The sequence below is a fragment of the Lissotriton vulgaris genome, chromosome 11 (genome assembly GCF_964263255.1).
Source record: "Lissotriton vulgaris chromosome 11, aLisVul1.2, whole genome shotgun sequence".
Classification (NCBI taxonomy): Eukaryota; Metazoa; Chordata; class Amphibia; order Caudata; family Salamandridae; genus Lissotriton; species Lissotriton vulgaris.
Window position 1 is genome coordinate 641,938,943 of NC_141699.1, and position 72,089 is coordinate 642,011,031.

Below are 72,089 nucleotides of genomic sequence, written 5' to 3' on the forward strand. Positions count from 1 at the left end.
GGCCTGGTAGACGTGTGGCGAGAAGCCCACCCAGAAGCACGACAGTTCACGTTCCACTCAGGGGCACACAATAGCTTGTCCCGAAAAGACCTCATCCTCATGGCTGCGGACAACAAACAATACTGCACAGAAGTCAAACACTTGGCTAGGGGGATTTCGGATCATACACCGCTGTGGGCAAAATATAGCTTGAGTACAAGATTCATGCGTCAGTCCATATCAATCAGTCCCTGGCTCCTCACAATGCTGCTTATTAAAGCTGACATTGTAAAAGCAACAGAAGGCTACTTTAAAGAAAATCTGGGATCGGTCCAATCTTCTTAGATCATTTGGGAGCCATACAAGGTGGTCTTGAAGGGACAGGCTCTCTCCTTTATGGTCGGACACAGGAAAGAGAAGAAGGCTAAGCTAGAGACACTGGAGCGAGACCTGCTGGCTATTGAACAGTCCTCTACCCCCTTAGATGAAGACACCAAGCATACACTAGAGGTAAAGCAGTAAAAATATAGAAACCTAGTGATGGAAGAAGCTAGAGGCAGGCTCTGAGCGATAGAGCATAAAGTCTACGAGCTTGGAGATAGAGCAGGCAAGACGCTGGCCTGGCTGGATAAAAGAGAAGAGGCAGATAGATGGTTCATGACAATCAGGTGAACGGAAGGGGAGTGACTATGTGATCCGCAAGAAATTGCGGAGGCATTTGCGGCCCACTATATGCATCTTTATTCCCCAGGAGCACCAGGCACAATTGAGGAATTCCAGAGAATTGTTAGCAGACATCCCAAATCTGGCCCTCTCAAAAGATAAGAAATCTCTCAAGGAAGATCTCACAGCAGTGGAAATAATCGTAGCCATAAACACCATACCATCCAATAAAGCCTTGGGACCCAATGGTATCCCAATTGAGCTCCTTAAATTAACTGCAACTAAGGTAGCGCCTCACATCCTCAACATGTACAAAGAAAGTAGACTGGTGGGTTTATTACGCAGCGATCAGAGGCTAGATGTCGGTTGTAGTCATACTTAAGAAGAGTAAGCCAGCGGAGGAATGTGCCTCCTACAGGCCAATCTCCCTTATTAATGTGTAGGTCAAAATTCTAGCCAAGGTCCTGGCTCGACATTTGATCCCAGTGGTGACTAAGCTTGTGCATCAGGATCAGTCTGGATTCATGCCAGGACGCAACACAGCTCTCAACCTGAGGCGATTAAATGCAGTTCTTGGCCGAAGGGACTCTATCCGGGAAGATGCAGCAATACTATCTATGACACGATTGAGTGGCCGTACATGTTTGCAGTTTTAGAGTGCATGGGGTTGGGTGGAAAGTTTATCGAATAGCTGCAGCAGCTATATACCAAACCTTTGGCCCAAGTCATAGTAAACGGGCGTACATTAAACACCTTTACACTAAATCGAGGAACAAGGCAGGGTTGCCCTCTGTCTCTGCTGTTGTTTGCCATGATACTGGAGCCCTTGGCGAGTTGGATATGCGGGGACTAAATTATCCGGGGGCTATGATGGACAGGGGGAGGGGGATGCAAAGATAGAACTTCACTCTATGCAGATGATGTACTCTTACACGTAGCGTCACCACAACACTCCATTTATAGGAAACTCCAGATCTGCTCCATTTTCGGTTGATCATCGGGATATATAATCAACTGGACCAAGTCGGTGGTGTTCCCCCCTGCAGGGGCATGCTCCTGTCCGGCCTGCAGGCATCGAAGCAAAAATTGTGACGGAAGGATTCACATACTTAGGTACTTATGTCATTTATGTTGCCTCCAGGGAGGATCTTTTCTACAAGCATAACCTCCTTGCTCCACTGGTCCGACTATGGGGAGACATTCAGCACTGGCGTGCCCTGCTGCTAGCCCTGTTGGGAAGAGCAACGTTATTTAAAATGACGACTCTGCTGCGGTTCCTTTATGCTCAGCAAAATGCACCCTATGAGATTCCCATAGCGTACTTCAGGTCCATAGGCGGGGAGGTCAGGAGCCTGGTCTGGGATGGGAAGACTCCCAGTATAGCAGCCCACAAACTCACTAAGGGCTGGTACGATGGAGGAATCACACTGCCCAATATTCAGGCGTACTACTGGGCATCCCAATTGGTAGTCATCTGCAAAAGGGTTCACCCCGCACAGGGTGATCCGTCTTTTCATATTGCCGAAGGGTTGATTGGAGGTGGGGGTACAGCGAAGCACTATATACCAGTCCCAAAAAGCAGAAGCTAATGGGGACCACAGGCCAAATGATCGTCATCTGGCATAAAGTCACTAAACATCTTGATGTTCGAATAAGGTGACACTCTGGTGGGCAGGGCGCCTGGGAAAGGTGGGCCGCTACCAAGGCTTTAATAAATGGGACACCATCGGCATCTTAACGGTGAATGATCTGTGGGCACGGCGGAAAATAATTCCATTTACAGAACTGCAGAAAGAATACAAGCTCTCTGAGAAGGAACTTTTCATATATTCCCAAATAAGGCATACCCTCAGTGGGGTGGTCATGGGAGGGGATGGTGTATGGGAGGCATCATCATTAGAGGACAGGCTCCTATCCGAGCATATGTGGTGTGTTGTAGGCGTCCCTTTCCAAATAATAAATTGGTTTGCTATGCATCAATGTCAACTGAAATCCGTTGAAAAGATACTGAAACCTCAAAGGAGGTGGTAATCTATTTTGAAAAGGGATAGTGTCCTTTTAAGACCTCTTCCACTTTGAGAATGTTAAAAAAAATGTTGGGGCACAAACAGTGGCCTATTGAACCAGTGCTAACTCTCAAACACAAAGAAAACAAGCATTAGAAATGCAATAGGTCTCGGATTTATTTGAGTTAGAGGTAATGGCATTGTAAATGGCAATGTCTTTTATCCATGTGTTATGGAGTGTATGCATGTGGTGTGTAGTAGAAATATGTGGGTTGTATTGGAATTGTATCAATGGTGGTATGCTGCGCTTTAGATGAATATGTTTAAAAGTAAAGTGCACCATACTGCGATTGCTACAATAGTTTATTGTGGATGCGTTAACAATTGATGTCTACACTGATGGCTGTTGGTGCACTCACTCTGCACTCACTCTGCAGGCAATCTCTCTGCACTCACTCTCACTCTGCACTCACTCTGCAGTCAATCTCTCTGCATTCACTCTCACTCTGCACTCACTCTGCACTCGCTCTGCACTCACTCTGCACTCACTCTGCACTCACTCTGCGCTCACTCTGTGCTCACTCTGCACTCATTCTGCGCTCACTCTGCACACACTCTGCGTACACTCTGCACACACTCTGCGCTCACTCTGCACTCACACTGCAGTCACTCACACTCTGCGCTCAGTCTGCAGTCAATCTCTCTGGACTCACTCTGCACTCACTCTGCAGTCAACCTCTCTGCACTCACTCTCACTCTGCACTCACTCTGCACTCACTCTGCGCTCACTCTGCGCACACTCTGCACTCACACTGCAGTCACTCACACTCTGCGCTCACTCTGCAGTCAATCTCTCTGCACTCACTCTCACTCTGCACTCACTCTGCAGTCAATCTCTCTGCACTCAGTCTCCCTCTGCAGTCAATCTCTCTGCATTCACTCTCACTCTGCACTCACTGGTCCCAGAACCGATGATAAGGCACTGTTGAGGAGCGCTTGCCCACACAGTCTGTGTTTTGGAGCTTTGATTTTCGACGACCACAGTTCGCTGGCGCCAGAGCCTACTGTAGGAGCTGGCTGTCTCCAAAAAGTCTTTGCTGTTGTCCGCGTGTCCTGCTGGGCTTTCTACAATGGAGGAAGGGGTGGGGTGCGGTCTGAAGAGGTGCTCATGACTGACTCTTCAGTTATAGTAAATCTCATATTATATCAATTAATAGGCATTGAAACAGCCAAATGCTGTAGTAACCCCGAGACCCTATGATGAGCAGAACCTCCGATGATGCTTTTGCATTTGATCCTTTGCTCACGCCGTACAACTTTCTTTTGCTGTATTGTATTTATTTTACATCGTATTTGTGTGCTCGAACAGCCTTCTCTTGTAGGATTGAGTCACATTCTTGGCCTGCGTGTAAATAATTTGTGCGTGCAAGACCAACATTGTGAGCTTTTTCACTGGCCTTGGGGTGTGTTTTTTTAAGCAGCATATTCTGTCCTGTAAAGTAGCTTGACATTTTTTAATTATTTCAAAAGGAAGCTCAACAAAAACTCAGTGTCAGTTAAGAGGATGATCAATTCTACTTCGATGCCCCCTCCCTTCAAGCTGCTGCTCATCTCGTGTGTGCCTCATCGTCCTCACTCCTGACTGGAATTCAGGCTGCAGAAGGCGTCCTATCGCCTATCAGCCTCGCGCTGCCTCTGCTTCTCCAAGGAGCTCGCACCGAGAACTCTGTTTCCTCTCTTCCTGGAAACCCAGTCTGGCTGACACAGAGACGTTAATCGTCTGGGCTTAGAGTATATCCATTTGTTTCTCTTCCTTGAGTAATTTTACGACTTGTACATTTGCAATTTTTCTTTCTGTTTGTATCTCTTCCTTGTGTGACTTTACATCTTGTACATTTGCAGTTTTTTCTGCTTTTATCTTTTATGTAACGCATGTAATCCTAAGTCCTTATGTTTTGCAAATGGCTCCTATGTAAAGCGCTCTGACACCTTCGGGTAAAGTTCGCACTATATAAAATCGCATTAAATAAATGCATTCTGTTTTTTAACAGGAAAGCCCGCTCACAGATGCATAGCCTCTGCTTTAGAGCGTCGTATATACAAACTTCGTAATTTACGATGGAAAAGTGATAAAGAGGGCATTGTATTAGAAGCCAGCTTCTTAACCACTTCAAGGCACTGCATGTCACTCCGACGGGCACTTATGTGGGAGGTACGTATGTTTCTCATTCCAATAGGAATCAAAGTGCATGGTCGAAACACGAACGTTATCGCTAGAAATGTTTCTTTTTTAAATGCACATAACTGTGCATGCATGCATCTTTAAAGTCACTTTATCTGCAAACTTCAGTTGTACTTGCTGGAAAACCCCGAACACAGCAGACATTGAAACTTCGACTTCGAAAGGAAGCTCAACAAAAACTCAGCGTATTACAAGACCCAAAAAAAAAAAAAAAAAAACGCAAGTGGTGGGAAGAGCTGTGACTTCGCTCTCGCACACATTCAAAGGATGCCTGGAGAATGCCTCATCTTGCTCAGCTTTCCACTACACAAACAAGCTTTGGCCGGGAGCCAGCATGCGCACACACACAGCTGAAATAAAACAAACTGGAGAGTGGTGAACGCGCGCCCAGCATCTGTCTTTAATTACCACGGCCCCTGACAGCTGGTAATTGAAGAAATATGGCCTTCTGCTGCGTGTGTCTGCATGGAATATGCACAAGGCGGAGCAACTCTACCGCCTATGGCCTATTGCGTGGTGTCTTCTAAAAAGACAGGCATGCGAGGCCCAATTGCCATGCAGCTGGCAAAATAACATTGCAAAAATCAAGAGCATTCAGGAATTTGGTTGGTACGATTTTCGCAGCCCTCAGAAAAGGACTCGTAAGCCACGCCCACTTCGTGGGACGTAGGCCTAGCCCTAAAAAGGTTACGTTTCCTTCTTCAATGATTACCTAGTTCCTTTAAGAAAATTGGGCTGGATTAAAAAGAAATGTTTGCTATATTTAAAAGTGATCACAGACAGGGTGGCCTGATAACACCAACTGGCCGCCATGCCTGTGATAGACTCTCATCTAAGTGAGTCACAATTTGCGACTTACCTCATTAACAGTCATGAGATGGGTTGGACTGTGATCCACTCCAGTTCCATATTTTGTGACCCAACCTATTCGTACATACATCATTTCACATAATTATAGTGCCCAAAATGACAAACACGTAGAAAATGTGTTTTTTCTCATAGAAGACATTACTAGTTACTAACCATTTCTCCACGTTAACAGCAATGTAAAAAAACATAGCATAACTGGAAAGCCCATGTCCACAAAGAAGCTCATTGTGTATCCTACCATTACAGGCCTGTAGCTTTATGTTTAAGCACCAACAAATATATGTGCCCTTTTTCAGATCGGCAAGTATTGAAGTACTGCACTATTTGCAATCAAATTTCCACATTATCATATAAGTAGAGTAGCGTGTGAATTGCAGGCATGTTTCCACGTTTCCCTGTGTGCAAAGCACAAATACCAGCCTTTATCCACTTTTGTCAAGTAAGTAAAGCACCCCACCCATGTACTCTCTGTTCCCCATCTCACAGATGTGTCTCCTGCGACTGCTTGGTGCAGTCTGCGCATGGGTGCTGTCAGTGGTCTCATGGTCAGATGTTCTGAGCAGGACAAGTTGATAGTAGCATTGACATAGCCAAGGGAAGAGGTGGGTAGGGGGAGGGACGTGTCCTATTTGACTTGCAGCTTTCAGCCCCAGGCTCTCTGTCAATAGACATGGGGTTACCAGCATGGTTTGCGAGTGAGGGGGGGGGGGGCAGGCACTGGGGGACCGGGAGGATGGCTCTCAAGATACTTAAAAAAATAAATTAAAAAAAACCCTACCTTGCCACCACCGGGTCCCACGTCTTCTCTCCTGCTGCCTGTGTCCGACTACAGGTCAGAACAGGAAGCACACGGCCAGGCTCCCACCCCTAAACCAATCACAATGCCCCAATTGAGTGTTGTGATTGGTCTGATAGCCGTAACATGGGGCTCAGCCAGGGGCTGTAGGGGTGGAGTGGAGCGACAGGGCCGACCAAACAGTCATTGCGCACAGGAGTGTCTACAACTCCTCCCCTGCAGCTCCACCCTGCTCCTCATGCCCTGCCCTAGCAGGAGTAACAATAACATGATAATAAAATTCTGTTATTCTCCTTTTATTTTTTCCTTTCTTTGAAGCTGTGGGGCAATGCTCCTCCGCCTAATTTATTTATTTTATTATTTATTTTATCAACTTATATGGCGCAACAGCTACCCAAAAAGGGTTTCCCGGCGCCTAACACACAGCCTGGTAGAAAGTGTAGCCAGCATAAGTGATCAGATTACTGGTTAAGCAACCAGGTTTTTATCTCCTAACAGGAGGAGCCACCACTGCAATAGACAAGACACAGAGCACTGTGCTCACCAAGGCAGCAGCAATGGCCATTTGTGCTTAGATTGTGCCATACTAAGTAAAAGCTGCCCACCTGCACAACTTATCAAGTATCTTGTGACGACAAACAGTGTTACTGGGCAATGCCATGGTACCTGGCATCAGCCTCCATTTCTTAACGCCTGCAGAGTTTGAGAGACAGTGGTGACAGACAAGGGCCAATGCAACGCCATTCAAAAGTTACTCAAGCCCACAACCTCCTGGGAGGTCACCCAATTAAAAGGGTATCTCAGTCCTGAATAAGGAGTTGAACCACAAAGGCAGGGAAGGAACAAAAACAGTGGTGTGAAAAAATCTCAGAGAACACAGGTTAGATACTGATGGCCGCAGTGTTTGCCTGTAAATGTGAAAAAAGGCAGTAGCAAAGTCCTCAGTGTGTAAAAGTATGTATCTCTGTAGATTACTAGAAATAATGTTTCACACACGTGACGATAAATCCTTTAAAACAGAGAGCTACTGCAGGGAAAATAAAAGAGGCCTACATTTTAATTTCGCCAAGAATCCTCAAAAAGTAAAAGAAAATAAGAAGCTGCAGATCAAAGACTGAAATTTTTATAGCAATTCTGTGTAACTGACGGAGTCGTGCAAGTTATGGAATGCATAACTTCAAGACAAGCATGGCAAATAAATTACGTTTCAGATGTTGAATAAATATAAATATAGTAAGATTATACATACACCCCCCTCTGGAGAATAAGGAGTTTGCATATCCTGATCCCAGCTTCTTAAAGTCATGGCTCACCGAAAGTGAAATGGTTCCAGATCTGTTGAAAAAAAGTTATTACAACAATTATATTTTTACCGTTTTTAATTGTGTCAAATGTGTTGATTTTAAACTGTAATTGTTCTAAAACCATGATTCACATTTGGACTTCTTTTCAGGCCATGAGCAGCTTCCAAATCCATCTCAATTTAATCTTTATTTGTTCCTGATTTTATTCCTCATTATTGCTAGGGATAAATTTCCAGCACAGGCTGTGCTTGACAGGACTCCATTATTTGCACATGACTTTGTTTATCAAACCCAGTTGGAATTTTATGAGCAGCCTTTTATGTTTTCCCCATAAAACATAAATAAATGAAGGGGATTAGGCCAAGGAAGCGGGATATAATTCATCACTAATGTGAAGTGTAGGGAACTGTTTGCAGATGGATGAACTGGAGAGGAACTTGCCCGAATGCTTTGGGGCAGAGATGCATCCGACCCAACCCTGTGAGGCATGGTTTGAAGCAGTGCCAGCTGTCACTGCAGTGGCCATGCCATCTCAATCACTGAGGCAGATGTCTCACAGATTCTTAGAGCAGGTTAGATAAAGTTACGAGTCAGCTCTTACTGGTGTACTAAAGCAGCCAATACAATTTCATGGCGTTGCGGTTGGGAGTGTGCTCATAAAAGTTTTTAAAAGAGCCATAAAACATTTAATTTAAGGACACTTTAAACTGAGCTTTAAGTATACAAGGAGTCGATGCTGCCTTACAAAATTATAATGAACGTGAGTTTGATGTGACTACTAGGTTGTTCAGGGGAAGCAAAAGGTTTTGTAGGTACCACAAGGGCTCAACCAGATCCAACTAACGAATAGCACAACTACCCTATAAGCGATTGATCTATATTCTACCCTGCAGGTGGAGGTAGAGAAGGGTGCATTTTTGGCTGCAGCATTATCCAAGACCATTTGAGTTTACTAAACTTATTTGTGTAATATACTTATTTATAGGGCTATCAGGCAACCCTCTTCATCCATTGGTCTACTTTTGTGTGATTTATATTTCCCTTTCACCCATTACAGCATGGGGAAATTTGTCAGGCCATTTAATCCATTGGCTAACTGTTTGTGACTAAAACAGATTTAACTTTAGGCAATATTTTTTTATACTGTAGCGGGCTCAGCAGGTCCTCAAATAAAAATGTTTTACAAAAACCATGAAAAAAATAAAAAGCTTTGACAATACCAGTGGTTTATGAACTGGCCATAGCACTGCTTTTGTGCTCTGTCCTGAAACACTATTCAGCAGCAATTGGCTAACTTGATTGTAAGTGGCGCCATTCTGCCTACTCAAGGAGCACAAAGAACAATTGATGGATGGAATACTGAAACAATGTCAAACATTTACACCCAGTATAGAGATCTGGGCCATTGTTTTTTTGCACACCATGCCATTCCAGTTTAGACCCAGCCATATGCAAATTAGTTTTGACCCTGCTCCCCATGGGAACAGTCCACCCCAAACTGCCAGGCAAGGTCCTTCCTGGACCGGAAACAAGCATCCTGGGACCGGTTTCGGGGTATCACCCCTTATCAGTGAGGCTAGCTTGAATCCAGTGGCACAGTGAGCCCTGCTCCAAGGAGGACCTGGCTTGACAGTTCAGGCTGGACTGTTGCCATGAGGAGCAGGGTCAAGACTGATTTGCATATGACTGGGTCTAAACTGGGGTTGTAAGGTGAGCAAAAGAATGATGGATTTAAACAAGATCTCTTTACTGGGGTGAATGTTTTATTTGTTCCGCATTCCATCCATCATTTGTGCTTCTTTTGCTCTCTCACTCTAAGTGCACTGGGAATGCCCAGGCATGGGTTCCGGGCTCACTGTTTCATTGGATTCAAGCTAGCCTGGCTGATGACTGGTTTCGAGGTTTCACCCCTTATCAGTCAGGCTAACTTGAATCCAGTGGCACAGTGAACCCTGCTCCAAGGACCTGGCTTGGCAGTTCGGTCTGGGCTGTTTTCATAAGGAGCAGGGGCAAGACTGATTTGCATATGTCCATCCCTAAACTGGGGTGGCATCGTGAGCATAAGAATTATGGATTTAATCCATATCTCTTAACAGGGAGTGAATGTTTAATTTGTTCCGAATTCCGTCCATCATTTGTTTGTCTTTTGCTTTCTATTTAACAACAAGGGGTGGTGATGGACAGCGTTTCTGAATTAAGCAGAATACTCTCACCCAGTCAAGAGATCAGGGCTAGATCCAACACCATTTTTAGCTCACTGCACCATCCCAGCTCAGAACCTGGCTATATGCAAATTAGTCTGTTCCTGTCCCAGTGCATGATGGGAACAGGGCAAACCAAACTACCAAGCCAATTCTTACACTGGGAAGGAAACAAGCTTCCGGGGACCGGTTTCTGACATTTCAGCCATCGTCGGCCCGGCTTGCTTGAATCCTGATGGTGCAATGAGCAAGGGACTCACATCTGAGTATACCCTTCCACGCTTAGGGTGGACAAAATATTTAACAACAAGGGCTGGTGATGGACAGAGTTTCTGAATTAAGCAGAATACTCTCACCCAGTCAAGAGATCAGGGCTAGATCCAACACCGTTTTTTAGCTCACTGCACCATCCCAGCTCAGAACCTGGCTATATGCAAATTAGTCTGTTCCTGTCACTAACGGTGATGGATCAAGCCCTGATCTTTGGACTGGGTAAGAGTGGTCTGCTTAATTCAGACACTCTGTTCATCACCACCACCTTTTTTGAATCGTTTTTGGCCACTATAGGTGTGGCAGGCTATACTCAGACATGAGTCCCTTGCTCCCTGCACCATCAGGTTTCAAGCAAGCCCGGCCGACGACGGCTGAAATGCCAGAAACCGGTCCCCGGAAGCTTGCTTAAAAACACAATAATGAGTAATATTAATTTCTAATGTTGCTTACAAACACAATAAAGTGCAGGAGGAAGGGTGGGTGCCTTCCCAGGAACCCCAGATGGGGAGGGGGTGAGAGGAAGGGGAAGGGGGGTCACGGGGTGTGTTGACAAGGGGAGGGGGTGGGAGGTGGTGGGGGAACTAAATTGGGATAAAAAGAATCAGGACTGTTTAGAAACTCTTGGGAATTTATGGTATTTCTTATTTAGTTTATGTTAGGGAGCACTATGGAGATCAGGCCATTCATGTTAATATTTTGTAATAAATAAGATTAGAATACTTTCATGCAACACAAATGGCATTAATAATCAGAATACATTTAGATAAATCATAGTATGGCTGAAAGTATCGAAGGCAGAGGTAATCTTACTTTAGGAGGCCCACTTGAAAGTTACAGCCAAATCTCTGCGGATGCCACAATGTGTATTTTTGTGTCAGCTAGTGCCACAGTTTGGGGGGGTTGCAATTTGTTTTACTAATACATTTGTGGTGGAAGTTATACAGATCGTGGAAGATCCCAAAGCTAAATGGAGTAGGGTCAGGTTGAAACGTTTCGATCAGGTCACTCATTTGATCAGTTTTTATGGGCCAATTGAAGATGATGTGACATCATTAGATGAAGTTTACAACATGGTGATACCCCTTATGGGACGGATTCTTATTGGAGGAGATGTTATTTTTATTCGATTCAGGTGGGACTGTTATAGTGCACACAAACATCGGAATAAACCCAAATCAGCTCAGTTTTGGCTAGTATTTTTTACGAGATTTCACACTAATTGATCTATGGGGTTCTGACTACCCTACCAGTCATGAATACACCTGCTTCTTCAAATATTTTAACTCTGCATCATGTATTGACTATTTTTTAATATCACAGAAGGTAGGGACTGGCATTATGTCAACCCCCTTTTCGGATCATTCTGTCCTAGTCGTAGATCTCAAAATATGTGACTCTGTATGGTAAGGCCACGTTGGTCCTTTGATAAATCCATATTGACAAAATAGGGATGGATTGCGGCCATGCGCATTTGACTGTTGGAATTTGGGCAGTGGAACGGCAATACCGCAGCCATTCACTCTATTTGGGGAGCCTGTAAATAATTTATTAGGGAGGAGGTCATATCTTATGCTGCTCAGTGTAATAGGGTGAGGTGTGAGGAAATTCTGGCTCTTCAATCCGAACTCGAGCAAGCTAGGCACTTAGAGACCAGGGTACATACAAAGGCCTCCAAGGATAGTTTGGCCGAGGCCAGCCAGAGGTTTCAGGAATAATTCCTTTCTCGGGATATAGTGAACCAGCAGACCTGTTTTCAAAAACATTAAGAAGAGAACGAGCATACTGGCGGCCTCCTGGCGTGGTCATTAAAAAAGAATCTGAATTTGCGAACCATTAAATAGATCTGGGACGGGACTTCTAATTCTATAGTATCAGATTCTGACCAGATTGGAAAGGTTTTTGTGGAACTTTATGATCTGCTCTATACCTTGGATCGCAATCTTTCGCCTGTAGTAATCGAGACCTTGCTTCAGTCTATATCACTCCCCCCTCTTGAAAATGATATACAAGTAATGATCGAAGCCCCCATTACACTGGACAAAATGTTAGATGCTATTAAGCTACTACAGAGTTCTAAAGCTTGTGGCAGCAGTGGCATACCATCTGAGTTTTATCAAATCTTTGCCCAGCAGATTGTCGATCTTTTTTCAGCATTGTTTAATGATTTTTTAAATGGGACGGGATCACTGCGGAATTTACAGAGGCTGTGATTGTTAGGTTTTTCAAGAAAGATAAGCTATCCGAACAACCTGGGTCTTATTGCCCAATAAGTCTTTTGAATTCCGATATATACTATTTGTGAAGATAATCACATGAAGACTAGGCCTGTTACTTTATCATTAGTACATCAAGACCAAAATGGTTTCTTGCCGAGCAGAACTTTATCAACTAATATCAACTTCCTAATACAAGCAATGGACTATTATTCTAACAATAATGTTCCAGAAGCAATAATTATGTTGGACGCTGAAAAGGCATTTGTGCAGTGGGACATCCTTTTTATGAACCTTCTGTGGTTTGGCATTCACCCCAGAGTGGTCAAATTAGTGAGGAATCTCTATTCAAAGGCCAAGGCAATGACAATGGTGAATTCAAAGCCTGCAGGGATTATTTCTATTTATCGGTGCACGAGGCAAGTGTGTCAAATGTCATCAGTACTGTTTCTTCTGATTGTCAAACCTTTAGCGGCAGCCCTTAGGCAGGACCCTGATACTTGGCCACCGCTGCCTGATGCTCCCAAGTTAAAGTTATTTGCCGATGATATCATTTCGTATTTGGCTGAAAATAATTGTAATATCGACAATGTCTTTTATAGAATTCCAATCTTTTTATGTAAATTGGGGGCTATAAGATTAAGCAGGTCAAGGCTAAGGTGCTTCTTTTCCACCCCCCCCCCCCCCCCACGATTCTTCCTATAGAAGTGCACCATAACTTCTCAACATCTCACACAGTAAGATATCTAGGTATCTTTATGTCTAATAACATTACTGATTTGTTAAAATGTAATTATTCTACCACTCTCAGCAAAGTTTGCGGGCTTTTGAATGAGTGGCAGAAGTTACCAATATCCATTATCAGCCTTGTGGCCATAATTAAAAATATTTTCCCCTTTTTTAGTTTTATTTTTTCCAGCGTTAATATTTTGGTTGAACAGACATTTTTTCTCAAGATAGATCAATTACTGCGCAAAATTTTATGCTATGCAAAAAAACCTTGGATGAAATTACTGTCAAGGTTTTATTCCAAACTCCCACGATCGGTGCGTTGCTCAAATGGGTCCACCTCTCAAATCCCTCCACCCTCTGATGCTATAATAGCACAGAGGGTAGGAATGATTAGGCGAGGGAAGTAAAGGAGGGGGACAGCGGGCAGGAAGACCTACAACACAAAAAACACAATGAAAGACCTGTTTCACTTCCTGCAACCATCCATTAGGCTTCAGGTAGGTGTGACAGTTACAGATGTGACAGGTGTCAGTTGTTGATTGATCGGTTAGCACTTCCCTGTATTCGGAACTACTACAAAGCTGCATTTTTTGACTGACTCAATCATGCAGCAGAGGGCCCCCTCATGACTTGTTTTCACCTGCAGGATATATTGAATGATTAGGGCTGGCATGTACCAATCTTTTTGAAAATTCGGAAACTGCCCAAACGCTCTGGTATAAAATGTTACATATAGTGGTAAGGAGATTCTGACAATTACAGGTTGAATACTGTTTTCCGTTGATCCATCCGTCCGTACCTTTATCAGAAATTAAAATAGTATGCCTATCCCTCCAGATTAGGATAATTAGGCAATGGGAAATGGCTGGGTTGCAGGTTTTGTGTCATTTTCTTTTGGGATGACAACTTAAAACATGGGCGCAGATAATAGAGAAAAAGTAAAATGTTATGCCCGATGTGATATTCTCCTTCCTTTGAATCTATGAACATCATTAGACGTATGTCCAGACAACGAATACCGTTAAGGATCATAATGGAAGAGCACATTTAGAAATGAAGCTTGTAGGGGTCATCAGTTGGACTCAATTGCTATATATGTATTTGTTACTCGTCTATGGCACCGGTCAGTCTTTTCCGTATTGTCACTACTTTCTGAAGGAAGGCTGGATGATCCAAGTTGGCAGTGGTACAATCTTATGGCCTATAAATCCAGATGTGGATCCAATTTTAAATGGATGGCTTTTTTTTCAAAATGGGCCTTATATTAAACACCGGATCGTATTAGCTTAATGTACTTGTCCGCTAACTGCTTTAGATGCAGGTACGTTTGTGGGGATTGGGCCCACATAATATTTCTTTGTCTAAAATGTTTTACTTTCTGGAGCAAGGTTATGGAGTGTTTAAGTCATAAAGTACAAATGTTACTTAAACCCGACTTGCAAGGGGCCCTTTTTGGAATCCCTTCCATTGAGTGCTCGCTAACATTACGTCAACAACTTTTATATATTGGGTCACTTATAGCCAAATCATTGGTTTTGCAGAGATGGAAATCAGCAGATATACTATGGTTTGAGCTGTGGGTTGATAAAATTAATCTTGTTAAGAAAAAGGAGGATCTCTATGCTCTAAGGGTTGGTGCAATGAAAAACGTTGTAGGAATTTGGGTCCTGTTTTGGGGGTTAGAATTTAAGAGGGGCAATATTTAAGGTTGTGATAGCGAGAAGAGCTCTGTCTTTAGCAGTTGCATTTTTATTCAGTTTGATTCATCATATGTCTGTGTCAAAGAAGCGCTCTTGCTCTTTTTTGCTTTGTTGCTTTTTTAACGTTTTTTTTTAACCTTGCTTGTTCAAATGTATTACTGGCATCCTGATTATTAAAATAAGGATTGCAAAATAAATAAATAAAGTGCATAGACAGAGCAAAATAGCATCTGGATTCCAACATCCTCCATGATCATATTAGAAAAGGAAATGCAGATCACCCCAACAATAAAGGGCAATAAGACAGCAATGATTTTCAATCACAATTGAATGGGTCAACCACTCGACCCTGGGGCATAGTAGAGAGTTGCTGTAAACCAGCCCATAAAGACATAAAGCAAGATTCACATTAAGGGGACCTCAACCATACTGAACCTCAGAGCCTTGATTTTTGATTAGTTTGAATTACTGCCAAAAGTCATTGAATCTGATTTAGACCCTGACTCTCTTTACGTAGGCTTACTCAAATGTCTTTGTTCTAATCATCAGAATAAGAGAGCCGCCTAAAGTAAAAACAACTGTCAAGATCCTCTGTACTGATTTTGCTAAATTTGAGGATTGCCCATTCATTAAAAATACCAAAAAGTACCAAGGCAGGATCCAAGTCATTTGTTACCCCTATAGCCAACTTAAAACAGAGGACAACTGCTGCCAAAAGGGCAATAACATAGGGCAGGAGTAAAAAGTGTGTAACCACCTATCTTCACCCTGGTTCTTACAATGAAAACAACAATTATCAGGTGCTAGAAACATTCTATTCAGGCTGCTGGAGTGTAATAGGCCATCTAACGAGAAAGGAGCAACATCCTTTTGAACTGTTCTCAACGACTTATGGCCTAAAAGTGATATCTTCTGACAATCCTCCTCTGGTAAATTGCAATGTGTTGTTAACCAAATTTTATCTAAAATATTCTTAATGACTTTCTATTGCAACTCTAAATTCCGTAATCTTGTGAATACTGCACATCCCTGCATTTTGAAAATGTTGGAACGAGGAGGTGCCAAATTTGGTACAGCTCCGCACTCCAACATTTTCTTGTGAGTATGCCCCAAAGAGTCAATCATGTCTCTGCCATCCAGAACTGTTGCACACAAATCAAATAGGGTCACCTTGTGTGGTAGCTTTGAAAGTGGGGAAAAGCCAGCCAATCTTGCAAGGTGTCCAGCTGAAGACCAGAGTATTTAACCCTAGGTGCTTTGCTGTTACAAATGAACTGCCTAAAAAGTACATCCAAATTAGCAAAATAACATCTGGTTTCCTTAATGCTAGGCACCACCATTTGAATGTTAACTTCTTGAGACCAAAACAAATATTTGTGGTTTTATCCAATTGTTTTTATATTGGTTAGAGTCCAGAACCACCTACAACAATAACGTTTTACAAAGCAAAGATGAAGCAAAACAATGCACTGTCAAAGCAAAAAAGACAGGAACCAATACTAGACCTGTCTTCTTAGCCACAGCTTGTTTGTACTGTTGTTATTATATCTTGTGTGTTTTATTATTATTTCTAGTCTCATAGTTTTTTCTCATGTTCTACCTGCAGTACCCCAAAATGACTTTGAGCTAAGCGTGAACACCAAGAGATCAAAGACTGTAAATCAAAGCATCAAGATGTTAGTTTATGAAAACAACAGAGACATGGGTGATTTCTGAAGATCGTGGAGAAGGTGGATGCCGTATACCCATTGAAATATAGTCCTAAACTTCATGGATGAGCACAGAGAACACGAAGCCCTCTGTGTGCTTAAGGCATTACAATCACTTGGAGACATATTTTTAAGGGTGTTGTGTCGCTCTTGCACCATGCAACATAGAGCATGCCAGACACAAGCCAAAAATACAATTTATGAAGCCACACACGGCCACCTTGCATTGCCCTGAGTAGCTTCATAAATCTGGAGCAAGGCAACGCAGCGCAAATCATGGTGCTGAATTACTCCGCACCAGGGAGGCGTTCCATGGGTGCCACATGGGTGTTCCCACACAACATACATGTATTTTGACGCATTCCCAGATTTTTCCGAAGTGGTAGACCTGGGAATGTACCAAAATGCTATGCCTTCCTAGGTGAGGCACAACATGAAGAAATATTTTTACTTACTCCTCCTTTTTGTTCTTTCAATGTGTGCTGCATTCTGCAGCTCACATAGAAAGAGGAAAATGTGTCAAGGGATTGTTTTGTTGCAGGAAGGTGCCCCTTCCTGTACAAAAACAATCCTCCTTGTAACGCAGGCACCCTTGCACTGTGGTGCAAAGGTTCCTGCATTGGTGCTAGGCAGCCAAAATGGCACCAGCACAAGGAAAAAGGAAGAAATCACCTTAATATTTAATAGTGGAATTCTTGCCCTTTCCCTGTGATGCATCACAGTAAGGTGACTTGCTGTGCTGTGCCACGTTCTTATAAATATGGCCCTGAATGCTTAGGAGATCTTAGGGTTCACTTAAGCACACATTACTTGATTTTCCCAAATAAGGCAGACTCAGCTAATTTAGTTCATTTATGATGTTGATGATGGAGCCCTTTTCTAATGGCCAAAGACAATATATACTGCAGCATTTAGAACGGAAACGCAATTGTTTCAGGAAGTTTGTTTGTAGTCCAGCCAGCGACTGCTCCCATGTTCCACATTAAAGGTCACTGTGTTCTGCAACATTATTTATGTTTTAACATTGTCCATTCCTTATATCGACTTCACAATATCAGATACCAATATATTGTTACGGTTAGTGGTTGTGCAGTTCAGAATAGTAAACCTATAGATTTTCTGTGTGTTTACCTTGATATGTTATTAGTCTACCTAATGGAGCTGATAAGTGGGGGGTCCATATTATTGACCTCAAAATTGTGACATACAACAAATGTACTATGGTTCCAAAGATTGATTAAAATAGTTATAGGGAAAAGTTACCAAAGCTGCAAAAGATTTGAAAACTAACCTTAGACTGTTCCACCTATAATTTTGTTTTAATGCCCAGGCCAGCATTCTGAATGAATTCTGGATTTCTTAATTTAATAACATAATTTGTATTATTATCAATGAGAGTGTGTGTGATAGGATGACCAGTAGTAGAGAGTTCTGAATAACAATTCTGCAATCTTGATGGAAGTGATTTCAAGTCAAGTATGTCAAGCCAGGCACTTAGTATGATAGGTTATAGGACAATGCCAAAATGTGATCTTGGTGGAGATCAACAAGCAGATAAACCTGTGTGAGTTATTTTGTGCTATTTTATATAGTGACTACTTGACCAAAAGGCACCAGTGCTTTACACGAGCACCAGATTACATTACAAAAGATGAGATTTTTTTAGGCACGGAGAGATTAAGTGATTGCGAAGAATCACAGGATGTTGAGCCCATAACAGGACTCAAAACTAGGTCTCAAGTTCCAACGTTGGCAGCTAAACCCGTTAGGCCCATAAAACTCCTTTTATCGGCTTTTGGATGCTATAATACTCTTGTTGTGTGACACAATTTTGTGGGCAATATTATGGACCACCACATATCGACTTAATAATTTAGTCTGTCAACTTATCATCAAGATAAACACTCAGAAAATTGATAGGTTTACTATTCTTAACTGCTCAACTACTAACCTTGACAATATGTTGTTAGCTGATATTGTGGAGTCGATATATGTGATATTTGACATTATATTGAAAATATTGTTGTAACCTCTAATGTGGAATATGGGAGCATCCTACTTGCTGGACTCCAAAAAAAGTCCTGAAATAACTGAGGCTTGATGGAGGAATGTACCTCAGTTGGCAGCTGAGTGCCCAACTCTCAAGAAGATCCACTACTGACCTAAGGCGAATATTAAACAAAACCATGGAACCTATTATCACAAAACAGATGTTTCTGTAATCCCAATGGAAATAAATAATCATATGTGCTTTCTCCAGCCTCTAGAAATAACCTAAACCACTGAGGGCCAATACTAGAGACCCTAGAGACTGTGGCTAGACAATCCAATCGCGGCCAAAGCATGGAACGCCCTTCCGCTCCACCTCAGACAGACAACATAGCTCCCCATCTTCGCAAGAAACCTCAAAACCTGGCTCTTCGACAGACCCCCTCCTTGATGGAATGGAACCTGCACCCCCCCACCCCTAGCGCCTTGAGACCCTTATGGGTGAGTAGTTGCGCTTTAACAAACTCCTGATTGATTGATGGAACAGGGGGCTGTGATCGATGAAGCTGAAATCTGTAGGGATATGCAGCATAAGAAGTAGAAATTGTTCAGCTTTTCCCGCTAGAGATAGCCTCACATACTCTTTCCAGATTCAGCTATGGCTTGTGCTTGAGATGCAAATCTGACATTTGGTTTTCATGTAGCCCTTTTTTCTACATGAATTCCTGAAATTTTTGATCATCGCCTTCATTGCAATCTTGGAGCCCCATAACGGTTCAGACATAGCTTGAACATATTAACAATAACTTAATCCATTGGGGCTGTTTCAACAAGTATAGTCAGTATAACCTTGTTGTATTTAGGTGGCACAGTACATACATTAAGAGAGAGTTTTCTGAACTTGGTGACCTGTAAGGCAGTAATTCCTGCATGTTACATAGCAGTCAATCAGATGATGAGTACCCACACAGAAAGGAAGCAGCTATGTGTGGAATGGATGAAAAGTGTTCATGTGAACAACATATAGATCACCTGGAACAAGCATGATATAGGTACTCAAAGATAGCCTGTAGTAAGCACAGGATTTTTAATGACAGTAGTTAAGTGTTTAATGCTTCAGAACATTCTACAGAAGGGGCCCATCTAAATGTATTTTTATCATTAGGTCTTTGTAATGGTGTTTGATATTCCAGTGACTTTGTAGCACACTTTGTGGGCAGCTTTGAGACCTTAAGTGGGATTATATCTGGCTTTGAAGAAGGGGCGAGACAGAATTTGTTATGATATGAACCTTCCAACAGGAGATGGGAGCATCAAGGCTGTAAAAAAAACAAGGATATCAGCACAAGCATTAAGTATCATTTTTGTTGGAGGGTAACACAATAGTGAAAGAGTCTTGGAGAACATGGCGGCCATTACTCTTGCTAGGTTCCAGTGAAGCGCTCCGCGACCTTCATTAGAGGAACATAACCCCCCCCCAAACCCACTACATACCCAAGTTAGATGTGCCTTTCAGAGCCGTCAGCCTTGGCCTTGGTTTCGGGGCGCGATTTTTCACTGTTTGGTCCGAGCGGAGGGTGCCGAGGGATTCACTGGTCTTGTGCCGCCCTGGAGCTCTGGAAGAGCCGCAAAGTTGTGGCACTGGGGTTCCACAGGAACAGCGTGGGCAGCTTCATGACAAGCGCTGCCCCCCCCCCCCCCCCCAGTGGTAGTTTGTGAGTCAGTTTTGGGGAAGGAGACTGTGATTCTAGGAGCAGTTAAGGCAAGGGGCAGAAAAGGCGTTCCGAGGAAGAAAGACGACTGGGGTGAAAGCCGGTAAGGCTGTCAATAAGGAGGCCAGTTTACAGGCAAACTCTGATTTGGTGGAGTTTGGGGAGCAAGGAGAAAAACAAGTGGAAAGCAGGAAGTCAGAGCAAGGGTTTGTTAATATTGCTACGAAGAGTTTGGAATTAAGCCCCCCCCATTGCAGATAACGACCATACTCCTTCCTTTTTCCACAAAGCTAGTATACGTGATACCAGAATCAAGGGAGATAGGGAGTACATCATCCCGAAAGTACGTAGGGATAGTAGAGAGAACAGGGAATATCTCTTGCATAAAAAAGTTAAAGTGACCCCTTCCCTACAGACTTTTTTTTAAGGTTCTCCCACCAGTTGTTTTTCTAAATAGGAATTGTGAGATGTCGGAACACATGGCAACTGCATACGTAGTAGGGCCAGCAATAGAAGGTGTGTCAGGAAGAGTGGCAGAGGACGAAAGAGAGATAGATGTAAGAGGAAAAACAGTATCCCACAATGATCTCACCCTGTCCGACAGTAACTAGGGGGCCTCTCTCTCAATAGGGTTACCCGAGCATGCAAGTAAGGGAATAGAGCAGGGTTTGGAGACTGATACTTCTACTGTTAGGGTGGTGGCTCAATGGAAGAAATGTTCACTTCATTGTCTGGAGAAATAAGAAAACGATTTATGGTATCAGAAGCAAATCAGAGCGAGATACCTAGTGCCTGTGAAGTCCTAGAAAAGAAAATCGACTCATAAGAACCCAACTACTTGAGGAATTAAGGGCGGACTTAAATAACAGTAAGAAGGAGATTGTAACCCTGCAGAGAGGGGAACAGGCATGGCAGGAAAAAATAGAACAATTGGAAAACAGCGTGAGAAAAAATAATCTGCGTATACTAAATGTCCTCAAAGCACAGGAGGGAGAAAACTTGAAATCATTTGTGGTATCTTTGATAAAGGACTCCCTCCAGATAGTAGAAAGCAAAGCAGACATTCAACAGGACATTCAGCGAATACACAGAGATACGTTTAGAAAAAACCTGAATAGAACATAACCACAGAAACTTCTTTAAACTTTCAAATGTATATTTTGAAAGAAAACATTCTGTTGAGTGCATTGATATTGAAAACGTTAAAAGGGAAGGATTTCTCCTTCGAAATCAAGTCTGACCTGGCTCAGGTCACTCTGGATAGACAGTGGGAGCTTGGAAACCGTCTCTAGGAATTTCTGAAATTGGGTGCCTCGGCACAGCTGAAGTTCCCTGCCGCCCTCAGAGTTATGTATAATAATAAGATGTACTTCTTGAAAGCTGATAATGAAGCTGATAAGCTTCTTGAAGTAATTAAGAATGTGGGGGGAGTACAGAAAGAATGACACATAATTAGCAATGAATGTTTATGAATTCTGGTTATGGGGGGTGTAGGTTAGTTAGGGGTTGTGTTTAAAGTTATGTTAACAGGTTGCAGAGCACTGTAACAGGGCGAGTAAGAAAAGGGGACCTCTACTAGGTCCAGTGGGAAGTAGGGAAGGGTACTCCGGGGGGGGGAGGGAGGTGGAATGCACTGGGTGGGGAGCATGTGGGAAAAAATTATAAAATATCCTCAGAAACCTCAAATACACAGACCTCAGTGGAGTTGCAGCATGATAGATTTCATACGGGAAAGAAAGTGTAGAAGATAATACAGATTTTATCATGGAACATCAACGGGCTCTGTACAAGGTGTAGAAGGGAACGGATCTTGCAATATCTTAAAGGAGAAGTGTGGAGAAGTGTGGCTCACCGGTTAGAGGCGGCAGACCCAGAAGCAGAGGTCGGGCCGGGACCAGGGTTCAATTCCCGACGCGGCAGGGTACGGAACCAATGTCAGCGGGCTCGATAAATCTCGCCTCGGTGCCTCTCTAACCATGGGTCCCACGCTGCAACACTGGGCAATAGCTTGCTTAATCTCCACAACGGCCCCCTCGCTGCTGGGGATGCCTGGCTTCACCTTGGGGGGCCCAATAGGGACCATCTCACAGGGAAAGCCAGGACAGGTTCCCCAGCGGTACACAGCGCCAAGAAACCCTGGGGTGAACGTCCGCTCTACAAATTCATACTAACATAACATTCCCGAGCACAAATTTAAATTTTACAGGAAACACACTTGGTTAGAAATGAATGCATGCAGCTGTTTAAAAAACTAAGAAGGGTTCAGCAGGTAGAATGCACAAAACAGACAGCTAATATAAGAGGAGTAGCAATTATTATTAAGAAACAGGGTTCTGGTATGAGGTTAGTGAATACCCGTATGGATAAGTCTGGTAGATGGATCATAGTGGATTTAAAAGTAGAAGATCACTCACTCACTTTAGTAGGATACTATGGCTGAAACCAAGATTACTGCAAACCCCTAAGGTCTGGTTATAAAAACGTATTAGATTTCTCAGGCCCAGTAATAATGTCAGGAGATTTTAATATTATTTTCGATCCTAAGGTGGATAAATCCTATAGCAGCAGTGCTATACCCACCACAAACTCTCGGGCTTTCTTAAAATCTATGATGCAGCAGCATGCTCCTAGTAACATATGGAGGGAGAGGGTAAGAGCTCGATTGGGTGTATCATTTCATAATAAAAAATATGGGCATTCTTCGAGAATTGATTATTTCATGGTAGAATTGAGTTTGAAACAGGAGGTGGTTGACGTTGAATATCTTCCCGCACACCTATCCAACCATTATGCAGTCCTGTTAACACTTAGAAAGTAGAGTCAGCATAAAGAAAGAGGTGGACTATGGAGCGCACCATCCTCTCAGAAGCCAACATAATTAAGGGCCTGAAGTGAGAGGTTAGGGAGTTTCTTAAAATCAATTGTGGATCTGCCTCAAATGGGATAGTGTGGGATGCTATGACAGCCTTTGTCAGAAGGAAAATTATAAATATACTGACCTATCGAAACAGGCAGTATAGACAAGAGCTTAGTAATTTGGAAGCAGAAATAAGGATAATAGAGGAAGATAGGTATAAGATAACGGATAACAGTATCCAGGGGGTCGGGAGATTGACATCTCTCAAAAACCGAGTGGAAGAAACCCTGCAGAATAGGAATAAAAAAACATGGGAAGCAAGTAAACCAACCCTATTTGAGTATGGGGAGAGAGCTGGGAAGCTCCTGCCTTCGAAAAATTAAGTCTGACCAAAACAGAAATAATATAAATCGTATTACATCAGGCCAGAATAGCATAATGTCAACTAGGGGAAGAGGATTTTTTTTAGTACTTCCTGGACCATACTCGGAAGAGGAAGGGGTTGCAGAGGAGGAGGTAGTTGCTTGGCTAGCAGAGTCTGTAACCCTAGTGGACCAGGTTCAAAGAATGAGGAAGTGAACAAGACCATACAAACATTACAGGGGGTGAAGCTGCAGGCCCCAATGGGATTCCAGGGGAGTTGTATAAAATATTGGGAGAAATTGTAATCCCTTATTTGACAGTGGTAAATAAAAAGAGTTTGAACAATGGGATACACCTTCCAAGATCTTGGAATGAAGCGACAATTTCTCTTATTTTAAAAACCAGGCAAGGACCCTACAAACCTCGAATCATACAGGCCTATATGCCTTTTGAACACGGATTATAAAATCTTTACTTCCATACTGGCAGGGAGATCAAGCAAGGTTGCAGGTAGGATAATCCATAGAGATCGGAAGGGATTTATCAGAGGAAGGCATATTCATGAATTAACTTATGGGCTTATTGGAGCTATTGATGTCGTAACAGCTTACTCTGTCCCCCGTGCAGTTATTATGATAGATGCCACTAAGGCATTTGATAGGGTCAGATGGTCCTATTTGTTTGTGGTTTTGAAGAGATTAGAACTAGGGGACAAATTGTGTAGGGCAGTGTAATTAATATATCAAAACCCCATGGCCAGAGTTCTGGTAAATGGCAATCTAACTACTCCTTTTAATATCACACGAGGCACAAGACAGGGATGTCCTCTGCCTCCCCTAATATTTAATCTGTATATAGAGCCTTTTGATGAGAAATTAAGAAGAGCAAATAACATTCCCCCCTTTCATTGTGGTTCTTGGGAGAAGAAAGATGCTCTATATGCAGATGATTTGGTTATCTTCACTTCTGATCTTGAGGCTACATTGACACCTACCCCCCAGCTAGCTAAAAAGTTTGGCAGTATTTCAGGATACAAGATAAATGAGACTAAAACTGAGATGATGGTCTGGAATCAGAGGATAGATAAACCCTTGATTAAGAAGGATATGAAATACTTGGGGATCAAAATAGTTGAAGACATTATTAAAATCCCGGAAGTCAACCTATCAAAAATGTATAAGGAAATAGCCCAACTATTGAAGAATTGGGTATATTTTCCCCCCCACTTCATTTTAAGAAACTAACGATCGACAAAATCCAACAGGCAATAAACTCTTTCATTTGGGCATATAAAGGGGTGCAGATATCTTGGAAAAAGCTGCGGAGACGGAAGGAAAAAGGGGGTTTGTCACTACCAGGCATCCAATTGAATGCTTGGGCTTTTCAAATCTCCAACTCTAGAATGCTTTTTGGAACCCCGGCTGATTCGGATATTGGACATATGTTCTCTACAATAACAAAGGAGAGCAAAGAGGGGCATAGTGTTTTCCTCCTTAAGTTTGGGGACCCACATTTTTTTAAGAAAGTTACGCAGAAGGTGTTAAAAGCATTTTCTAGAATGTGGTACTTGATAGGTAGGTGGCTTCAAGTGGACTATTATTCATTCCACGCACCAATATAGGCATCACCAGGTACTCCTGAATGCCTTAAGGATAAATTGGCATAGTCAATGAGGGAGTCAGGTGTCCTGGTGTGGGGTGAGATCACGCAAGATGGAAAGTTAATCCCATGGAGTGAGATGAAGGACCTTATGAAGGGCAACATGTCTTTATATAAATACATGCAATTTAAGAGCTGGATGCAGGTAAGAAAAACACCATTGGGTGTTGGCACAGAATTTGAGGAGATGTTCGCTAATAAATCCCCGGGTGTGAAAGAAGTATCCCTGTGGTATTGGGCTCTGCAGGATAACTTTGATGGAGAATTCACCTTGGCAGAAGACACCTGGGGTAGATGCTTGCCGGGCTCCAATATACAACATAATTGGCAAGTATTGATGTGCACCCTTATTCTATTATGAAGCCTGCATTTTTTAAAAAGAACCATTTCTTCTCACTCCATATGGCATATTTTACTCCAGAGAAGCTGTCCAAAATGGGAAAAGGAAAATCGGTGGCTTGTGCAAAGTGTGGTTTAGAAAAAGCGACAAACGTACATATGTTTTTCCAATGCATACATACACAAAGCTTCTGGCATGATGTTGAATAAACACTTACAGGTATTTTGGGAATACACATTAAGGTAAGCCTTGAACAAATTATCTTTGGGATCGCGGAGGGTGTGATAAGTGCATCCAGGTATTTGTTATTCTATGCATTGTTGTTAGCTAGAAGGGAGATTTGTCACAATTGGATAAGTGAAGCAACGTCACAGCACGTAAAATGGCTAGAATCCATGTTCTGTATGTCCAGAATGGATCTGTTGGGTAATGGGTCCAAAAAGAGGGAACATTTTGGGAGATATTCAATAATTGGGTAGGGGGTAACAGTGCCAGGGAGTGGCTAAATGTATAGTATTCAAGGTAATGAGATGAACCCACTGTCCAATGATTATGCCTATAGAGCTCTCTAACTTGGCCGCGGTGACAACCCCCTCCTCTAGGCAGCGTACCGGGAAATCGGATGTTGTTTGAGAGAGATATATCAACAGGTGAATGGTGTTCTTTGAGCCGGCGCCTCTTTTCCCCTCTTTTCTCCATTACTATCATGGTGGGGTCCGGGTCTTTCCCGGCTTTAGAGGTCTATGACAAAGGTAAAAGCCATCAATGCCTGTGGTGTATGAGGACTACGGGAAAAAAATGGTGAAAAAGTCTCTGACCACAATGATTTATTTTTGGCAGTCTTATATTGCAGCATTTTATATGAGCACTGGTTACATTACACAAGGACAAATTCAAATGTGTTAGGCACATGGAGATTAAACAGGATGTTGAGCTGAAGCAAAAACTTGAACCGGTTCCCCAGTTTCAAGACGAGCAGCTCTGGACGTAAATTTTGCTGTGTGTACGGCTCAGGTAAGGGGTGATTCTGATACTTTCAGCCTGAGCTTTATATTTGATAGCCAATTAACCCTTGACCTATCCTTACATTTTCTGTTGTAACATTTAATGGAATAAATGTTTGAAGGTACATAATGTAGGAAAAAGAGAGTCCACTCCCCAGTAGTCACTTTACTGTGAGAACCAGTCAAGCTTCATTGAATGAGACACCAAAAATGTGGCATTAACAAAAACACAATTGGTTTGGTGGAACAGAGTATGAAGACAGACTATGAAGAGTGGGAGACATGAGCTTCAGAGAGGAGATAATATTTGTGATTTTTAGTTTGTAACTTATGGAGTGTGTGGCACATTCTGGTTCACCTTGTGTTCTGAAGGGCACAAGAACTGCCTCTATTAAATTACTCAACTGAGACCTAATTGGATAGGAATATAAGCAACCCTAAATTGGTATCAGCCTACTTAAGCCTCATCAGTGTATAGCTTGACTTCTGTTACACCAGAGGGGACCTAGTCTGGCAGTTTGGGTTACAGTTTACTTTGGGAGGTGGACCAAAGTTGATTCACATATGGCTGGTATCTGTCTAGAATGGCATTGTCAGTGAAAAACAGTGGAATGTAATGTGACCCGAGCGATCATCAGTCATTGAGATACATTCAAGCATTCATTCTGTTTCTTTGTTCTTTGATGCAGTAGTAGCTCATAGTCATGAGAACCATATTTAGTGGGCTGTGCAGGTTCTGTGAATCAAAGCACCTTATTTAAAGGCACATTACCAATAGACTATGACAACAACAATTCAGAATGAAAATACATTTAAAGGAATCTGATAAGCCTTAAAGTTGGAAAAATGACGTATAAACATCAACAGTAGTTCAGTGATAGTGAAATTGATTTAATTACAGAATTTAGGACTCCAAAAGCTTGGTGAATCATTATTTTACCTTTGACCTTGTGTTTGTGCAGAGGTGAGTTCAAATATTTCTCTAAGTTTCGACATAAGAATAAAAAAGATGTGCTTGATATTATCTAGGATGTCTATCATGCAACTCTGGGCCAGACAATCTCCTGTTTCTTACCCTAACTCTAACTAATAACTTCCTTCTAATGACCATAAGGACCTCATTCTTAGTAAGTATGAATTAATTGATTGTGCCATATTTTGCTTGTACATCAGCTTGGTTGCACATATTATTATAGATAACCCCCCTCTGATGTAAATTCTGGTTCTGCAGCCTGTGTTTTGATAAAAGCACAATGTTAGGCTCAGGCATCCTCGGTGTGGTTTCCCCTGATGTTTCGCCCCTACCTCCTGGATTTTTGACAATGTGATGGATTTAGTCTTTGCTAGCTTAGATACTTTGGGCACTTTGCCACAGCTGATAAGTGTCAAAGTGCAAGTGCTCCCTGAGTAAATTGTAATTATGATTGGTTATCCATGATTGGGATATTTGAGTTGCTGGTAAGTACATAATAAATTGCACTGAGTGTGCCATGGCCTGTAAGTCAAATGCTTCTTGTGGGCTTGTAGCACTGGTTGTGCCACCTACAGGAGTAGCCCTGTAAATGTGTCTCAGACCTGCCATTGTAGTGTCTGCACTCTAAGTTGTGAACTGCCATGATGACCTGGCAAGTGAACCGTGTTGCCAGGCCCCAACCTTCCCTCTTCTTACATTTGAGGCACCCCTAAGGTAGGCTCAAGGTACCCCATGGCAGGGTGCAGTGTAAGAGAAAGGTACGACATGTATTCGTGTACATGTCCTGATAGTGAAATACTGTGTATTTAATTTTTTCACTTTTGAATGGCTGTCTATCCAATGGGATGGCATGGAAACAATAATAATATTAATAATAATAATAATAATAATAATAATAATAATAATAATAATAATAATAATAATAATAATAATAAAAGATATTTATAGAGCGCACAGCTACCTCGAATGGGGTGTTCGGGCGCTAACAAGGACAACAACAAAGCAGTGGGAGGTGCAAATCTAGTCATTACGACTAAAAAGCCAGGTATTCAAGGCTTTTCTAAATTCCTGTTCAGAATGCATCATACGTAATTGAGCAGGTAAGTTGTTCAAGCTTTTAGTGGTACTCACCTCAAATGTCCTACCTCCCATTATTGCCTTTGCAAAACGGGGGATGGTGAGGTAGTGTTTATGATTGGACCTTAGTGATCTGTCCTGCTGGTAGGGTTGAGGGACTTGAATTCGATTCGCTTGACTACTGGGAGCCAATAGAGTTGTCTCAGATGACGAAAAACATGCTGACGGAGAAGGACCTTGCAGACCAATCTAGCTGCCCCATTTTGTATTATCTGGAGTCTACGGATCAGGCCAATTGGCAGACCCATGTAGAGTCCATTAGCGTAATCAAGATGGAAGGTGATTAATGCATGGACTTCGGTTTTGCAAGCTGTCTCTGGCAAGAAATCATTACATTTTCTGATAGTTTTCATCTTGCCAAAGTAGGCCGCCGATACAAGTTGAACATGGATAGCGAGGGACAAGTCTTTGTCCCACCTGATTCCCACATTCTTGACCGAGTCCTTAGGTGCAGGGGCAGATCCCAGTTCTGCTGGCCACCACCAGGCCGTCGAGGGAGGTACAGCTTGGTTAAAAAACAAGACCTCCGTCTTGTCATCGTTAAGCTTTAAAAAATTGTGGCTTATTCAGGCAGAAATGTTTTTAAGGCAGTCTTTAAATGAGTCATAGGTAGATGCCGATACCCCGCTGAAGTTGAACATCAATTGGGTATCCTCTGCATAGGATGTCATCTTGATCCCAGTCTTAGCAATGAGCTCCTCCAGTGGTGCCAAGAAGATATTAAAGAGTAGCAGTCTCAGGGCCGAGCCCTGAGCCACCCACCCATCTTAATGGTTTAGCGGGGATGGTGAAAGGGTGCAGAGAGTCCTGTTGTTCTTAGCCATGAAGGCAGGACTCGACCCAGTGCAGCACCATCCCCTGGATGCCAATCCATTTAAAGTGATCCAGTAAGATGGGGAGGGCCACCTTGTCAAACGCCACTTACATGCTGAGTAGCACCAGCATGGCAGCCGACACTCCATCCACCGCCCAGCGAATGGAGTTAGGTATCTCAATCAACGCTGATTCAGTACTGAAGCCAGGGCGGAAGTCGGACAGGGAGTCCTGCAGTAGCCTATTGGACTCAATAAAAGCTGCAAGCTCCTGATGGGCTAATTTCTCTTAGACTTTAGCGGGGGCTGGGAGCAGAGAAATGGACCTTTAGATACTGGTGACTTCAGGGTCAGCATTAGGTTTTTTCAATATCGGGAGAAGAAACGCGTGTTTCTAGGCTGATGGGAAAACCCCCTGTCTGAGTGAGGAATTCCAAATTAAATTGATGGATTAAGCTACTCAGCCAGTAAACTGTATTGTTCCGCTGGCCAGGGATCACCAGGTGACCCAGATTGACATTTCTGGAGTTCAGCAAGGGATGCCTCCATGGCGATCGTTGCAAATTCTGAGAAAACCGGCTTGATATGATAGAGGCTACCAGATGTGTCCACCCCGATGGGGTGGGGGTACTGCCAGGAAAGAAGCAAATATCTGGGAGATGTTCTCCTCCAAAAAATTGGTAGCTGCACTGTAACATCTTACAAGTGTGTCTTTCCATTGGGATAAGATAGTGAATTGAAGTTTAGGCTCTCTGTACTCAGAATTTACCACCACATCTTCTAGTAAAGGTGTTGTTTTAAATTGTGTGTTTGAAAATGGCACTTTTAGAAGGTAAACCCAAGAGAGGAGTAAGGCCCTTTTGGACAGGACTTTGGTAGGGCCGTGGAGTAAATATTTAGGAATTTGTTTTACCAAAAAACCTATTTTTTAAATAGAAAAATCACACCATATAATTTTTGTGATTTGGGTTGTTTATTTACCCATTCTTATTTCTGCTTTTTTTAAAGAGAATACAAAAAGATTTCCTCCTACTTTTTGGAGAATCACACAAAAACTTTACATATAGATAAAACATTTACGACAAATTACAAAGACACATTTGCAAACCATGAAACAATCACATAATGACCCCATAGAACATACGATATGTCAATAGGCTATTCAACATTAGGTTACACCATATACATGTGATGTATACAAATCCTTGCATATGTCAATACTTGTTTAAGCATATGCACTCAGCCGTTAGTTTTGACTAGTTCGAAAAAATAATATTTAACATCAAATATTGACTCAGCCGACACGTTTCAAGCCTCGTTGTATCCTTTACGGGCTTTCATCAGGGCTTCTTAATTCAAGAAGAATGGACATATCAACAAGTAAAACACAACAAATCAATTCAATTACCTCCCTTGTCCTTTCCAAACGCAATTCACTACCTTAAAAGCAGACCATACCTTTCAATGGTTAATTGACCGCCCAATCACTTCATCTCAGCAAGACCGACTCAGAGCAGCAAGATGACCCCTACGAAATGAAACCCATATAATGGTTTTAGTTCAAAATCTCCAACTAAGGAACATACTCCATTGGAAAGGTAACGAACCTGCAACACGTACCTTGGGTTTCACTACTGATGCCTCTCTCTCTGACTTCTGATACCCGTCTGTACCATTATAATATGTTGTTTTCCTAAAAGGAACCAAACAATAAGCCACTCGCTTGCTGGTTAAAGATATACAAAAGTTGCTTATTAGTCTATTTCCACTGTCAGTTACCTTGGTTGATAGCGGACCAGGCGTCACCTTTTTATAGCGTTTTTCTCTTTTGAGGGGCAGGGATGCCAACTTCGCCCGCCGCCAGCGCTTCTCTCTCTGATGGTACAGACGGGTATAAGAAGTCAAAGAGAGAGGCATCAGTAGCAATACCCAAGGTACGTGTTGCAGGGTCGTTACCTTTCCTATGGAGTATGTTCCTTAGTTGGAGATTTTGAACTAAAACCATTTGATGGGTTTGGTTTCGTAGGGTTCATCTTGCTGCTCTGAGTCGGTCTTGCTGAGATGAAGTGATTGGGCGGTCAATTAACCATTGAAAGGTATGGTCTGCCTTTAAGGTAGTGAATTGCGTTTGGAAAGGACAAGGGAGGTAATTGAACTAATTTTTTGTGTTTTACTAGTAGATATGTCCATACTTCTTGAATTAACAAGCCCTGATGAAAGCACGTAAAGGATACAACGAGGCTTGAAACGCGTCGGCTGAGTCAATATTTGATGTTAAATAATATTTTTTCTAACTAGTCAAAACTAACGGCTGAGTGCATATGCTTAAATAGGTGTTGGCATACGCAAGGATTTGTATACTTCACATGTATATGGTGTAACCTAATGTTGAATAGCCTATTGACATATCGTATGTTCTATGGGGTCATTATGTGATTGTTTCATGGTTTGCAAATTTGTCTTTGTAATTTGTAGTAAATGTTTTATGTATGTGTAAAGTTTTTGTGTGATTCTCCAAAAAGTAGCAGGAAATCTTTTTGTATTCTCTTTAAAAAAAGAGAAGAAATAAGAATGGGTAAATAATCAACCCAAATCACAAAAAGTATATGGTGTGATTTTTCTTAATAAAAAATAGGACTTTTGGTAAAAAAAAAATCTTAATACTTGTGTTTAACCATTCTGTGTGTCTCTGTCTGTTTGTGTAATCACTGTCTGGTTTTGGATTATAGGAGCTGGGGATGTGCATTCACTCTAGACAGTCCCAAGGGCAGGCGAGGTTGAGGTACACCCTGCCTTTCTTGGGTGACTCCTAGTTGGGCTGAATAGACCTGGTCTGCATTTAGGTTCGTGGGAGATGTTTCACTAGCACATGAATAGCCTGTTTCACCTTTGCACAAAGCTGTCTCCACCTCTTGTAGGGAAGCTGAGTGAGAGGACAGAACTGGTCTGGACTGGGCTCAGAGACCCTTGCCACAAAGAGAACAGAGACAAAATGGGGTATAAATATTGGACTTTAAACCCCAGACAATTAGATTACTTCTAGACACAAGAGGAGCCTCTGCCAAGGAGAAGAGCTGGAGAGCTGTAAGGAGGACTGTTGCCCCTTTGCTGTGTGTGCTTTGCTGAGTTGGCATGCAGTTGCTACTTCTACCAAGGAGAGGACAAAGACCTGAACTTTGCTGTGAACTTCCTTGAAGAAGAATCTCCAAGGGCTTGAATGTGCTCACCACCTGTTCTGAAGTTTCAGTGACACATAGACTTCACCTGAACCCACTAGCCAGGCACCTGGACTCCTCTGTGGACTCCAAATGGGTGCTTCTTCCTATTCCTGGGCCCTGAGAACTGTGTGGTTGGTGCTGCAAACCAAGAAGATCAACTCTGATGCCATCAGCGATGCCGCCAGTGATGCTGCAAACTGCACCAAGGCTAGGGGCACCACTCTTGAGGTACACAATGCACTGCCCAGCCTGCACCGTAGCTCCAATGCCCTTCAATGCTTCCGAGGCCTGCAGTTATCTCCCCTCTCGATGCCAGTGCTCACATCAACTGCATCACCACCAGCATCACGTTATCGGGCAGCCAATAACCGACAAGGCTGACTTCATGAACTTTTCCACATTGCATCACCTCACTAGAACTGACACCTCATCACCGACGCCGCCTGACTTCCCCTGTCCTGGATTTGACGCCTCACCTCCTCATGGACTTGACGTTCGCCTCACCCATGGAAGAAGAAACTGGCTACGCCTCGGCATCAACACTTCACCTTCTCGGCATCATGCATAATCTGTTGACTTTGTTTCTAAGGTACTATTGTTTGGGGATCTGTGAGAATTTGTGCCTAGTCCACGCACCTTGTGGTCGGCCCCCTACTTTGGATTTGTGCCTGTCACAATGTCGTAATAGCCCCAGGTGGAGCTAAGTTGTTTCTACACATTTTATTTTTGAAGTAACCATTTTAAAAGTATATCTTAGTACATATATATTGGATTTTTTTTCATTTGGTTTAGATAAAGATACTGTATTTTTCGAAACTGGTGTGGTGTTCATTTTTGGTATTTTCACTGTGTTACTATTGGGGGTGAGCAGGGGCTATATGGAATGTGGAACTCCCTTACCATGACTAGAAGCAAGAGTCCCTACTTGGACAAAGGTGCATATCCCTGCCAACTAGAGACCCTAATTTCTAACACTGGTCGGCAGCAGTGAGGACTTGATCATGTTTTTATACTTGACCCATAGTAATTGGTGTATATAACTAGTTAAGTACAGGTCACTACACAACCACATACTGTTGTTTTTGGTTCTATTTTTGTTGACCCTTGAAGTGTACATGCACCATGTCTCTAAATGGTAAAGTCAGAAAATGAGGCTGAAGAGTTGGAGTTTGATACTGAAATGTTCCATACGTAGAAAGTAGATCAACTCAAGCAATTTTGCAAAAGCTTTGAATGTCACATTGTGAGCTCTACTAGGAAGGAGGAGCTTCAGAAGGCCTTTAGTGCCTGGTGGGAGACCAGAGAGGCTGGGGAGACTGAAAATGGAAATGTGGATATGGATGTGCTAGACCAGCAAGGGAGCTTAGGAGCTCAGGATATGCCTGTAGGGAGAGTGCCCTCCGGGGCTGCCAGGACTATGTATTCTAGAAATGTGTCCCCAGAGGAGATAGAGGAGAGACAAAGGGCCAGGAGTCATGAGTTGGAGCTTGTGAGACTCCAGATGAAGCAACTTGAACTGTTGAGCCAAAAAGTGGCAATGGAGAATGAAACATTTGCAATAGAGAAAGTCAAGTAAAGTGATTGTGCCTTAGAGGAAAATAAATTGCTTTTGGCACATGCGTTAAAGATAATGGAGTTGGACATCAAGGCCAAGCAGTCCAGTTCCAATTGTGCCAGCATACAGACGGTGTAACCTGGGGGAATGGTCCACATTCCAAAAGATCTAGTACAGAATTTCTAGAAGGGTGAGGATATCTATGCTTGATTTGCATCTTATGAGGCAGCACTTCGCATGAATGAGGTCCCAGTGAAGCATTGGGGGGGCGACCCTGTGAAAGCACTTTGAAGCCAAACGGAGGAACACCCTGACACATTTGGAAGAGGCGAGTACTCTTACTAATCCCAATATGAAGGAGGCTTTATGCCTCAGGTATGGGCTCACACCTGAGCAGTACATGGAAAAAAGTGGGACTTTTAAGAAGCATGAGTCTAACACTTAGTTGGAATGTGTGAACTTCTTTTGCAAAGCACTCAATGGCTGGATTAAGGGCAGCCAAGAAACTGACTGAAACGGGCTGTATGATTTAATTGCATGGGAACACTTGCATAGTCTTTGTGTTTCAGAGCTGCACCAGCATCGTATGCATAATAAGCCGACTGACCTCAGGAAGCTTGCTCAGGAGGAAGACTGCTGGACAAGTACCAGGGTACACAAGGGGTGTGTGGGAAACTTAGCCAAAGATGGTCAGGATCCCCAGCCGAAGAGTGGGGGGACAAGGGTAAACAAAAGGAATTCTCTAAATGGCCCCAAAATAGTTTCCAGGGTAAAGGTTCCCAACCCACAGTGATAAGAAGTCATGGCCCACTAGAGGTAAGCCAGGCGATAGGGGATCCCACAGGTGTTGCACATGTGATCAGAGGGTCACATGAAAGGGGATTCCAAGTGTCCCAAGGCTACACTGGCACCCACTGGTACACCGTCACTGGGGATAGTTAAGGCAGTGCTGTAGTTGGTTCCTAATGAAGGTGGAGTCCGCTGATATTACCCTTATCTCGCTAGGAGATAGTGGGATGGTCCAGTGGACCTCATTGCCTGAGAACACTAAGAAGTATAAGCAGCGGATGACCATTAATGAATGGAGGGTGGATGGTCTGAGAGACACTGGAGTCAATGTGACTCCAGATGTCAACGGGTATCTGAACCCCAATGTGCTTCACCCTGTAGTTGCTGCAGAGAACTCTGAGCACCTGTGTAGGGTAGCACAGGTTCCCTTTGAATGGGGTAGTCTCAGGTCCCTTGAAGGTCATTGTGAGTCCAAATATGCCTATTGACTGCCTGCTTGGCAATGGCCTGGAGAGTTTCCCTGGGAAGAAGGTGGAATGCCGGGCTCATCTGGAGATGCTGGGTCTACCCGAGTTGCCGTGTGTGACCACTTGGTAAATATCAGCCTGTAAGGGTGATCAAGAGGACCTGGAGCCTGAAACAGTGGCCCAGTAACCAGCCCAAAAAACGGGCAGGGGTCAGGGGGTCGGGAAACCCTTCCCAGTTGTGCCCACAGTCCAGGAGAAGGCAAACCTCGAGAAGAATGCTCTGGAACCTACAGGGGAGCAGGAGGCCGAACTGGGAGACCTATCTGAGTTAACCGATTAGCAGCAGGAAGGAGGTTCCACAATGGAGTAGGTCTGCAAAGCAAAGATGGAGTGCCCTACTTTTGTTGGTCTGCAGCAGCAGGCTGCAGACCAGGCAGCAGGTGATCTACCTGGATCACATTGGATTTATTGGGAAAATGGTCTCCTATATAGTGAGCTTAAGGATGCCGAGCAAGGATCAGCCCATGTGCTGGTGGAACCTGAGTACTTCAGGACCTCTCTGCTGGGTCTAGCTCATTATGTGCATTTAACAGTACATTTGGGGTACAACAAGACCTTTCACAGGCTTTTGCCCCCTTCTTCAGGCCCCAAATGTGAAGGCACACTGATACTCATTGTAGGTCTTTTTAGACTTGCCAGGCAATTGGCAATATTGGGGGGAAGTGTAAGACTCCCCTCTAACCTTTCCCTGTGTTGAGCTTCCCTTTCAAGTGTGTGGGTATTGATATTGTGGGGCCACTGGAACCCAAGACAGCCTAAGGCAACAAGTACATATTGGTCTTGGTGGACCATGCCACCCAGTACCCGGAGGTTGTCCCTTTCAGGACAACCACGGACCCTGTGGTGAGATGTGCATTGATGGGGATTTTTTTTCCACAGGGGCTTCTCCAGAGAGGTAGTATCCAACCTGGGTACCAACTTCATATCTATGTACATGAAGTCTCAATGGGAGGAGTGTGGTGATGCACCAGTTGGTCTGTGATGTACAAATTCACCACTCCTTACCACCCCCTAGGAAATGAGTTTGTTGACAGATTCAACCGAACACTGACAGGCATGATTATGGTTCTTGCAGAAACCGTGAGGTGTAAGTGGGACATCTTTTTACCAGGCCTACTGTTTTACTTAGCGAGAGGTTCAGCAGAAATCCTTATGGTGGAGCCCCTATGAATTACTGTATGATCATCCTGTAAGAGGACCTCTCAGTCTGGTGAAGGAAGGTCGGGAGAAAACCCCCAGTAACCCACCCAGTCAAACCTAGAAGCCAGCCAAGAATAGATTAAACATTTGTACGAACAGAATGCCACTCAATTAAAGTTTCAACCAGCCCAGAAAGTGTGGGTAATGGCACCAGTGGACACTTGAGAGCTCCAAGACAAGTGGATGGGGCCATTTGAGGTGGTGGAGCACAAGATTGAAGTAACCTACCTGGTGAACTTTCAGACTCCCAGGATCTCTTTAAGGGTCCTTTGTGTGAACCACCTCAAACCTCACTTTGAGAGATCTGAAGTGACAACATTCTGGCAACAGATGATGGAAAGGAGGAGGAGAGCAAGCCTCTTCCTGACCTCCTTTCTGCCCTGTATCTTGATGGGTCAGTGGATGGTGTGAACCTCTCTTCAACTCTGACTCCAGAGCAGCAGAGGGACTGTCACCAGATGCTGAGGACAGTTCACCTCAATATTCTTTCTGACCTTAGGAAACACCAATTGCTTTGTCCATGATGTGAACACTGGGGAAATTGTGGCTGTGAAACAAAACATTTACAGGTTGACTGACCGGGTCACGGCTAGCATCACGGAAGAAGTTACCAAGATGTTGGCGTTAGGGGTGATAGAACCCTCCAACAGTTCTTGGTTCTGAAAGTTACTACAACTGGTACCTCTCCTAAACTTTGTTTCTGTGTGGACTATAGTGAGCTCAATGCCTGCACCAGAACTGATACCCACCCCATTCTCACAGCTGATGAACTCATTGATCAGTTGGGAGCTGCCCAGTTCCTCAGCACATTTGACTTGATGTGTAGGTACTGGCAGATTGCCTTAACTGATGGGGCTGAAGAGAGGTCTGTGTTCTCAAATCCAGATGGGAACTACCAGTTCCACGTCATGCCCTTTGGATTGAAGAATACCCCTGCCCTGAGACTGGTCAACCAGGTATTTTTCAGGCTTGAGGAATTTAACGCCACCTACCTGGATGACATTGCAATGTTCAGCTCCAGCTGGGAGGAACACCTTCATTACTTCTGTGAAGTGTTGAAAGCCCTGCAGAAGGTGGGCCTCATGATCAAGGCAAGGCAGAGGTGAGAGCCTTCTTAGGTCTCACTGGCTACTACAGACAAGGGGTTTGGCACCATTGTTGCCCCCTTGACTAAACTAACTTCAAGGAAGCAGACAAGGAAAGTGATCTGGACTGATGCCTGTCAGAAAGCTTTAGATGCCCTGAATTCTGCCATGTACAAGGCACCCGTGCTCAAGGCACCCAACTTCTCCAAAGAATTTGTTGTGCAGATAAATGCTTCTGAGCATGGTGTAGGTGCAGTTCTCTCACAATTGAACAACGAGTCCTTGGACCAACCAGTACATTTCATTTCCCAGAGAACGGAGGTGGAGTGCAACTTAGCAAGAATTCTTTGCTGTGGTCTGGGTGCCGGAGAAGCTAAGGCCCTGCTTGTTTGGGACTCACATCCGGGTTCAGACAGACCACAGGCCCCTAAGATGGTTGATGTAAATGAGGGAAGAGAACCCAAAACAGTTGAAGTGGTCCATCTCCCTACAGGGAATGGAATTTTCTGTGGAACACCGCCCTGGCACAGAACATGCCAATGCTGATGGTCTGTCCAGATTCTTCCACCTTAATGATGAGAACTCCAAAGAGGGTGCGTTGTTCTCTCCACTATCAGCCTTCCTGATGCCAGCACTCACACCAACGGCATCACCACCAGCTCCAGCATCACGTTATCATATAGCTGATAACCGATGAGGGTGACTTCAGAAATTCTACGACATCGTATCGCCTCACTGGAACCAACATCTCCTTGCCACCGCCTAATCTCCTGTCCTAGATTCCACGCCTCACCCCCTCACGTGCCCCAAACTCCCCTCTCCCCCTTAACCCAACCGTCAACCCAAAATTGTCCTGCTTCCTTTTCCCGACTGATTGGCTATGCTCCTCTGCTGTATCCTCTGACACTCTAAGCAATCTTGCTGCCACTCTTGACACACACCATAGGCAAGTATTCAACAAAATGACTTCAATTGCACCCACCCTAAGTATCAAACACATGGTAACAAATCTCAATGATGCACACTTTGAGCCTGATGGCGCCAGCCCAAACTCAAGATCGTCAGCCATTGAACCCCCTGCAAACTCAACCCTCTCTCTCAATGTAGACCCTACTCAGCTCACATAAACTGTCCCCATTTCTTGTCTCAATGACACAGGCCTCCCCTGCCTTAAACTTGAGACCTGTTGTTTATCCTACCACTTTCAAAGCTGGAAGCCTCAATGACACACATACCCAACTTCTGATCCAAATTGAGCAAAAACGTGATTTCTAGCTAATGACATCTCACATCTAAAAAAGGACCTCTCAAGCCAGGCCAAGTATGCTGCTATCACACTCCTGGACTCCCCTACACATTCTCCAACTGTGGGCCAACACACCCATTAGCACTCTATTCCCTTAAATCGTTCGTCCCACAGACCCCACGAGCTCTCAGCCCCATATCCGCAATGGAAGCTCATGCTATCAGCAAATATTACATCACAATGAACCAGAAAATAGTCCTCAAACCTCCTAACACAATCCCAGTAATCGAGGGCACAACTAGAATACCTCAAATGATCTCTTGCCTAGACCTCCTGAACAATACACCACCATTCAGACAATACATACCACAAACAATAGTCCTAGCCCTCTAACATGCATGCCCTGAACTGTGGATCAGCAGTTCAACACACCACAGATATCATCAAAGCTATACTTGGTGAATAAATAGATATTGCATTCCTCTCCGAAACCTGGCTTAACTATCACTAGCCCGCCATACTGGACCTGCTCACACCACTTTGATACACCATCATTAGACATGACAGAGCAAGGAGAACAGATTGCGGACCAGCAATCAGCCACAAAGAAGGAATCAATCTTTTCATCTTAAAGACATGAAAATACTCGGCTTTTGAATACCTCAGAGTAACACTTACAGCCAAAGGCTTCTCCCCTATCAAACTTCATGCCATCTACCACCCACCACCCACCTGGTGATCACACCCTCTTCTCTGAAGAAACAGATATTGCATTCCTCACCGAAACCTGGATTAATGATACTAGACCTGTTCACACCACTTTGCTACACAATCATTAGACATGACAGACCAATGAGAACAGATTGCGGACCAGCAATCATCCACAAAGAGAGAATCCATCTTTCCATCTTAAAGACATCAAAATACTTGGCTTTTGAATACCTCAGAGTAAAACTTACAGTCAAAGGCTTCTCCCCCATCTAAATTCATACCATCTATCACCCACCTGGTGACCACACTCTATTCTCTGAAGAAATAACTTACCTAGTAACACAGTTCTATCTAATTGACTTGAATCATGTGTTCTTGGGCGACTTCAATACTCACTTGAACAACTCAGAAGACACCACAGTCCGTAACCCTACAAACCTTCTTGAAATAAATGACCTAAAACAACTATGCAATAAACCAGCCCATATTAAAGGCTCCACTCTAGATGTGATTATCAGCAAAAATGAGCTTGTCTCTCTTTGATCCATCCCACCCATTGACTGGTCAGACCACCATCTCATACTGTTTAATATCAAAACCCACCTCAGATCTCAACCACCCACAACATACAAACCTACGCACTGGGCTAGGCACATCAAACAAATCCCAGTAACGGAATTGTAATCCATGATCTGTGCCTAACTACAGCATCAACCTCTCACTCACACCATTGATGACCTCAATGCTCACTATAATAGAGAGATGACTGATGTTCTTGACCAAGTAGCCTCGCTCAAATGGAAACAGTCGAGAACAATACAATCTCAATCCTGGTTCAACTCAGATCTAAACAACTAGAGGAGACAACACGGCGAGTCAGAAAGGAGATGGAGACTGTACCCCTTGACAGAGCACCTCACACTCCTAAGAACTGCACAGCTTTCCTGTAAGAAGCACATCTTTAGAGAAAAAGCCACATTATTTTGCAACCAACTTCACCGTGCTAAGAACAGACACAGGTAAATCTTCATCATCATTAAACAAGAAACTACCCTCACCTCCCCACACGAAATAACAGCCACTGATGAATGCTATGAGGAAGTAGGCAGTTTCTTCACTGATAAAGTTGTAAAAATTGAGCAATCCCTCACCCAAGTCTTCCCTACCAACCTTCCTGACTAACTCACTCCCCCCCCTTCAGATTTAACTAATGAACGAATGGCCCCCCAAAAAAACAATGTCAACTATGATTTCACTCAACTGAAGAATGATGCTAAGTGGTCTGACTTCAAACCCATGAACAGAAAATGAAGTTTTCAATATTATTGTCATCTTAATGCTCACTTCACACACTACTTATCCCCTCCCATCCGCAATAGTACAAAACCTCAACCATATCATTGCCCCGTTCTGGACAAAAATCAACAACACATCTCCAACTGAGCCAAAACACACCCATACTAAAAAAAAACAGGGGCTGACCATAATGACCTCAATAACTTCAGACCTATCACCAAAACCTAGCCAAAACAATAGAGAAGTGCGTCCCATAAAAACTTACCAACATATAAGCGAATTCAACCTCCATGACACATTCCAATCAGGATTCAGGAAAGGCTGTCGCACAGAAACTGCTATGCTCAATATCTTGGATGAGATCCACAGATCCTTAGATGAATGTGACACATGCCTACTTATCCTGCTTGACTTATCTGTAGCTTTTGAAACTGTAAATCAACCAACATTAGTCCAGAAGCTCAAGAATAACACTGGTTTCAATTGCACAGTCCTAAGATGGTTCACATCTTACATGCAACATCCCTTGCAACAAATTAAAATCAACAACTGCCTCACAAAATCTACACCAGTTAGTCATGGGGTACCTCGATGTTCAATTCTTTCCTATCCATTTTCAATGTCTTCATGGAACCCCTTACTGTTATTCTGAACCAAGCAGGGGTCAAATATCATCTATATGCTGATGACACTCAACTCTACAACAACATCAAATCACCCAGTGACATCCTCCATCTGAATTCTACACTAATAAAGATACAAACTTGGCTTAACAACAACCACTTAAAGTTGAACCCCAACAAAACGAAATGACTACTTTTCTTCCCTAAAAATAACCATCTACCAATCCAAGACTGGCTCAAGTACTTGGATGCCCTAAATTGTTCTCTCAAACTGTCCAACTCCGTAAAGTCCTTAGGCATCACCCTTGACAAAAGATGTCACTGAAAGACTGCATCAAAAACTCGGCCAAAGGAGTGCTTTACACACTAAAACCCCTCAAGACAATCAAATCATTTGTTCCGTCTGATGATTTTAAGACTGTAATGCAATCTCCAGTCCTCTCAATACTGGATTATGGGAACACCCTCTTCACAGGAACTCTAAATATTCACCTTGCCCCCCTAAGAACAGTTCTCAACATTGCAGCCCAGCTCCAAACAGGTTTTAAATGTTTTAAGCACATCACACCATCTCTCAAGATCCTCAATTGGTTTCCCATCAAAGGAAGATGTATTTACAAGACTGTTTGCATCACACACAAAGCCCTTAACATATAACCCCAACTAGATAGACAGCAAACGTTCGAAAGCAGGAAGAGCCATAATTCTGAGAAGCTCCAACGCACTTCTTCTCATACCTCTCTAAACTGAAAAAGAAATCTTACCAGACATGCTCATTTTCTGGAAATGCACCTAGGATACTGAACTCACTCACCCGAGATCTTCAATGCAACCTCCTCTGTTTCTTGCTTCAAACAGGACATTATATACCTTCTCCTCAACAAATACTTTAAAAGGCAAACAAATTGAGTTGTATTCCTAAAGCTCACACCCAATCTGACTAGACTATTTACAACATTTGATTGATTGTTTCAGCTTTCTACTGTGCCATTTTACTCATGCTGTCCTAATGTCCGCATATTGGAACTACCTTAATTGCCTACTGATTCTATTTGTCTGTTTATATTGCATGTACTTTAATCAAATGGTCTTGCATTATATGTAAAGCACTCTGATACCTTCGGGTCTAGCTAGCGCTTTATAAAACCTATAAAAAATAAATAAATAATAATTTAAACATCGAGTGCCATTACATAAGATAGAGAATATTCTTTCAATTGCTGTTACTTATAAAGCAAAGAATTTTAAAACTATGAAAACAACAATTGCTGCAATTTATAGTACTGAGCATTCTTAAACTGAGGTTTACAATAAAGATGAAAAGCATGGTCTTCCATTGTGAAATAAACAATCACTACAACCAGGACACAAAAGAGTTAAATTGCGATGTTAACAATTGCTACAAATACCTATTGATCAACCCAAAAAAGTATGTTGTAGTGTAATGTGTTATAAGAGAAAGAGAATAGCAGCACAGGATACTGGTATGAAAAATGAGATTCTATGATATAGGTTTGTCTAGCTATACAAAAGCAGATCAAATACATGATTACAATGATTGATACCTGATGACAACAAATACATTGAATCTGATAGGGCAAATGTATTACTTGTTTTGCATTCCCAAATGGGCTGATTCACGGAAAAAAAGTTTGTTTAAGAGGAAGCAGTGCTCCACAAGCCCACTGCGCTTTCTTAAACAAAACAAATAAAAAGAAAAAACCTTTCTTTTTAAATGCAGTTCCATTTCCTTTAAGAGAGAAAAATAATTACTTTATTAAAAAGTTAATATACATATGGGGGTCTGCTGATTGAAGCAGGCCACCATACCTGTGATCATTCCAGTTCCTAGTGGTTCACAAATTCCAGCCTACGTCATTAATAGTTATGAGGTTGGTCGATTTGCAACCCACTAAGAGTCACTAATTTAAATGTAAAACTTACATACATTAGGAATTGCATATTCCAAGATGTGTTTCAGCACAAATCGCAATTTGGATATATCAGTTTATAATCTTGATACATATGGCCCAACACGACTCATATCCCACTCCCTTGGACATGGTGGCACCTAATCTGTGCAAGATTGTTGGCTGTGTGATGATGGCCAACAACATCTCATAACAATTCTCACTGAGCTGATTTTCCCTGTTTTTGAGTTCCTGGTACCTGCTCAGCAGAATGCTCCAAACTTTGTTTCACCTCACCAGTGGAGGTTGCTTATTCATATTGCATATGGCGTTTAGGTGTCAAAAACCTAAATGCAATATGCAATATGAATAAGCAATATTGTAATGTGCAATGGTGTAAAAATACTGATCTAAGTCTGTTAAACTAAGTACAAGCGTACAGACGTATTTTGCCCTGCCTTTGGCCATTCTGTTTTCGTTGTTTTGTCTTGTGTTCCGTGGGTCATGGCTGTGCCCACTTGTCATCAATTGGGTTAAAAACAACTCCTTGAAACTAAACTTATATGAAAAATAAATTCTTGTCCGGCTGGACAAAAGATAAACTAACTATTCAGCGTATGATTACAGTCTGTTTCTATTCTCCCTTCCAAAATAGGGACCACTGTTCTCTAGAATATGATACTGTCCATGATGTGTCAGGTAAAAGTGTGGGAGAGTTCATGCCATCTGGTCCCCTGCAGCTACTTCTGTTCACCATGGGCACCCTGACAGCATTAAGCATGATATTGTCCTACCCAGTCACTCATGTCTCTACACTTGCATTGTGCCACTAACCGTTGGAGCAGCATAATTATTGTCCGACCCCTTTGTATGCAACATACATGCTTATCATGTGTATTAGTTTGTGTGCCGTTTATTTATCATTTTTATCAAGTGGCTGTATATTCATAATAATGAGAGCCATCCATATATGCAGCTGAATTATAAGAAATGTATTAACGTGAGAGAAAATTAAGCTTATTCCAGCTATATTCATTTAGAACCTGTTTCAATCTAGTGTTGACCTAACCTGCAACCAGGCCTTAGTGAAATTAAATGAAAAAGAGATTAACAAAGTGCTCTGAACCCGAGTGTATCACGGCGCTGCATCAAAGAATTCCGAAACCCAATCAGAGAGAACCCACCACAATGAGAAAAGGCAAGGTGATACAGAACCTGCAAGGACTCAAAAAAACAAAAGAATACAAATAGACTAGGAAACCTGGGAGAAAAATGCCTACAGCATAAAGAGCCACGTTTTTAAATGTTGTTGAAAAGAAACAAAAGACTCAGTCTCAGCAATGTAACTTGGCAGGGTATTCCAAACCTTCGCAGCGGCCACAGAAACAGAATGTGTGCCCCATCTTGCCTTTCAAAATTTGGGAACTACAATTTTCTTTCTGAAGGCTTATCATAAGTGCCTGGTTGTCCTACACAGCTGAAAGGCAGACCTGGTGGCCAATGATCCCTTTGCCATGAAGAGTTAGGTATAATATACTAACCGCCTTAAAGATCACATTCTTCCTGATTGGTATTCAGTGCAAACTTCGGAGGCCCTTTTTCACCAAAAGATATTTTAGAGTGTTATGAATAAGATGTGCATTTGCTTGTTGCACCTTCTGGAGCCTGTTCAGAGAATAACTGTTGCCATTAAGGTACATAGCAGTCCAGTAATCTAATTGATAGGTGACCAACGCAATTACCGCTGATTTACAAAGTTCCTCAGGAACAAAAGAAAAAATCTGCCTGAGGGTGCGGATGATGAAAAAGCAACTGCTTGTAGTGTGATTTACTTGTAGATTGAAAGCAAGAGAGATGTCTATTAGTACTCCAAGATTCTTAACAAATTCCACAGGGATAGGGAGGAGTCCAGATGATTCTGCCCATCATAGCTCTAACTAGACAGACTGCTGGGCTCCAAAGACCATGACTTCAGTCTTGTCAGCATTTAACTGAAGGAAGTTATTCTTCATCAAGTAGCTCACATCAATCATGCAGTTTTTACATTTCTCTGCCATACAGATAGAGTATTAGTGAAAGACACAATAAATTGTCGCCGGCATATGTCAACACCTGGAAACCAAAAGATCTGGCCAAGGTTGCCAAAGGCGAAAAGTACAGAATAAAAAGTAAGGCACTAAGCGTGGATCCCTGTGGTGCTCCACATGGGAGACTAAAAGCCTTGGCCCTGATGTGACCACAGTTTGCAATCTGACGTCTCCCGACCAGAAAAAAATAAGCAATTCCAGCACCTTAGCACCCACCCCTATTTGGTGGCCATATGTGAGGGAGAAACAGTATCAAATGCTGCAAACAAGTCCAATAGGACACGGATGGCAGTCCCACCCTGGTCCACCTGCATTCTCATCTTGTCAGTGGCATAGATGTTAGATGACTCTGTGCTGTGACCACTTCTGAAACCGTTTTGAGAAATGTCCAGAAGATCGTGATCAGTAATGAACTTAAGTAACTCTTTGTTCATATGTTTTTTTAGCATTTTCGCAGGGGTGGGAAGAAAGGTATTCAGCTGGAAATTTTTCAACTCATCTGGATCTATATTCGGCTTTTTAGCAAGTAGTATAATAGTAGCTTCCTTCCAACACTCAAGAAAAACACCAGATCTCACAATGTGGTTAAAACTGTTTTCCAGAAACCCAGTCACATCATCGGGGACCATCTGCAAGATTTTAGGTGGGCAAGGGTCAGTGGGAGAGCCAGATTTTATACTCCTCAGGATCTCTTTAACCTGAAATGCACGTATACCTGGGAAAAACAATAGCCGTGAGCACCAAGGGGGATATCTTGATCAAGATATTCACCCTTGTATGTTCCAACAGAGTAGAACACATAATAAATGTTGAAAATCTTGTCCCTAAAAATCATTGTCAAGTTGCCGCAAAATGCTTGAAAGGCATTGGTCTGCTGCTTATTTTTGTATTAGCTAGCCCTACGACCACTTTAAAAAGATCCTTAGTAGAGTTCTTGGCTAATCTATTTTTAGATGTATAGTAAGTAGGCTTAGCCTGGGAAATCGCCACCTTAAAAGTGGCATGTAGGATTGTATGCTTATCCCTCTGCTTAGTCTCTAAATGTATGCACCACTTCCTCTCTTTGCCTACAGAAATGCTGTCTCAGGTCTCTAAGTTCATTGGAGAACCATGGGGCTGACTCTTTTTTCTTATAGGGATGCTTAACTTTACTGGTGCTATTTTATCTAAGGCAGCCATGAGCCAGTTGGAGACCGTTTCAGCCGTAAACTCCAAGTAAAAGTCTACCTCTGTTATTGAGGAGGTACAAGCTGATTGAATCTCTTTTGAATTACATTTTGTTCAATTTCAATAGGCTTGGGGCACCATATGAGGCTGTTTTTCGACTGACAGTTGTCTGAGGGAGAAAGAATGTGATAAAGACAATATAATAGTCAGCCTAACTGAGAGGGATTTCATGCATTACGTTTTATAAAGTGTTTTACAAGAGTCTAATTTATTTTTCTAGGTGCCACATTAGCTTAGACTAGGTTAATTGTTCATTGTATTAGATTAGCAGAAGACTGATCTTTTTAAATTAACTTTTGGCCTTGGTTATGGAAACTGAGATGGTAGGATGCCTCGTTCTGTATCAGGCAGCACCGGCCTGATGTTACACCCAAGGTTGTCAAGATGATTGCTTCATTGTTAGAAGCTGAGAACTAGGGAGTCTACCTTCTCGCAGAGATCAGTGTCTTTTGATTGGTTTGTTCAGTGGAAAATTATATGGAGAAGCTGTCGAGAATCTCCTTTTATGCTTTTATTGTGTATTCTTTAAAATAGCAGCTCAGACCCTATCCTGACTTTGCTGAGAGAAGACTGCTTCTGGACTGTGCTGCCTTCCCCTGCTCAGAGTGTTATGATTTATGTTTGAATACTTAGACTCTTTCTATTGAACATTAAATCTGGTTCATCTGATGCTGATACCTTCCTAATTGAATTTACCTTTGTCACTTTTGATAATTTATTTAGAGAAGAGATTGATTTAATCTGTAATATGAATTGAATTGGTAATAAACCCCTTAAGGTTTGGACACCATCCTGTCTATCATTTCTGTGGAACCACATTAGTCCCACTTTAATTGCAATGCACTACTGATGATATTGCCTACCTTAAACTTCCCATCGACAATCAAAGGTCTATTCAGCCAGTGGGGGATTTCGTTTGATGACTTCCATGAGAGATTGCGATTCAAGAACCCCACTCTATCACCGTCCACACTACAACACTCACAAACTTGCCAATCAATAAAGAAATTTAATTTAATCAACAGGCATTCCGAATGTAATTTGTTTTGCCTTGCCCAATTCTCACACCAGAATCAGGATATGTGCAGACAGCAAACTTTAGACTCTGGGGGAGATATGGTGACAAGGAAAGGGTACAAGAGGTAGAAGAGAGCAATGCTTGCTTTGGACAACAGAGCACAGTATTGTGGGCTGTGTGCAACCATGGGGACAGAGGGAGCAACATAAGAAAGATGGTCAGGGAAAGCATATCAGAGAGGGCATAGAGGTAGGACAGAAGAATAGAAATAGAAAGGGAGAGTAGGAAGGAAGTAAGGAAACTTAGAGCAAGCAAGAGAGCAGCCAGAAAATTAGAATATACCCACTTTGAACCAAAGCCATTATTGCACCAAGCAAGCAAAGCAAAATCATCGCAACCCTACCCAGAAAAGAGAGCTTGTTTATCTCTTCTATCAAAACATATATCCATTCATTGTTCCATCCTTCCATCCATCTGCTGATAGCCACAATTTCACCTTTACATTCTATCATCCATTACATTTTACCTCCCTCATTTAGTCTGCCACCTTTCTATCTGTCCATCCGTTCGTCAACCCATCCATATTCAAACCTATCCATCCATCTTCAAGTCTATCCATTAAACCCATCAATCCATCCTTCCACCCCTTCACTCAGTCATCCATCCTTTCACTTATCCACCCCCTTTCATCATCTTTTCAATCACCATCCATTCTTTCGCTCATACACCTACCCTTTTACATCATCCATCCATGCTTTTACTCCATCCATCGATCCTCCCTTTCACCCATTCATGCATCCTTTTACTCAACAACCCACCCTTCAACCCATCTATCTATCCATTCATCCATTAACTCTTTCACTCATACATCCATCATTTCACTCACTCATCCCTCCATCAATTCACCCTTTCACTCATCTATCTGTCCACCCCTTCATCCAGCCATCTATCTACCCTCCCTCTCACTCATTAGTCCACTTTTCACTTATACATACTTACATCCATCCATCCATTCATCCATATATTCATCCTTTCTCTCAACCTTCTATCTACCCTTTGACTCCATCAATCCATCCAGATTTTCACTTCATCCATCCATACACTCATCCACCCAGCCATTTACCTTTTGACTCATCCACCCTTTTACTCACTTATCAATCCGTCCATCCTTTCTGCTATCACCCAACTTTTTACTCATCCATCCATCTATTTACCCTTTCACTCATCCATTCATCTATCATCCACCCTCTGTTTCACTCATCCATCCTTGCACTCATTCATCCATGCATCCATCCAACCACTCACTCACCCTCCCACCTTTTAGCATTAATTCCACCCCGTTATCCATCCTTTCACTAATCGATCCCCTTTCATCATCTTTTCATCCTTTCAACCATCCATCCATTCTTTTGCTCATATATTCACCCTTTTACTCTATCCATGCTTTTATTCCATCTATCGATCCTCCCTTTCACCCATTCATGCATCCTTTCACTCAACAACCCATCCATCTATCCACTCATCCATCCATTCATTGACTCTTTCACTCATACATCCATCCTTTCACTCACTCATCCATCCATCCATCCATCCATCCATTCACCCTTTCACTCATCTATCTGTCCACCCCTTCATCCATCCAGCCATCTATCTACCCTCCCACTCACTCATTAATCCAATTTTTCACTTATACATACTTGCATCCCTCCATCCATTCATCCTTCCATATGCCCTTTCACTCAGCTTTTGACACTATCCATCCATACACTCATCCACCCAGCCATTTACCTCTTGACTTATTCACCTTTTTACTCACATATCAATCCATCCATCCTTTCTGCAATCACCCAACCTTTCACTCATTCATCCATCTATATACCCTCTCACTCATCCATTCAGCTATATATCCACCCTCCGTTTCCCTCATCCATAGGGAACACCTCTTCCAACTAGCAAGTCTCTAGACATTTTTTTGCGAGTCGCAATTCATTTGCGTCTATCTAAATTGTGTTGGTATATGGCCATGACAATTTTAGCATGCACAAATGGATCGCTAACCCTTTCGCGCATGCTAAAATTGCTCATACATCTGGCCCTTTGTCTGCTGAGCTGCAAACAGAAACGGTCCATCAAGAACCCCTCCCCCACTGTAGCTGTGTAACGACCGGATTTTCAGACCAGATATCACCAGCTCACCAAGACACCACCAATCCAGCCGAAACATACCCATCTCCCTCCCCAGAGCCTACTTACCACAGTACCTAGGTACCTTCCTGGGGATGGGGAATTAGCAATATACAAGCTCATATCATCAAAAACACCGCTAAATCTATAGGATTACTAGGAATACTCACTGATTACTAAGGAATTCCATGTCAAATCCAATGATCTCACCTTATAGTCTCACGGCAACTCAGGCCCAGACTATGCTACCCTCCTCCTCATAGTGAAGGGGGCAGTTCTGATCACTTACCATTACACACTGACCTCAATCAGTGCTCACGCAAGCCACAATCCTGTGGGTATACACACCGTATCCTCCCGGTGCTCACGCTGCCGCCACAATCAGGTGACGTAACACACCGTATCCCCCCGGTGCTCTCACTAACGCCGCTACACAACGGCGATCACTGTCCTATTGATACCTTCAACTCTTTCTCTCTCTGTTGGGAAATTTCTCTATATGTCTAATATCTACTGGGGATGTCTCATACACAATTGTTATATTTTATGTGATAGATAGACAGTTCAATCCTCTCACACAAGAATGGCCAAATCACGGTATGCAAAGGTTATTCCCCTATGTAGGCGCTCCCTGCTCCCTTGCTCAGTTACCACTTACCCGGACGGGAAACACATCCGTCCACATAACAGCATCTGACTAGAAGAAAGGTTAGTCTCATCAAAATAACAACACTTGCACAGTGGTTCACTAAGAACTGTGGTCCCTTTATTACACAATAGCAAATTATAACATCACAATAACTAGCAATCTAGACATTGCCTGAAAAGTAAAGGGAAATAGACACATCTAAGGAATACATAGATCTGCGGGGTCTCTTTATTACAATGGCAAATAAGAAAGCTTTATTACTAACACATCCACATATAGCTGAATAATGAATTATAACAGGACTGCACACCGCTGAAAGAAAAGGGATTAATCAGTGCAACAATACAGTAGGGAATATAGCCTATGAAATAAAGGAAAGGATTAATGTATATATATATATATGGGCACTAATATAACAGGACAGATATGACCTGATTATTATGAAGTCTTGTTCTAGCTGTCATCTGGGTCCCTCTCTCGTCTGTGCCTTGGCTCATCTCAGATTCTCCCCTGCATTCTTGGACACACATCTGCGCCGATCACTCTGCACTGGATTCTTCTCTCCCACGAACTGTCTTCACCTTCCAACTTCAGTCTAATGATATCGTTTCTGCCGCTCTGATAACCATCTGCTCCACTAGCTTCTTCACTCTGTCGGAGTGTTCCAGCTCCAATGTCCAACTCACTCCAGCTGCTCCCACAGACTAATCCACAATATAACTTCAGTCTCTTCCAAAATGTATCACTCCAAACTCCAGCTGTTAACTGCCTGCTCCAACTGATCTCTCATGATGTAACTTCATTCTGTCTCCAAAGCATCTTACTCCAACTGAAAAGCAACTTATTCTGACTGCATCTTCTCCAGACTGCATCTCATTCTGACCAGCTCCCTCTGATCACAACTCCTTCTCACAAGTAACTGCTTCTGCCCACAACTGCTTCTGACTGCTTTCTTCAGTTCCAAAAACCATCTGAACTCTACCATTCCAAGATTCATCTGACTGCTCTGCCTCTCTGCACTTCGATAATATAGAATGCTCTCTACTCATGGAAATTTCCAACAGAAAGCTGCCTCCCACCAAATCCATGTACCAGGCTCCCTGCTCCAGACGCTCTTACAGTGATCAGCTGCTTGTTTCGTCTAGAGACTTGAGCCCCAGGGACATTTCTTGATAAGATTCAGCTCCGGCCGGTTCTCTCTAGTTTGCAAAGAGCGAACAACACCTCATAACTAAAACATCACACTTTGACCTACAAGCATCTCAGTCTGCAGAGGCAGAAAGCAAAATGGAGTCTCTCTGGTTCTGGGCCTTGTAGGCCCGAAAAGGATGAAATAGACACATAGCTCTATCAAAGTACATACACAAACCCTACCAAAAGGGTAATATAAGTCAGAACTACAGGATCCACCCTCTACTATAGGTCTTCAGGCCTGAGAATGATGAAAGGACACATAATTATGTCAAAGCCAATAGGTAATAGATGGATTAGAGTCAGAAATAAGGGATCTATCATCATATAAAGCGTCTATCCTCTAGTTTATGCTTCTAAGTCTGAAAAGAGGCCTGAAAAGGACCAAAACAAGCTAAGAATAGGGATCTAGGATGGTAGCAAGCTAAAGTCACCATCACTCAGAAATAGAACCAAAAACCCGGTCAATACAAGCTGCTAAAGCAGGGCTTGGTGACACCCCTGGTCTCCAGGAAAAATAGGGGAAAAAGTAGAGAAGATAGAAAGAAGAATAAAGCAAGATTTGAGAGGTAGAAAACAAGAGTACAGAGGAAGAATGAGTAGAGAGGAGAGCATACAAAATTGTGTGGGGAGTAGATAGGTAGGCATGAAGAGCAGCAGGGCAGAAAAAGAAAGAAAAGTACCTAGGTATAATGGTACATCTGCAGGAGGGAAACATACAACTGTCAGAAGGATAAGCAGAGAAAATTATTTTGAGGTAGAAGAGAAGAGAAGAATGGAGGAAAAGTAAAACGCAATAATACAGAGAAAAAAGATAGTAGTGAGGGGAGTATAGAACGGTATAAAGCAGGAATATCGACGGGATAATATCGACTAGCATAAATATCGAGGTAAGAATATCGACAGTAAAAAATATCGTTCAAGTAAATATCGTTGTTGTAAATATCGATTTTGTAGAATGACAAAAATATCGTCAAAATAAAATATCGTTGTATAGAATATCGTTAAGAGAAATATCATTGTAAATAATATCGACAAAATAATTTATTGTGCTATATAAGTGTAGAAATGTATGTATTTTGTTTAAATATTAAAAATAAAATGTCTATTTTTAATATTATAGGGATCAAAATGTTAAAAAAAGTTAAATAATAGTAAATATTTTAGGAGCGGGTTATTGGTATTATAGGGGATAAGGGTGGGTAGTAATTTACAAAAGTAGTGTTAATAATTTGTATAGAATGGTAAAAATATAGAAATTTAAATACAAATTTTAATTTGATTTGCGAAATTTGAATTTTTTTTAAAATACAGAATGATTTATTTTATGTTTTTTGTACAATATTTAGTAGCGGGTTGTTGCTGATATAGGGAATAAGGGTGGGTAGTATATTAAAATATGTTTCATAAAATTTAAATTTAATTTAAATTTATTATAAATTTATATACGAAAACAAATTATATTTAATTGAAATTTAATGTATTCTATAATAATTAAGTGTGTGATTTATTTTATATAGTGTTTTAAAAATTAAAAAATTGTTATTAAAAAACGAAATTCGAAATTTCAATATTTAGATTTTAAATTTAAAATTTTAAATTAGAAAATTAATTTAAAAATCACATTAGAATAAGTCAAGTGTGTAATATTTTATGTCTGTGTTTTAGTAATAATAAATGCTAAGAATGAGTAAAAAAAAATAAAAAAATTGTGTTAATAACTATAAATTTGTGAAAATTATGTAAAATAGAATAAGAATTTGGAAATTTGAAATTAAAATTTTGGTTAAAATGTTGTTATTGTTATGTGCAAAATATAATATAGTGTGATTGTAATTTAATAGTCTATTTTTTTGTATGATAGATAAGAGTGGTTAGTAATATATATAAAGTGATGTTTATGTATTATAATATCACAAATATTATGGTTTCCTAACCAGCACTTTCCCTGACTTATGTTGGGTTGGAGTTAGAATAGTAAATTAGTATGGTTTACTGTCCAGCACTTCCCCTGATTGATGTTGGATTGGAGTTAGAATAGTAAATTATTATTGTTTACTGTCAAGCACTTTCCCTGAGTTATGTTGGATTGGAGTTAGAATAGTAAATTATTACGGTTTACTGTCCAGCACTTTCCCTGAGTTTATTTGCATTGGAGTTAGAATAGTAATTTATTATGGTTTACTGTCCAGCACTTTCCCTGAGTAATGTTATATTTGGAGTTAGAATAGTAAAATATTATGGTTTACTGTCAAGCACTTTCCCTGATTTATGTTGGATTGGAGTTAGAATAGTAAATTATTTTGGTTTACTGTCCTGCACTTTCCCTGAGTTATGTTGGATTGGAGTTAAAATAGTAAATTATTATGGTTTACTGTCCAGCACTTTCCATGAGTTTTGTTGGATTGGAGTTAGAATAGTAATTTATTATGGTTTACTGTCCAGCACTTTCCCTGAGTAATGTTATATTTGTAGTTAGAATAGTAAATTATTATGGTTTACTGTCCAGCACTTTCCCTGACATATGTTGGATTGGAGTTAGAATAGTAAATTATTATGGTTTACTGTCCAGCACTTACCCTGACTTATCTTGGATTGGAGTTAGAATAGTAAATTATTATGGTTTACTGTCCAGCACTTTCCCTGAGTTATGTTGGATTGGAGTTAGAATAGTAAATTATTATGGTTTACTGTCCAACACTTTCCCTCAGTTTTGTTGGATTGGAGTTAGAATAGTAATTTATTATGGTTTACTGTCCAGCACTTTCCCTGAGTAATGTTATATTTGGAGTTAGAATAGTAAATTATTATGGTTTACTGTCCAGCACTTTCCCTGACTTATGTTGGATTGGAGTTAGAATAGTAAATTATTATGGCTTACTGTCCAGCACTTTCCCTGAGTTATGTTGGATTGGAGTTAGAAAATAATTTTTTATGGTTTACTGTCCAGCATTTTCCCTGAGTGATGTTATATTTGGAGTTAGAATAGTAAATGATTATGGTTTACTGTCCAGCACTTTCCCTGACTTATGTTGGATTGGAGTTAGAATAGTAAATTATTATGGTTTACTGTCCAGCACTTTCCCTGACTTATCTTGGATTGGAGTTAGAATAGTAAATTATTATGGTTTACTGTCCAGCACTTTCCCTGAGTTATGTTGGATTGGAGTTAGAATAGTAAATTATTAAGGTTTACTGACCAGCACTGTCCCTGAGTTATGTTGGATTGGAGTTAGAATAGTAAATTATTATGGTTTACTGTCCAGCACTTTCCCTGAGGTATGTTGGATTTGAGTTAGAATAGTAATTTATTATGGTTTACTGTCCAGCATTTTCCCTGAGTAATGTTATATTTGGAGCTAGAATAGTGAATTATTATGGTTTACTGTCCAGCATTTTCTCTAAGTAATGTTATTTTTGGAGTTAGAATAGTAAATTATTATGGTTTACTGTCCAGCACTTTCCCTGACTTATGTTGGAATGGAGTTAGAATAGTAAATTATTATGGTTTACTGTCCAGCACTTTCCCTGACATATCTTGGATTGGAGATAGAATAGTAAATTATTATGGTTTACTGTCCAGCACTTTCCCTGAGTTACGTTGGATTGGAGTTAGAATAGTAAATTATTATGGTTTACTGTCCAGCACTTTCCCTGAGTTATGTTGGATTGGAGTTAGAATAGTACATTTTTATGGTTTACTGTCCAGCACTTTCCCTGACTTATGTTGGATTGGAGTTAAATTAGTGATTTATTGTTGCTTACTGTCAAGTATTTTCTATGAGTTATGTTTTATATATATTTTTTATAAAAAATTTTAATTAAAAAAATTATTTATAAAAAAAATGTTTTTATATTTGAGAATTATTATTATATATCATGTTGCAATATTATTTTTATAAATAAACAAATATGAATATTTTCAACATTTTTATATACGTATCACAAGTTTCAACATTTATTAAGTACAATAGTAATATAGTTTTGCACACTTTTTTTTATTCATACTTTGAGTTGGTGATGCAAACATTAACTAATTTTAATACACATATTTCAATTATTTGTTTACATTTTACATTGCAATTTTAGTCATATATACATTGTTATATTACATTAATTAGTATATTAAATTTTAAATGTATTTATTAAAATTTAATATGTTAATTAATTTACATGTAATTGTATTTTTCCAAAGTATGTACATAAAATAGTGCTTATTTTTATACATATAAAAAAATATTTAACAATCAAAAATATATTTTTAATATATACAATAATTAATTAATATATAATTATATTTAAAATATTACTGTATATTTTACATTAATCATATGTTTCTTCAAAACAATAAGAAAATTATTACAAAATATGGAAAAGAAATGCTATTTATCACAATTTTTTATTTTTAATAATGGGGATTTAGTCCTATTTTTGTTTTTATTCTGCTGCCATTTTGTTTTTGGAACTTCACTTTTTAGTCTATCGACATCGTTGTTTGGGTCATTTCAGAAAACGGAACCTCGCGGTTGGGAGCTGCTTCGTGTTGGTGATGGTAAGTTTATTTTACATTAATTTTAACTACATTTTAAGACTTTATAGAGCTAGTTGTAGTGTGTACGTGTTGCTATGTGTTGTACTTTACGGTTTATGTGAAAAGTACGTGTTATTTAAGGTTGTTATTGATAACGTACTTTTTTAGATATTTCTTATGAAATTAAGGTTTATGTATTGTATAAATGAATTAGTTCAGGTGTTTTCCTATGTTTTATATGTTATGTTTAGGCATTGTGGTTTTCGTATTTATTGTGGGTGGGTTTTGTTTGTATTTATTTACAGGTGTTCGTTTTGGTGAGCAGATGGATTTTATCTCGAATTTTTGGTAAAATACAGGTAAATGTTTAACTACATTCCCGGATTTTTCAGGATTTTGGAGCATTTTTTTCGTGATTAATTTTCAGGTTTTTTATGGTTCCGTTCTCCAGAGGATTGCTACGTGGGACCCTTATAAAAAAGTTGTATTTTTTGCATTTTGTGGGGATTTTTAAAAACCATGTGGATTGATTTTGGTTCTATTCGTGATGAAACCATCTTCTTGGAACACATTCTACAGCTGCAGAACCGTAAGTTATTATTATTTTTTAGTTTGGGTTGGATTGTGCTATATTGTGCAATTTTGTTAAATGTCGTTTTTTTATGTCTTGTAATAATAGATTATATTTATTTTTACATGACATAATTTACCTACATTAAAAAAAAGGTCTGTTTTATTTAGTGTTTGAAACGTTTTTATGTGTTGCTTGTTAAAGGATAGATTTTGCTATTAGGTCTAAGTATTTAAGACCTTCGATACTTGGGTACATTCTGGTTTTTTGCTGTAGGTATTCGTACATATTTAATGTTTGTTTACTTAGTTTAGGGCCGATTTTAGATAGAGATTGCTCTATTCTTAGTTCTTGGTAGCTTTGCTCTTTTTTGATGCTTTGTATTAGTTTATGAAGTGTGGGTTGCGTTCTTCCTATTGTGGCTTGGAAGGCATTATGCCATCCTTCGACCGCGTTGTTGGTTTTGGCTTTCTGTGCTATAGTACTAGCATACACATTCCACCATGGAATTTGGAATTTAGGTTGTCTGCGGTGGCCAGAACGATGTAATCTTCCAACCCAGATATCTTCAAAATAGTCTAAGAAGGGAATTAATTTTTTCTCATTGGTGCGGTAGAAAGGGCTGTCAAGTAGTAAATTGTAATAGTTAGCAACTTCTGTTGTTGGCACATATGCCAATGCAATTAACTTTTTAAACTGATAAGCAAAGTTACTGTTTGTTGAATATTCAATGCTTAAAGTAGATTTTTGTAAATGCCTCCATATACTTTGGTTGTAGTGATAATAACACCCTTGTATTGAGGTGTGAGGATATATTTTAAGTATAGCTTGAATCATGGCTATTTCAAAGTCTATTATGATTCTTTGTGGATAGTAATTATCAGTAAAATCTTTGATAGTTGTTAAAATTTCTACGTAGGTAGCATTTGTTTTATTTGGCAGCAGTGTATAAATTAAAGGGATATTTGTTTGTTGGTATTCACCATGGATGGTGTAAAGTTGATAGAAAGGTTTGGGACATACTTTAAAAGTTCCGTCCATCATCCAGGTTTCACACAATTTTAGTTTTTGCAAATTGCTATTTGTTGCAAAAAGTAAAATCCTTTTATCATGACTGTCGTTATCATACATTAAGAATTTATCTTCATTGTGTGTGATAGTATATTCAGGATATATTTTAGTGACTTGGAAAGTTTCAGGTGCTGGTGGAGTTGGATCAGAAGCTCGTTTTGTTTTAGCTATTAATCTTTTCAAGTTGGGGATTGAAGGTAACTGTCCTGTTACATGTTCTGGCACCTTGCTTAAAACATTTTTCAAAATACTGGTGCTTGTTTCTTGTGAGCCTGTACTAGCTTCTCTCAATGTCTCTAGTGCTTCTCTTACTGACATTGGGTGGGTGGTTATGCTCACGTACATTTACAACATTGTTATCAACAGTAGTTGCTCTACCATAGCATGCAGTTGAGTAATATTTACTACATTTCCAATGGGTTTTATTCCCTTTGATTCTTTCTTTGGTGTAGGTGTAACCCATGTAGCTCAGCATTATTTTCCCTTTTTGAGACGTAATAAAAGTAGCTCCTGTTGCCATGTCTAAGGTAGATCTGTGAAGACATATATATGTTTTTTTAGTAAAAGTGATAAACATTTCTTGAGATGTCTAAGTTAAAAGGAAAAAGTGCAAAAACGTACTTACAATGTTGTTTTCCTGCTAATTATATGATTTCTGTTCTTCTATGTAGAGTTTCACTCTTTAATGTTCTGTAGTTGTGGTAGAGAATAAAACAAAAAAATGATTTAGTTTTATAGTTGTTTGTTTTTACTTTCTGATTATTAATAGACACAGTGGGTATACTTACTTAATGTAGTAGAAGATGTTGTTAGTGTAGTTGTAGATTGGTAGATGAAGTTTGTATATTCTGTAAAAGAAAGTTAATTTGTGTTGTTTATTGTATTAGGATATATTAGTAGGTAATAACATATCAAGTCTTTTGCAACTTTAATTTGCTACTTTTTTAATTATTTAAAAGGTTTCTAAGTAGACATGGATAAGGCAGTTCATTATTTCATTTAATTATTTTCTTGTGGTGGTTGTTGATAGGATGTTGTACTTATATTTAAAAAAAAATAAAGACCATGTTTTTAGTTTAGGGAGTTTAGCTAGTTTTCAACAGGTTTGTATGATACATGAAATGGGACTTCACTTACTTGAGTTGTAGTATGCTGTGTTGTAGTCGTTGTAGTAGGTTTGTATTCTCTTCTGTTCAGCAAGGTAACCGTTTTTCTCCAAGTTTGGGCCAAAAATGGTAATGTAAGTTAAGTCTATAATTGTATTTATAGTAGTGAGTTAATTAATGGTTGTATTTGATTGGTTCAATTAAATATTTTTTAAATTCATTGGCTGAGAACATTAGTTTGAATTTTAAAGCCGTTATTTTGTAAAGAGTTTGTAGCATCAATAATTTTTGTTCGATTTTATATTACAAAATGTATTATATGTGTTTTATTTTCATGGTAAATAATTATAACAATGTTAAAATTATTGAAATGTGATTTAAAGTAAACAGATAAGAGTGTATGATAGTGTTTGGTAATGTTTGTATTACTAATGTATTATTTATTAATATATATAAATAAATAATACATTTTGTATATACATATATGTTAGAAAAGCCTTTTTTCAATTTCAATAACTATGAAAAAGTGAATAACTGAAAGGTATTGTGTATATAAGGTTATAAAGAAAATGACGATATTTATTGTATATTTATATAAGTAGAGAGGTAGTCGATGTTAGTGTAGTCGATATTAGTGTAGAAGGTAATGGTATTTTAAAGATTGTCAATAATGTAGTAGTCAATATTTATGTAGTCGATATAATTGTTAACGATATTAGAGTACTCGATAAAAAAATATCGATATTTGTGTAAATCCTTGTTTAAGAATATGGTGACGATATTTTTGTAGACGATGTATTTGTGACGATATTTATGTAGGTCGAGGTTTTTGTAATCGATATTTCATCATAGAACCGTATAGAACGGATTGAGATGGAAGTAGGCAAAAGGAAGAAAGGAGAGGGGAGAAAGGTATTATAGGGGAGCAAAGAGAAAATAAGCAGTGGAGATTAGATAAGAAGAGAGGAAGGGAGGAGAGAAAGGGTAGAGGAATGGGAAAGAAAGGAGAAGAGAGCATAGGAAGGAGCTGAATAGAGAGACGGGAGAGAAAAGCAAAGGAAGCAATTGAAGAAGAGAGTTGGGCAGGAGAAGTAAATATGAGTATAGAAGAAGAAACAACTATAAGTGAGAGGGGATGTAAGAAGCTTAGAGTAGAGAAGGAATATGGGGAAGAGAAGATGAAGGGTATGAGGGAAAGGGAATGATTTGCTAAGAGAGTGACAAGAGAAAAGAGAAGTGGTAGTGGTGATTGAAGGGTGAGGATCAATGAGCACAAGGGAACTATTCCCATGAGAAACCTTAGCTTTGATACAAAGCTGAAGACTGGAGGGCAGGGAGTACTTCTGAGTTTAAGCTTGGATGTAGGCTGCCCATCTGCAACTCCTTTATCAGAATGCCTTTCTTGAATATAGTATTAGGTGTAGATAAATATGGCTAAACAGAGCCGATACAGAAGATAATCAATTCTTTGTCAGCACTAAGTTTGGAATTGAATGAGGTTTGGATGGAGAACGGTAAATTGCAAGTTGTGGTCTGTTTTTTCCGTCTGTCTACTCTCTCCTCAGACCTCCTGTCTATCCTCACTCATACCGTGTTGCGCCCTCCTCCTCTTCTCTGGCTCTCCCTTCTCCCCTTCTCACTCTCACCCTCTTCTCTACTATACTGTCTCCTTCACAGCCTTGCTCTCCCGTTTCCTCTCAATCTCCCCTTGTACTCCTCTCGTTCCTCCTGCATTCTCCTCTCTCTACATGTCTTCTCTATCTGAATGCATCACTTGCTTTCTTCATCCTCCCTTTCTGCCTCACAATCCTTTAACTTGCCCTACTTTCTCCAACTTACTTTTTTCTCTGCCTCACTCTCTTTTTTCTCTCTATTCCCCTTTCTTTCTCCTTATAACTCTCTCTTCTTCATCCAACCTCATCTTCTCCTCACCTCTCCCTAGCTCTCTATAACTCATACTGTTCTCTCTCCACATAGCTCTCTCTCAGTGTCCACCTCATCCTGTCCTCTATCTCTACCTTAGCCTCAGTCCACCTTGTCACTTTCACTCTCTCTCAGCCTCACCTTCTTTTCTTTTTGCCCCAACCTCTCACCACCCTGTCTCCATGTTATCCCCCTCCTCTCTCAACCTGTTTTCCTCCTGTCCACTGGCTCCATCTTAGCCTCCTGCCTTTCTTCAAATTAACCAACTCTTTCTCTCTCCGTGTGTACCTCCCCTCTCTTCTCCTTACTCTCATGCATCTATCTGTCTCCAAACCTTCTGGGTCCTCCTTTCACCCTTCCATACCACACTACTAGCTTCTACTCTTACTCCCCCATTTTTCCTACCTCTCACCATCTTCTTCTTTTCCAATTCTTGTTCTCACACTCCTTTCCTATCTCTCTTTCCCTCCTTCTCTTCTATTCTTGCCCTTCTCTCCGTCTTCTTTCACCCTCCTCCCTTATTCACTGTCTCCATCCCTGCTTCATCCTCTGCCTCACTGATTTGCCACACCTCACTCTCGCTGCCTCACCCTCTCCTTGCCCCGCTCACTCACTGCCTTGTCCTCTTTGCTCCACCTCACACTTTCCTCGGACCATACACAGCCCAATCTCCTGTCTCTTCTTCCTCTCTCTCTCTTGTCTTTCCCTACCTTCCTCTATTTCAGTCGCATATGCCTCTATCTGCCTCTGCTCTTGTGTCCTCTCACCAGCATGCCTTTCCTTTGATCCTTCACCCTCTTTTCTCACTGCCTCACTCTCTTCTCCCCACCTCACTCTCATTTTCCCTGCTCCGCCTCATATACCTCTTTCACTCCCTGCCTCACTCTTTCTCTTCTTTGTCCTTTCCTCTCGCTACCTCAATCCCTCTTCAAACCGTCTCCTATGTCAACCTCACCCTATTTCTTAACTTCACCCTCCTGCAATCTCAATTCCAACTTCTCCACAAACTCTACCTCACACTCTTGCCATTCTGTCTCTACCTCACAAACCTCTCTCACATTCTACTTCACTCTCCTCTCCTCAACTTCCCACCTTCCTTTATCCCCTTACTTTCTTCCGCCTCCTCCCTCTCACTCTCCTCTTCCTCTCTAACTTGCACCATTCTTCTACCTATTTCTCCCTCTGGCCCTCATCTTTCTTTCCTCCTCCTAACTTTATCTCTCCTACCCTGCCTCCCTCTGCCTCATGCTGACCCTCCTTCACTGCTCTCTCTCTTTCTTCAGTCTCTATTTAATTATCATGCCATCCTTCCCCTCGCCCCAACTCACATTCCACTCCATCTACCAGTCTTGCCCTAGTCTCTGCCTCTCTTTCTTTTCCTCATCTCTGTCTGGCCTCCTTCCCTCTTCTCATCTTCCCCTGCTTCCTTTCTCTGTCTTGATCTCTTCCCCTTCTACTTTCATCCGTCTCTCCCTCTCCATCTACCTACATCTTCTCTGGCCCACTCCCTCACCCATCTTCACCTTCATTTCCAGGCCCTTTCCTTTCATCTTGCACTCTCCTTCACATGCGCTACAGTTTTAAGAACCAAAGGAAATGAAAGACGTTTAAAGATTTTTAGAGGTTGCCTACTTTCATAGACTATGGCCTTCATTGTGAGCTGTCTAATTTCACCTGAAATGATAGGATAGGGTGCACTACTGAAACCCACAATTCCAGGTGCCTCCAGTCAGAGATTTCAGGCCTCTGGTGGCCCCACACCAAATATTCAGTTATTTGATAATGAGGGCTAGTCCCTGCAAGGGTACTGCTCTAATTTCAATCAGTGGCTGCAGGGTATTTAGGAGGTATTCTGCAGTGTAAAAGATTTAGGGCCTGATTTAAGCATTCAAGGACAGAGTAGTGTCAATGAGGATGGCTGAGGCCATTACCTCCTACATTTCGATAGTACTCCATCCGTCACACTGAATCCTCCTTCTGCTACAATACAATCCATGTATCATGTCTGACTCTCAGTACAGGTGGTCCATGGAAGTGGCTGGGTGTGTTTGTGTTCTCTCCACTGCCGATAGGGCATCTGGCCCCTGAGACACTGGTGTGTCCCCATCTGCCAACACCTCTGTACGACCTCTGCCCTGTTTTGCCAGTCTTCGTCTCCTTGGACTATAGCCTGCCTCCTCTCACAGTAATTTGCAGCCTTGTTGGTTGCCTGGCTGATGGGCAGAGATAGTAGGTGCCTAGGCTTTGCAGCAGATGCTACTGTAAGGTGAGGGGAGAACCCAGGAGTTGGTTGGCTGAGAAGGAGTTTAGAGGCTGTTGGAGAATGGAGGATGGAGGATGGAATGGAGAAGGGGTAGGGGTACTGGGGACCACGGAGAATCTGAAGTCAGTTCAGTACAAGCAACAGAGAGGCAAGGAGAAGATGGCACAAAGAGGTGAAGGAGTGGTGGGACAATCCCGACAAGGAGATCGTATATTTTACACTTTCTTTTAAAGATTTCTCTTCCTTTGGTTATTACCTTGGTAGATCTTTGGCGCTGGGAACTTCTGCTAAGTGTTTCAGTACCACCAACCAACAGCTAACACTTCTGGTTGTTGTCTAAGCAATATTAATCCCATTATCTACAAGAGAGGCATTTACCACCAGAGCCATTTTTAAGGCAAATTTCAAACTTTACAGGACGACCACCATATACATCAATGGAGTGGTCCTGCTAATACAGTCAAAAGATGCTTAAAGGATGCTCCAGTTGAGGTGCGATCAATGGCGGTGTCTTTGTGGTTGTCCTTTGGCTCAATGTAATGTGGGACAACTTTGGTCACAGAGATCAGGGTCCCTCAAAGTCCTCTACATTGCAGTAGCAGGCCAGCAGATGCTGGACTACTGGCTGCCTTGTCCTGAGGTTGGGGAAAATCCTTAGGTGGGGGTTAGTGGCACTTTGCCACAACAAATTTGTACTATGATAGCGCAGAAGGGTCCGGCAGTCACAGGTGCAACTTTTGGCTCTATTGGATTTGTTCTTTGGTGTGCCTGGTGGCTGGTAGAGGCAAAACGTCTGTGGTGGCTTCCACATTGTTGGTTTGGGCTTCTTCAGCTCTTGTGTCCCTGGAGCTGATACCCAGGGGATCAGCCACCTGATCTTTTGAGTCACTGCTGTAGGATGGGGCTGCAAATCAACTTTGCCCTGAACCAGGAACCGTAGTCCACAGTGCAGCAGGTGCAGTCCTTCCGACCGTGCAACCTCTCTTTGTGCAGAGTCAGGGGCAGCAGGGCAGTCCTTCAATGACCCTCTCTCTGATTCCAGGGTGATATGAGGGGCAGGGTGCCAGGCATGCCCATTTATCCCAGGAAAGAGCCCGTAGGGGGCCACATGGTCACTAACCAATGGACCCTCACCTTCCTAGAGATGTGTTTCTTGCAATGTGTGGCATCTGGCGATCCTATTGTTGCCCCTTTTAAAATGGTACACACCCTTCTTTGGGGATTAGGAGCAAAGTAGCTCACCCTGGAGGTGTGGCTACCAGTGGGCTACATGCTGATGGAAAAAACAATTTGGGGATGAGTTTTCTCTCTTTGGATCTGTATTCTAATTGTCTGCAGGTATAAAAGGCATCCTGCTAAGGGTGTTGTTGCAGTCGGCCCTTCAAAGGCGGTTTCACCTTTGAAACTTGCCTCCGCGCTCCACGCACCGCACGACTCCCCGTGAGTGTGCCCAAGTTCTCACCGCTGCTGCCGCGAGTTCGCCTCTGACCCTGTTGCTGAGTATTCTGTGATTTTTGTAATTTGTGCCCTGTGACTGTAATTGTGCCTTTGGTATTGTAATTGTATTTTTGCTTCCTCGCCGCCCTTTTCCGCGACTGTCTCTCCCGCTCTGTGCACCCCCCAGCTCCCCGCCGCTGCTCCCCTGCGGCCCGCCCCTTTTCTCTTCTGTACCCTCTTCCCCCTTCCTATTCGCCGCCCCGCTCCTGCCTCCCAGCTGCTCCTTCCTCCCACTTCACCATTTATGGCAGAGACCGCGTGAACGGGCAGCGGTCACGCCTAGATCGGGCCCAGCGCCAGTACCCCTGGACCTCGCCGGACCCAGACCAACCGACTGAGATACGACAACGCCACCCTCAACGCACTCAACACCGGGCGACCACCCGCCTGCTATTAAGCCAACCCCAAGCGAACCCACGGACCCTTTACCTGTCAAGCCTGCAAATTCACCTGCCTCCAAAACCGCTCCACGCCCGCCAAACCCAGCAGCAACAACCACCTCAAATGCATCCTCCTCAACACCCGCTCAATACACAAGCACGCCATCGACCTCTGGGACCTCCTCGACACAACAGCACCAGACGTCGCCTTCCTCACGAAAACCTGGATGAACACCTCCTCAGCCCCCGACACCGCCATAGCCATCCCGGACGGCTGCAAAATCACCCGGAGGGACCGCACCAACAAACCAGGAGGAGGGATCGCCATCATATACAGGAACACCATCAGCGTCATGACCAACACCGAAGACACCATCCCCTCCACCGAACACCTACACTTCCAGAGCTACACCAACCCCTAGACCACCATCAGAGCAACACTCATCTACAGACCCCCGGGCCCACGCACACAATTCAGCGAAACCATCGCCGACCTCATCAGCCCGCACACCCTAGCCTCACCAGACTACATCCTTCTAGGAGACCTGAAATTTCACCTAGAAAACAACAACAACAACACCACTGCAACACTGCTCGACAACCTCGCCAGCCTCGGACTCAGGCAACTAGTAAACTCCCCCACTCACCTCACCGGCCACACCCTCATCGCCATCTTCTCAGCCAGCAACCACATCGCCTTCAACCACGCCACAGGACTGCATTGGACTGACCACAGCTGCATACACTTCACATTCAAGAGGACCGCATCTCACCACCAGACGCTTCGGATCCCGCACAGATGCTGGAGCAAAATCACCACGGACCAGCTCACCACATCACTGAGCCAGAACCCACCTGCCGACACCAACTTACCCAACGCCAATACCGCAGCGCTCAACCTCGCACACTGGATCACCAGCTGCACCAATGTCCTCGCTCCCCTAAAGAACACCCACAACAAGGCCACCACCAGAAAACCCTCATGGTTCACAGACGCCCTCAAAGCCGTAAAGAATTCCTGCCGAACTTGCGAAAAGACCTGGCGCAAAGAACGGACAACGGAAAACATGACAGCCCTCAAAACCACAACCCGCAAATACCATCAGCAGATCCGGAACACCAAGAGGACATCGCTCAAGGAACAACTAGACAACAACACCCACAACAGCAAGGAACTCTTCAGCATTGTCAAAGAGTTCTCAAACCATGACGCCAGCAACAACGACATCACCCCTACGCAAGACCTCTGCAACTCCCTCGCCACGTTCTTCCACCGCAAGATTGTAGACATACACGACAGCTTCGGACCCCAACCCCCACCTCTGGACGCAAGCCCAACGACCCCCTTCACCACCATCAACTCCTGGACCCCCATCAGCAGTGACGACACCATCCACGTCATGAACACCATTCACTCCGGCCCCCCCTCCGACCCATGCCCCCATCACATCTTCAACAAGGCTGACACCATCATCGCACCCCACCCCTGGAACATCATAAGCAGCTCCTTCACGTCAGCTACCTTCCCGGAGAGCTGGAAGCACGCTTAGATCAACGCCCTCCTGAAAAAACCCACCGCAGACTCCAGGGACCACAAGAACTTTTGACCGATCTCACTTCTCCCCTTCCCGGCTAAAGTCATCGAGAAAACCGTCAACAAACAGCTGACCGCCTTCCTCGAGGACAACAACTCGCTTGACCCTTCACAGTCCGGATTTCGAGCAAATCACAGCACCGAGACGCCCTCATCACAGCCACAGACAACATCAAAACCTTGATGGAAAACGGAGAAACAGCCACCCTCATCCTCCTGGATCTCTCAGCAGACTTTGACACCGTATGCCACCGCACCCTAGTACACCGCCTCAACAACACGGGCATCCAGGGAAAGGCCCTGGAATGGATCACCTTGTTCCTCACCGGCAGAACCCAGAAAGTCCGCCTCCCCCCTTTCCCCTCCCCGGCAACCGAGATCAGCCCTACACTCTTCAATATCTACATGAGCCCCCTCACCACCATCGCACGAAAACACAACATCAACATCATCTCCTACGCCAATGACACCCAGCTGATACTCTCCCTCACCAAGGACCCAGCCACCGCCAAATCAAACTTCCAGGAAGGAATGAAAGAAGTAGCAGACTGGATGAAGCACAGCCGGCTGAAACTCAACTCGGACAAGACGGAAGTCCTCATCCTCGGACAATCCCCCTCTGCATGGGACAACTCCTGGTGGCCCTCGGCGTTGGGCACCGCACCGACACCCACGGACCACGCACGCAACCTGGGCTTCATCCTGGACTCCTTGTGAGCAAGGACCAAACAAGTCAACACCGTCTCATCTTCATGCTTCAACACCCTGCGCGTGCTCCGGAATATCTTCCGTTGGATCCCCGCCGACACCAGAAGAACAATCACCCAGGCCTTCGTCACCAGCCGACTGGACTACGGGAACGCCCTCTATGCTGGAACAACCACCAAACTCCAGAACCGTCTCCAGTGCATACAAAACGCCTCCGCACGACTCATCCTCAACATTCCCCGCAGCAGCCACATCTCAACCCACCTGAGAAACCTCCACTGGCTCCCCGTCAGCAAAAGAATCACGTTCAGACTGCTCATCCACGCACACAAAGCACTCCACAACATGGAATGGGAATACCTCAACAGCCGACTCACGTTCTACACCCCCACCGCTTCGCTCCACCAACTTCGCCCTCGCCTTCATCCCACGGATCCGCAGAGCCACCACCAGAGGAAGATCATTCTCCTACCTGGCAGCAAAGACCTGGAACTCCCTCCCCACTCATCTACGACTGACCCAGGACCACCTCAGTTCAGGAAGCACCACAAGACCTGGCTCTTCGAGCAGTAGCAGCACTCCCCCCCCCCCCCCCCCCCCAGCGCCTTGAGACCCTAACGGGTGAGTAGCGCGCTCTATAAATATTCTGATTGATTGATTGATTGATTTGTGCTAACACCTTGAGTGGCCATCCTGGGAGAGGAGGCCACATCTCATTCTATTGCAACTGCCTTTGCTCTAGGGTTGAGGAGTTGTACCACATGTCTCCCTAGGTTGGCAGAAAGCTGTCTGTATGTCAGGGCCTTTGTGAGACCATTGGACTAGCTGGAGTGCAGAGTGGCAATTTTCTAAAAGTTGCTTTCTTTAGTAGTGACCTAAAATGTCACTGAACATTAGGTTGGGTTTAATGCCACAATTAATTTGACACCTTACATGACCCAGTTAGGTAGTCCCATTCAGATTGGGGTGCCAGCCCTGTGTTAGCCAATGGGGCTACTAACCTTTCGAGAGCAAAACAACAACTTGGAAGTGTTGCTGTTAAGACATACAGAATTCATATGCCTTTCTTAATAATGTACAGCTCCCTGCCATAGACCTTCCTTAGGGTATACTCATATACATCATTAAGGAATGTGAGGTCTTTGCCATTATTTGTAATTGCAAAGTTGAACTAGCAGTGTGAACACTGCTCTTTTAGTCTGAAGTGGAAAGCTGGGTTCTATTTTCTACTTGTAACATTCTGCGTGACACAAATAATGCTGCAGGCGCTGGGTGAACACTCTACCTTACATGCCCCAGGTACCCGGGTACCATATAACATGGACTTTTAAGTTAGGCAGTACTTGTCAATTGGATGCATCCAATGCAACATATATTTTGAAAAGGATTAAAACACTGGCACTGAGGTCTGGTTAGCTGACCTCAGTGCACTCTCAGAATTGAAAAACCAGCAGCATCAGTCCAAAAATGCGGTGGTGTACATACAAAAAGAGGCATTTCCTTACAGGTGTCTAATCCAGGTTCTAGAAATTCTAATCCAAATAGTCATCCCTTTTGTCCTAGTTCCCTTATGATCTTAGGGAAATTGTCTTAGTAAAAGTAATTGTCCACAGGATATGTAAGAAAACGAAATCTAACCCCCTGCAGAATTAATCAAGTCATGTGGGAGCTTTACCGTGTTTGACTCCCATATCACCCTACTTCACAAAAGCAGGCATGGTAGAAGGTACACCCAGGGGGTCTCCTTTGCTTGGGTGTACAACCAACAAAGCAGCAAAGTAGCATCTAGAAGTGTCTAGTCTAAGGAGGAAATCATTTGTTGCCAATGCTCACATAGCAAATGTTGGCGGAAATAGGATATTTCATCCAATGGAGGTTCAGGTTAATATTGTGAATTGCCGTACAATAGCAGTTGCAGAAAGGGCATCGTGTCCTGGGCTCTCAGTCTATTACTGACTACTATCTACCACATGTAAATATGCATCATCTTGAAATGATTGGTACAGAGGGGGTTGGGCCATCTTATCGAAGATGCAACATTGAAGTTTCTTTGAGAAAAGCTGATAAAAATCAGTTCAGCCTCCCTGCTCAGTTAATACTTTGCTGTTGGAACACTCACCAGAACTAGATCGATGTTGTTGAGATTCATGAAACCTTCTAGGAGAATACGTTCAGGTTTCTGGGTCACTTTAATGTCTGGAGAAGACCTTACTTCAATGTTAGCACTGTTAGAGAAATGAACGTCAAATTCTGACCATTTTCCTAAAACTTAATCCCCAGTTCTTCATTGTTTATCGACAAGAAATGCTGAAACAACAAATGGCAGTGCTAATGAATTACATGACTGTAGTGCTGCAGCAACAAATGTACTGCCTGACTGCAAATTTACCAACACCAATGGAAAAGGTTCTCTCTCAACAGCTGCTGGTTTGCCTCTTACCACCTGCACATCTATTCCTGGTCACATTTGAAGGCAAACCATTCCTTGGGGTCTCCAGAGGAGACCACAATAAATAGGATAAGAAAGAAGAAATAGAGGAATGACAATAGAATCTTCTCACCAAGATCCTTGTTCAAAGAGTCGGAAGGTAATAACTCTTGAGTTGAACTACATTCAACAATTCCCTTATTTCCGATATTTCAGAAGAATAGGTCATCAGCACCAATAAAAGAGATGTCTCATGGAGGAAAATGCCTAGTAAGGATGCCTCTTCAACTGAAAAAATAAAAAGACCTGACTCCGGAAAAGAAACAGGAAAACTCAATGAATAAGCAAATGGGGTCCCAGGAAAGTTTATTTGCTGCTGTCTTTACAGTGGTTGACCCTGGACCTCCCCAAACCAGTGGGTCATGTGTGCCCATGGTTACCATCAATACATCTTTACCTCAATCAAAGTCAGCAGTCACAAGGTGAACTCCTTTGCCAACTTCACAATTCCCGGAGTCTTCCATTACCAATATCGGAGAAGTGACTGAGGATTTGATTGGTCAGATGGAAGTTATAACTGGAAGATTGAATCCTTGTGCAAGTTCATTTATGCCCCTTGTGCCAAAAATCTTCTACAGGTTTAAAAACTCTACTCTTTCAATTGATATCCCTGTTAGTAAAGCCCAGTGAAACTGTGATGCCTCTAATGGCCTGTTGGTGAATGCCTCCTACACAATAGACTTAATTTGTCTGTTTGACAAGAAGGGCAGGGCAGTGAACTGTGAAAAGTGCTTTTCAGAAATCGGTATGTTGGTATTAGTAAACAGTAGTGATATTCAGTCTGTTTATATTCTCCAGTCTCATTTGGTTTTATGAATATGGGTAGCATTCTACTCAGAGGTTATAGCCAACCTTCATATGGAAAATTGTGAATATTTCCTTTGTAGAGGTATATGTGTTGTTCCTTTGCTCCAACCTATGAATAACTACTTGTGCCAAAAATCTGCTTTAAGTGCAGGTGGTTTCACTGGTATGAACTCAAATGCAGCCTCCAAGAAATCTATTTCCCTATTAAAAGCACAGAACACTGTAATTACTGTAGCCCCTACTGAAAGACTGGTGACCGTCTCCCCAGTTGAGGATTTGCTTTTTGTTCCTCTATCAGAGGAGTCCCAAAATCAACACTGGTTACCTAAAATATGAAATTACAACCAACTGCTATCTTGTAGAATTGATTGCCAACTCTAATGGTATATCATAACAGTGCTATCTTTTTTTTTAAAAAATGGTGTTTCTCTGAAATCTGAAGGGGGATATTATTTACATCAAGGAGACGTGGAGTTCCTTCAGCATCAGATTAGATAAATATCTTCCAATTAACCTGCCTGTTCCTGAAATAGGGGGCATGTGAGTGGGAAAATGGCAATACTTTTGAACACCGAGCCTGCATGTTTGGCAATACTCTAGTTTCTTGCATGCCTCAAATTAGGAACAAGGTTTAAGATTCACAGGGTATCTGTCTCAGTCACCTGCTGAACATACATTTTTACTGATGAATGTTTATATTCCACTTGGTCTAAAGAATAACACATTTCTCTGTGTGTCATGGATGTTTTCATTGCATCAAGAGTGCATATAGGCTTGGATTTTAATGCTAAGGTATCGAACTTTCCATTTGAAGAGCATGATGATATTGAAAAAATTGAATCTCTGAATATATCGAGCCCATCCTTTCCAGTTACAAACAAATTATGTACTAGAGGGTGAAATCTCAATGCTCGAGTGCCATTGGGCCAGAAGAAATACTAATTTCACTTTGGCCCTTGTTTTTTGATCCGAGTTTCAAATATTATGAGCAGCGTGTAGTTGACCCTTCCTGGAAAGGTAGTATTATTGTGCCCCATTTTATAAAGGGAGACATAGCATCTCTTAGCAAATATCACCAAATAGTGGTCTGTGGTGGGAAA